Here is a 72,089-nt window from a genome sequence, read left to right on the forward strand (position 1 = left end):
TTATGTTTTTGGTCTGAGGTATTTGGTCCATGGTATTTTGATCCATGGTATTGGTCTAAGGTATCTGGTCCAAGGTATTGACCCTAGGTATTTGGTCCAAGGTATTGGTCCTAAGTGGTTTTGGTCCATGGTATTGAGAAAGGCCTAAAATTATAAAAGGAGGAGAAGATCATTAGGCCAAGTGTGCAAGTATCAAATATCTGATGAAGTATGAGATCTAGTATGTAGGTTATTGGCTTATTGTGCAGTGCTTGATCTAAACCAAGGATGAACCTTAGCGGTTGATGAAGGATAAGATCTAATGATGGATCGGGATCTCAACGCTTGAAATGAATTATCATTATGTGGTTTGATCATGTATAGTCTAGATCTGAATACTGATGCATGTGTTGTTCTGTAAATATTATGATCTGGGTATAAGTGAAGTCTGGAATAGTTGCAAAATTATGAATGAATATTTACAGATGTGTACGCTGGTTGGCCTTGATGAAAGCACGTATACACGCTGGTTTGACACACGAAAGTAGCATATACCTTATGAAGTATGTTTTAGTTGATTCTGTTTGTTGTTCCAGAGTTCTAGGTTCTGCTTTGGGTTCTGGTGACTCTATTCTGGTGACTGTGTTTTAATGACAGTATACTGAATATTCAGATTGATTGATTATGATTTACTTCAATGAAGATGGGCTTTCAGTGATTTAATTGTGGATGATTAAGAGTTTTATGATTGAGTTTCAATTATTGGTTAATGCAGATGTATCTGATGGTTGTAAAGCAGTGGTGATTGATTTTGAGCTTCAATGTTGATAATGGGTCCAGTATGAAAATTAGATGAAACGTGGTCCCTGGAGGAAGAGAGAAGTTTGTAGCCTTTTGTAGGCCGATGCCTATGTACTAGTAAACATATCGACTAGTACAAGAGTTAGGGGGTTGTAGCTCCCTTCTAGTAGAAGCTGGAGAACGAGAGAAGGATGTAACCTTCTACAGGTAGAAGCCTGCGTACTCGTATGAGTCTGCACTAGTACAATGTTGTAAATAGATTTTCTTAATATTAAAATAAGACAGAGATGACAACAGCAGGTGGTTTTCACACACATTGGGTTTCCACCTTAAATCTTGGTGTTCATGTGTTTTCCTTATGTGTGATGGTTCATTCTATTATTAGCTGCACATGGTTACTATTTAATGTTTAATAAATTATGGATGCAGAGATTAAAGATCAACATATGAAGAATTAAATAAATCATAAGTTTGTTGGATATACGCTAGTTTCCTTAAACACAGTTGTGTGTAAACGTGTGTTACCTTCATTGAAGTAGCGTATACAAATTTGAGTATGAAAAGAAAAATATTATTTACTTGACTTGACAATGGTAGAATCGATTGGGGATTATGTGGAAGCAACTCTTCAGATTTAGAATCACCTCAGAATGAAGATGAACAAACAAAAGAACTATCAGGTATGGACTTGTTATCCTTTGGTGATACATTTCTTTGTCCATTTGAATATGATGAAAGTGATAGCGAAACAACCGAATTTGCTCTTATGGGTGAGAGAGAAAGATATCAAATAGAGGTAGAATTTAAAATGCTCATAGACAAAATTAGAGATCAACAAGATCTATTGGACAAAAGGGAGTGTTCCTTCAAAGAAGAAGCTACCAAACTAAAAGCTCAACTAGAGGAAGGAACAAGGAAAAGGAAGATCAATATCAAAAGTTGCAGGATGAAGTGACATCATTAAGAAATGAAGTAAATAAAAGGAGCACAAAAATCAAGAAACTCAAAGATAGATCCAGTTACTATGAAAGTCTTGAAGCTAAGATCCTCTCTAAAAGAAGATCTTGAAAAATCAAATAAGCATAATGAAGAACTACTCCAAGCTCTTGAAGAACAAGAAAACGAAATTCTTGAATTAAGGCAATAGATGGAAGAAGGAATAAAAGCTGAAGAAATCATGAAGAAATAGTATCTTGAAAAGGAAGAGAAATATCAAGTTGAGGTAAATATCCTAAAAGGTAAATTAGGAGAAAATGATAAGCTTTTACGGTTTCAATATAGTACTAAGATTTTGGATGATATTCTTAGTAGTCAAATGTCTCTTGCCATGAAAACTGGTCTTCGTTTTCACGAATTTTTTGAAGGTGAATCTAGCTCACAAAGTAAGGCAAGGAATCCTAATGCAAAATCTGAAATGCTCAACAAGGAGATGAGAGGTCAATCCCATCAACAACCAAGGAAAGAAATTCTTCAAAGAAAATCTTTTAATCCTAACTATGGAAGTGATAGTCGATTATTTACTCAAATGAATAATGTTGAATGTTTTATATGTCATAACCTTGGACATGTTGCAGCAAGATGCGAAAGTAGAATGGTTCAAGACCGTCACTCAGAAAGATCATCAGCTTCCAGGTACTTTAAGGGATATTGTTTTTTTAACAATATGTTTGGTCACAAAGCCATTGACTGCTATAGAAGAAATATGAAACATGTAAGATGTTATGCATGTAATAAGTTTGGACATATAGCAAAGGAATGCAAGAGAAAATTTCAGGCACCATACCAAAAGGAGAAAACATCATCACACTCGAAGATATGGAAGAAGAACAAAGTACAATCAGAAAAATGTGGGATGGCACATTGTATAGACATAACATATTCAGGGGGAGCTAAAAGTGTGAAGCTTCAATTTTCTAAATCTCATATGCAATTTTTATGAAGACAAGTCCCGTATATACGTGAGTTCAAAGCCGCACAGTCACGTATATGTGGTTTGAGAAAAATGCAGTGGGACAGACTCAGAAAAACTGATTTGATATGATCCAGACAATTATCAGTTACCTTTTCTGTTGTGATGATAGATGACTACAGTCTGTGGATGTTATTTAAAAGTGCTTTTGATCCTCACAAGTTGTTGATAACTTGATGTATATCCGATTGATGATGATGGCTTGATACTTCTTACTGATATATGTAATTATCATATTTGATAGTGAACGGGTGGAACAGGTTCAGGGGGAGAACATGCTATGCTTCTAATAAAGCATTGTTGGCATTATGTTTAGAAGTCTTTGGTACCTAATCAATGATGATGATGCTTATATGGCTAAATGATACATCGTGCTATGTTACGGTTATGAGTTTCCCATGATGAAATCTCATATGATACTTGGGGTCACATAGTTGGTATTCAAATAAGATTTATGGATGATTGTGGATGAATCTTTGATGATGCATATAGTACATATATGTTGCTTACATGGTGATCTTCATAAAGACAAGGAGAAGTACAAAGCTTGAGTACACAACTTCATTATTTGATGATAAGCCACTCATTTCTTTTATGTTGTTGTCATCATGCCTTCAAAGATGCATAAAGATCATATGGTGCAGTTATGATGCAGGATTCCTATAGTTCTTGGCTCTCACATGGTTGAGGATTGTTCTTGTTGTTGATATCAAGAAATCTTGACAAATGACCATGAGCTCATGGTTTGCTAGATACATATTGCTATCTCTTTGATGGATATACAGTATACTGGATACATAGATGATTACTTAAGTTGCATATTGATAAATATTATTGATTGGATAAGAGAATGGTGTTATTGCAGGTTGCATTGAAGACATGGATATTTGAATACATGGCTTACTTAGACACATAATGATGATGAGTTCTTACCTTATGATGATAGGTTGATACTCACATATGTTGATTATCATGGTTGATGCTTATCATATGTGGGATGTTCCCTAGTGATGATACATGGTTGATATATTAAGGGTTCTTGTGAAAGATCATGCGGTTCTTGATGATGATGTGATGACTATGGTGTTTTTCACATATGATATGATGTGAATGATTTTGTGTTACTGCTTGGACATATCACATATACTTAGTTGATTCATGGAAGGTTATGATAAGACTCTTTCTACTAAGGAAACGAAGCAAGTTGATCTTGATGAGATCAAGAGGATAAGTTGATATCTATATACAGCATACTTAGTCACAGGTTGATGATAATTTTCGAAACTGATGATGGACATATACAGGTCTGGATGCTATTGACAGATGCTTATGTTGTAGATCATACATGGTTGTTGATGACTATCATGGTCTTGTTTAGATATTTGGTCTCTGTTATAAATGTCATGTATATCATTCGATGTAAAGATCATATAAAGACCCATGATGTAATAATTTGCCTCTATCTGTCATAGTCTTTTGATGAGTCATTTTTAGTCATATGATGTAATTTGTACCCCCACTATGGATGGGAAGGATGATGTAATAATTGCTATATTACAGACATGTTGGTATATCCCCACTTGATTGGGAGGATGAGTCAAAATCGGTATATCCCCACTTGGTTGGGAGATTGATGTATGTATGAGTCATTGGTGATAAGAAGGTCAAAGTCACTTAGTTGAGTTATAGAGTCATGTTATTCTTTTGGAAAATATTTTCAAACTCTGCATGTGCTTAGGGGGAGCATGGATGATATAGTGCATCTCAGCATGTACAAAGGGGGAGTTTTCAACATGTGGTTAGGGGGAACATGATCAATCATTATATTCAGCTATTCAGATATGAAAGTCTTCTTTTTGGTCCACCCTTTGCCCTTGATGTCAAAGGGGGAGAGTATTTTGTTGTTGCTTGTTATCTCTAATAGTTTCTACAGCTTGCGGCAATCAACACCAACATAGTTACCATTAATTCCTAAGGGGGAGATTGTTGGCATTATCATGCATGTGTTGTACTTGATGGCAACCCACTTGTAGCAGAATAACTTACTTGTATATGGTAACTAGATGAATCTACAGAAGAGATATCAGATGTGACAGAATGCATGGCAATTGTGTTGACAGACGTGACAAAATGCAAGAATAAGTTCAGAAGTAATGTACAATGGAAATTCCCTCAGATCACAGTTCACAGTGCAGTAGGTTAACAACAAAGAATTTAGATCAGACTACAAAGAATGAAGAAAGAGAGGTATACGTAGGTTCACCTTGACCAAGCTGCATATACACGTAGGTTCACTAACCACAAGTAGTGTATATGTACACACGCACTTTCACAGAAGAAAAAGCACGTATATCTTGGAAAACTAAGTTTTTGGTTTGAGGTATTTGGTCCATGGTATTTTGATCCATGGTATTGGTCCAAGGTATCTGGTCTGAGGTATTGACCCTAGGTATTTGGTCCAAGGTATTGGTCCTAAGTGGTTTTGGTCCATGGTATTGAGAAAGGCCTAAAACTATAAAAGGAGGAGAAGATCATTAGGTGAAGTGTGCAAGTATCGAATATCTGATGAAGTGTGAGATCTAGTATACAGGTTATTAGCTTATTGTGCGGTGCTTGATCTGAACCAAGGATGATCCTTAATGCTTGATGAAGGATAAGACCTAATGATGGATCGAGATGTTAATGCTTGAATTGAATTATCATTATGTGGTTTGATCATGTATAGTATAGATCTGAATACTGACGCATGCATTGTTGTGTAAATACTATGATCAGGGTATAACTGAAGTCTGGAATAGATGAAAAATTATGAATGAATATTTACAGATTTGTGCGCTGGTTGGCCTTGATGAAAGTGCATATACACGCTGGTTCGATACACATAAGTAGTGTATACCTTATGAAGTATGTTTCAGTTGCTTCTGTTTGCTGTTTCAGAGTTATGGGTTCTTCTTTGGGTTTTCATGACTATATTCTGGTGACTGTTTTTTAATGACAGTATACTAAATGTTCAAATTGATTGATTATGATTTACTTCAGTGACGATGGGCTTTTAGTGATTCAGTTGTGGGTGATTCAGAGTTTTATGATTGAGTTTCAATGATTGGTTAATGCAGATGTATTTGATGGTTGTAATGCAGTGGTGATTGATTTTGAGCTTCAATCTTGATAATGGGTCCAGTATGAAAATTAGATGAAACATGGCCTTCATGTGTATTTTTGTGTACCAGGAGCATCCAGTCTAAAAATTTATGAAACGTGGTCCCTGGAGGAAGAGAGAAGGTTGTAGCCTTCTATAGGCTGGTGCTTACGTACTAGTAAACATATCGGCTAGCACAAGAGCTAGGGAGTTGTATCTCTCATCCAGTAGAAGTTGGAGATTGAGAGAAGGTTGTAACCTTCTGCAGGTAGAAGCTTGCGTACTGGTATGAGTTTGCACCAGTACAATGTTGTAAACATATTTTCTTATTATTAAAGGAAGACAGAGACAACAATAGTAGGTGGTTTTCACCCACATTGGGTTTCCACCTTAAATCTTGGTGTTCATGTGTGTTGCTTATGTGTGATGGTTCATTCTATTATTAACTACACATGGTTGTTGTTTAATGTTTAATAAAGTATTGATGCGCATATTAAAGATCAACATATGAAGAATTAACTAAATCATAAGTTTGCTAGATATATGCTAGTTTCCTTAAACACGGTTGTGTGTACACGCGGGTTACCTTCATTGAAGTAGCGTATACAAATTTGAGTATAAAAGAAAAAGATTATTGACTTGACTAACACTAATTCACCCCCCCTCTCAGTATTAATTCCAACATTAAAAAGTAGAAAAGCGAGTGCTCAATTATTTGAAAGGAACTCGAACATATGGCCTAAAATATTCCAAAGTTGTCGATTTCTATTTCACCAGCTATTCAGATTCTGATTTTGATGGAGATAAGGAGAATAGAGTCTCTACTTTTGGTTATTTTATGAATCTTGGATTAATAGCCATCAGTTGGAGATCACACAAGCAGTCTGTTCCTGCTAATTCTACCACCGAAGTTGAATATGTTGTAGAAGCTCAAGCTATAAAATAAATCATTTTGGCTTCACAAAATACTTGAAGACTTGTAGGAGAAATAAAAGGCTTCAACTCCACTATTGGTTGACAACTCTTCTACAATTCAGTTGGCCAAGAATCCCAAGCTTCATGATCGAAACAAGAATAGTAACACCAAACATCACTTGATTTGACACTATGTAGAGGAAAACATTATTCGACACATTGTCCTACTTCAGAGCAAATTGCATCCATATTTACAAAGGCATTGGGACAAGAAAATTTTAGAAAGTTCAAAATGTTATTCGGCGTGTCATATGTCCCTTCGGATTAAGGGGTAATGTTAGATAATCCTTTGGGATTGTTATTGTACAATATGTAATTAGTTTCATCATTTTTATAGTTAATAAGTTATCGAGACACAATTGTCTCGTACGTAGATTACACATGTATAAATAAGTGATTTTATTATTAATATGATTCTATTTCATTGTGTTATTTCATTATGGGATTTATTTAGGCTTGTAAAATTTGTATGTATGTAAATTGAAAAATATTGATCGACTTTATTTTTATTTATTTTGTTAAAAAAATAAAACTTACTATTATCTCAATGACCTAGGCATTTACCCTTCAACTGTTGAATAGGAATCGCTATGGCATCTATTTGAGAGAGGTAACTTTTTAATTCCAACTCTACTTAGTTGTTGCATTGGAAGAATACAAGTTTGGACCTACATAGCCCTCGTGGAAATAGGTCATTGAACTTACCCTTCAACAATTGAATAGGAATTTCTATAGCATATGTTTGACAAATTAACACTTTTATAAAATTTCTTTTACTAATTAACAAATTGGTAATTATTGTAAAAAAAATAAAAATAAACAATAATAATTCTTATAGAAAAAATTAAAAAACATTAATTTCTATATTAGAAAAATTTATAAAATGACAAATTGAAATTAAAAATAGTATCACTCTTACTTTAACAAAAATTATAAAATAGAAAATTGGTTGCAAATAAGTATCTCTGATATAAAAAAATAAAAAACAATAACTTTTATATATTTGCATTAAAGTTTTGAAAATAATGATTGTTAATTTAAATTTATAAAAAAAATCAAAAATAAAAATTAATATATCTAAGTATTTGTGAGATGTATGCCGTTGAATTTTATCAGTATTGGATTTTATAGAATCTATATCGAATCAAATTAGAATTTGGTAATTATAGTATTTACCATATTCAGTCGTATCAAACAAATAAATTAGAAAATAAAAGCGAAATTTTAGTCAAATACTATTGGTGATTTGATTATTCTTATATTTTTTTTTATGTTAACATAGATACGGTGGTCGAATATTCACATGGCTGTTTTGTAACACAAGTGAAATGGAAGAGTGAATTCATATGAGTTTCGTAGAAAATCATGCCCAACTTCCTACAGAAAGTGAGCTCTGAGAAAAATATAGCCTGGTCGAGACTTTATTAGAAGTCATGATGCTTGTGCTTATTTATCTGTATTATACTAATAAATTCCTGTCTTCTCACAGTGATTTTCTTCCCTCTCTTCATAACATGCAAAATACTTATTCTTTGTCTTTTCATAGTGATTTTCTTCCCTCTCTTCATAACAGGCAAAACAATTATTCTTTACATGTGTATTATTATGTGATTTTAATAAATGAAGATGTACAATTTCTTTCCGTAAATTTTAATTTTTAATAATTTAAAAATAAAAATTGTTTAAAAAATAATACATAAATTTCATGTTTAATATAAAGATTTGGTTCTGCACAATCATCAATTTGATTTTCTATTACTTTATTTAAAAATGCATTATTACTATGTTTGTTTTTTTTTACACTGAAAATATATATAAGAGATAAATATAGGAAAACTAAAAAAAATTAAATTAAGAGAATATTAAAATAATTATAAGAGAAAACCATAAATATAAACCAAATTTACGCAGAAGGCATATTGGATTTGGGGAATTTTGGTTTTTCAAAAAATTGTTTGAAAGGTTTTGTTTTGATAAATTAGGAATATTTTTTTATTTAAGTCACAATTCAACTGATTAAATTAAAAGTTTGAAAAATGAAAAGTCACATTTTCCCCTTTGAAAGGCAAGATTAACAAATTAAATTATTATTTCTCTAACCACATATTATTGCTGCTTCGCTTCTCTTTTTGCGAACATTTTGATTTAACTCCTTATCCCACCTTAATCCGATCGATCATTCGTTCATCGTTTTCTGCTCTACGCCACCGCTCAAAGCTCATCCAGAGGAGGCGCATCAGAATAATCTCTAACTGCTATGGGATGATATTGGGCATGGTTGCTTCCATCGTCCATTGAACTATGTTATCTTCTCAGTGAACTCCATTAAAATTTGCGTGAAGAAAAACACGATTCACTTGGAAAAACCACTGGACTTGTGAACATTACATGAGTGGAATAGTCATATCTTTTCTCCAAATGTGTTTTGAGTTACGAGAGGGGAGTGAGTGTTGCAAAAAAGTTGGTAAAAGTTGTCTATGTGGCACATCACCAAACACTTGAATCAGTCAACTTCTCTTTAGCCACTTATATACCTTTATCCAGGATTATTGAAAGCAAGATGTGTGGTTTTCATGACTTCCCTTCTTGGTATGTCGGGTGGGATCTTCTCCCCATTGAGACCGAGTGTGATATGGTGTGGTGGGGGCTGGAAAAAATTGAAGTTGTTTAGGGTTTGTGGTGCTTTCCCAATACAATGGAAAAATGAATAAATGATCGATTGATGGCTATATAAAATTTAGGTAAAAATTAATAACAATTGATAATTTAGTGAAAAGTCACATTTATTTTTCACTTTGGCATTATGAGTAGAGGAATACTAAAATTTATAATGACAATTAGTTTATACATTTCCATCGCATTTTATTGGGTTATTTATTCTTATTGTTTATTTATAATTTCATATATTTCTTTATTTTTTTAGATTTTGTAGTGTACACTAGACTGTTAATTCCTTTCAAAGTTTTTAATGAAAAAAATATCAATAATGAAATAGATTATAGATTTTGTAATGTAATATATTTGAAATAAATCATAGATTTTGTAAATTACACTAGTAATGAAATAGGTTTAATGAAATAGATTTTGTAATTTACATTACATTTAAAATTATTAATTTATTTTCACATTTTGTAATGAAAAAGGTGTAATATGTATTGAATTTTATAGGCCTACTTTTGATTGGGTTAAAAACTATCGCGAGTTCACATGAACATGGAAACTAGCTTATTCAATTCCCATTAGGTTGGCCTAACTGGTGAGCATTATATATCCTGGTAAGTTGGGGTGGGTGGTATAGAAGCCGTTGAATTTGGTTTTAAAATTGATTTTTCTACCACCCGCAGTAGCATGATGGATATTGGCCACTAGCTTTGGTCCTTTCATTATCAAATGAACTTCTTTTTTGGTATTTGACTTTATCGAATATTTTTGTGTTCAAATAAATTATTATTTTTATATATAAAATAATTATTTTTAAATGTGCAGGATGTACTGTTATAGTGTAAATATTTCAATATCGGTATAATATCGAGGAGTAGAATTATTTTTAAAGGTGCAAGATGTAGTGTTAGAGTGTAAACATTTCAATATTAATATATTAGTAACTGTCTTTAAAGGTGCAAAGGTACACTGAAGGAGTAAATGATTTTAGAAGTTTATCTTACCACAAGGAGAGGCAACTGATGAATGCATTTCACAAGGTTTTCCAAACTTTCGAATGCTAGCACTATCAGGTAAGCTCACTGCTCACAACCTATGCATGGGCATAGAGTGTTGATAGACCTTTCCCCACACCAATAACTTCAAGTATTAATGAGGTCCCTTTGAGGGGAAACCTTCTCTTTCTAAATGAAGTCCATGGTTTTTGTTTCTAATTTGATGTCTCAGATACAATAAGAGTGTATCCCACCAAACCATTAGAGGTTTCTATATGTGGGAAGTTAATTCATCAAAGGTTTCCTTATATCATATTATGTCATCAACAAGGATACTATAATGCATTTTCTCTTAATCCTTTTGGAGGAGCCCTAGGTGCCAATGCACCTTCCACTTCCCAACATTATTCCTTCAAGGATGTAGCGATGAATGGGCCATTATCATTTCAAATGTACCAGTTTGTAAAAGGTAGACCAACCACCTTTTAAAAATATGCCAAACACATGATTGATTTTTTGGGTAGATTGCAAATAAGGCACTTTGAAAATCCTATGAAATTGACCATGGGTTTGTGATCCCAAAATTTAAGAAAGAAAATTATCCACCATGGTCTAAAAAATAGGTTATTGTTTCACGAAAAGATGCTTTTAAAATAAATACCTAACCTAACCACAATGACCAAACGTTGTTCTAGTAAGGTGGCCACCATTAAACCTCAGTCCTTCATATATATAGTTATATGTCCCCAGTAAGGATGTAATTGATACATGAACTGGCTAAGAATCATTCTAATGGGTTGTTTTGTTCCAATTTGTGGTATGTACATATTGAGTATATCAAAATTAGACATTTTCATACGCTTGTAGCAATAATATCTCACACTTCCGACAAACTACCATAATACCCCACCTCACACTTTGGACATTATATGTAATACCTCTCCCTGGTTGAACAAAAAACATTAGTAATTGTTCCATTTTATTAAAAAAATAATGATGATGTCTACCATAGGATGATGATGTAATAAATGTTTTTCAATAGGAAATAAATTGGAATTTCTTAGAAATGTACCACTCGCAGATAAGACTATATTATAATAATCTTTCTATGATTGGAATCTAGACAGATTATGGATAAGCTTAGTGGATGGGAGAGAAAGGTCCACTAAGAACTTAGCTAGATATAAACGCTAAGTTGAGATTGGCATAAATAATCGCTAAAGATAAAAGTGAGCTTTTGGTGCAAGGGGAATAATCCTGTAAAGCAAGACATCACTTTTAGAAAAAATATCCCATGGAAAGAAGGCATAAAAATGTGTATTGCAAGAATCAACGAGTTGTTGATGTCTTGGATAGGAAAACTCTGCTCGGGGGTGAACTGGGAAGATACAGTTCTAGGGTTGGGTGGACAACAATGTTCTAGTTTTGAAGGAATTCCATCATAAATTCACTGGTTAGCTTATAGTTACTGGTATAGTGGTTTTGAGTTAATGTAAATCTCTGGAACGTTTCTCTGAAAATTAAATGCTATAATTTTATGTTGGTTAGGAATTAAGTACAAAAGATACTAATTTCATGTCAATGAATGATGAATGAATTCCTTTGTTTTACTTACTTCTACATAATAAATTTATGTTATAATTATTATATCTAAGGAGGGTTACTGTAAGTATGGAATGATTGATATTTTGTTTAGAATAGAGGGATTTGAATGGTATTCTGTAAAGGTACAAAATTAGCTATTAATCAATAGAACAACACCCTAATTATGATGATAGTACTAATAGGAAAATCACAACTTAAGATAAGGAATGAGAGTATTAATGACTTCATATTCAATGAACAAAGTTTTTGGAGTGTAACACAGATCTTATACATGCAAATAGTCATGTAAAAATTATATGGAAACCTAAATGCAGAACTTAAAATATGCATGTGATGATGTAATCTATTCTTAAATTGATTTTACAATATACAGCAACAAGTGAACATTAATCTCTGATATGGAATTACATAATAGAGAAATCATTTGTCCTTTAATGGCAACCATAATGTTATGACCAACACTGTAATAGTAGAATATCATCTCCTAACAATTCAAACGAATTTACTTTCTAAGATAAATAACTCGCAGAAGGAGGAAACCAGAATGTATTGACATTTATATCATAGAGGATTGCAAAAGTTATAATTTTACCTCTTTTCTCTTTTAGAAAACTAAAATAAATGGAAATGTGAGAGAACAACTATGAACACAACCACTGAAACAAAATAGTAATTGATTGAGTAATTCCATAAAGTGGAACAAGTCACAGGCAAAGCCTTAAGGAAAATGGTATTTCTCCAAATGGCGCTTGCAGAATAGGCAGAGGTACATTGCAGCGTTATCAACAAAGTACATAGCATATTCAGAAAACAAGTGGAAAACAGCCTTAACATATATATGTAAGCATAGAACAGTGAAAATTTACATCGAATAATATATACATCAACAAATAACTCAATTCGAAGTTGAAAAAGTAAACAGTATTTGTCTTGTTAACGAAAGGAGTTAAAACAAGTTTGATTACATTCGCAGGAATGGGTTATAGTATTAAAATGAGAAGTTCATCACCTAGAAAAAATAAAACATTAAGAGAAAAGCATTATACAAATACGAAGTGTGCCTCATAAGCCCATGTAGATTTCCTCTTTAAAAGGAATAAAGATAACAGAGGGTCACACAATGACCAAATAGAAGAGAACAACATACTCATATGCATTTCTCCACTGACATGCCAGTAACAATGGTAACCATAGTTCAAGAATCTAGCATCTAAGAACAAAGGATGGCACAACGACCCATTTTGCAGAGGCACAACAATCCATTATCCAAAATGAGAAAAATAGGAGCACAATTGACCTGATAAGTAGCATTGTGGAAGGATTCCATTGGTCAGAAAACATGTTGGGGATGGAGCATGCCACAAAATAGAAAAAACTTGAGGGTTCGCTGGAATAACAACATACAACTCACCCCCTAGTAGACAAAATCAATATACTGTAGAAACATTTCCCATATTGGGTTGTAGTAATCATGCTTAAAATACTAAAATAATTACCTAAGGAATGAAGGGGGCGGAGCTAGGTCACCTATTCTCCAAGTTGAATTCACCCAACAGAAAAAATAACAAAAAATAAATAAATCTAAGTCAATAATTTGTTCACAGTATGATAGAAAACCCACCTTGGAAGCAACCCCGGAGATTATAATAAACCTTCATTCGATTACCTAAAGGAATCAGAAAGTAAAGCTTTGACCTTGGAGCGTGGCTAAGCAAAAAATTCTTGAGGGAATTTTGGAATAAGTGGCAATGGCCATATTCCTACCGTGGGAAGAAGATTTACCCTACAAATAGGAAAAACCCTAATTAAATTTCCATAATCTCAGATTTTAAGCCATTATCAAAAACCCAGAAATGAAAACAATGCTTGTAAATGTTGAGGCATATGGAGGAACTGTTGGTCACAGCCAATTGTTGTAAGGAGTGACAAAGCCACTAAAAATTATGGAACAAGCAGAAAAAGAGGAAACATTTATGAGAAATCTCTTGATACCACAAAAAAAACTCCCTCTCAACAAAAGTATTGTGACAACAATGGCTCATGGAAAAGTGTAGCTCAAGCATGGAGTGATAGGACTATAATGAGCACATGAATGATCCATGTCACACCAAGGGTCGATGAGAAGAGCACAATAGAGGATTAGGAAAAGTGATAGTCATAATGAGAAGGAGAGGAGGTAGGTTAGGAAAGAGAGGGGTTAGGGTTTCCACAATGGGCCACCACCGTCGATCTGGGGCCAAACTCATCTCCACTATCGCATGAAAAACCAAGCCACCCCACTGCCCACATGAATGACTTGAAGTGGCAAGTGGAGGATGCAACTCCTAGTACCACCACCACAACCATAGTCAATCAAAGGAGGGCATCATGGCAGAACTTAGGACCTTTGGACATGCATTAAAATTTCAAGCTTGATAAAATGCGCCATGGATATTGACTTAGGATAATAGGAAATCAATATAATTAAATTAACCAAAGTGCGCTCACACGCCAGCTGATAAATCCAACAAACATTCCCAGGTAAATATATATGTTGAAATATAAAGGTGTTTACCATGGAACATATGCATATGACATTTAATGATAGTAATATTTGGCACCTAACCATATTAAAATGCACACCTTAGGAAGGGAATAAGGTGAATAAGTAATAAATTGAAAAGAAAAAATTTGGATGTGCAAATGCTTGCGAGATGTGATATATGGTATCAGAGGCCATGTTCTCCACTAGAACTTAACAAACCTGTTGGGTTGTGTTATATTCTTTCCATGACTAACCCACGTAGTGAACTGGGGGGTTTGAGGGGGGCGGGTAGCCCCCCTCTACGGGGTCCGGGGCAGTGCCCCGGGAAAATTTTTTTTGGACCCTATATTAGGTTGGGCAAACCTACCTATGGTTTTCGGTCCATGGTTTTGGACGTGATGGTTTTCGGTCCATGGTATTGGATGCTTCGGCATGTATAAATATGTATTGTAACATTGAAAGGAATATAATGAAAAATCAAGCTGGTAGTCCTGGTTTTGGGATCCAGGGGAAAATCTCTGTGTATATGTGTTTTATGTGTTATGCTCTCGCATTGTTTATTTTTCTCTGATTTAGAATTCGTATGCAGGTAATTTCTGTACGGGGTTAAAACCTACATTTGGTATGAGAGCTGTTTTTGCTTCAAGGGGACGCCTTTGTTGCTGAGGGGTTTCACTTGGGCCTGTGGTAGACCCTGTTTAGTGGGAGATCTGCAGGATCAATTCTGGTGGTGAAAGAAGATGGCGAGCAGCGGAAAGATAGAGATCGAGAAGGTCAATGGTCAAATTTTTGAGTTGTGGAAACTCAAAATGGAGGATCTGTTGGTGGATAAAGATCAGTGGATCGTGGTAGATCTAGGTACTAAACCAACGGGAGTGACTGACGAAGAATGGAAGAAGTCGGATCGGAAGGCAAAGAGCACAATACGATTGTGTGTCTCAGATTCAGTATTGCTGAATGTATCAGGGGAAGCTACGGTGAAGGCTTTGTGGGACAAGTTAGGGACTTTGTACCAATCTAAGTCTCTGGTGAATAAACTGTTCCTGCGGAAAAAGCTGTATAACCTGAGGATGAAAGATGGAGACTCGGTGACAGAGCATCTGAACGCATTTAATACTATGGTAAGTCAGTTAGCGTCTGTTGATATTAAAATTTCAGATGAAGATAAGTGCATCAGTTTGTTGTGTTCTCTACTAGATTCGTGGGATAGTCTGGTTATTGCAATAGGTAGCAATGCAACTGCTTTGCAGTTTGATGAAATAGTCTCAGCCTTGCTGACAGAGGAGATGAGACGGAAAAATATGGAAAGCCGCAATGGTGATGCCTTGTCTGTACAAGGACGGTCCCAGAATAGAAACAAAAATAATTCATCGAGTGGGAGATCTAAATCTAGAGGGAGATGTAAATCTCCAGGAAAACCTGTAAAGGTGGTGTGCTGGAAATGTGGAAAAGAAGGGCACTTCAAAAGGGACTGTAAATCTAAAGCTCCTGATAAAGGAAAGGGATCAAATGATGCTCCTTCTACAGAGGTGAAAACCACCTCAGATGAAGGTGGGGATGTGTACTTGGCTTCTTCAAGTACACATGTAGATCATGAGGCATGGTTGATTGACTCAGGTGCATCCTTTCACTTCACTCCCCATAGAGAGTGGTTCTGTGAGTATGAGAAATACGATGGTGGTGATGTCTTCTTAGGAGATGATAGGAAGGCTAGAATCATTGGTTGCAGAAAAGTAAAGTTGAAGTTGCAAGGCGGAAGGGTTAGAACACTTCCGGGTGTTCTGCATATTCCTGCATTAGCCAGAAATCTGATTTCTGTAAGCAAGTTGGATGATGCAGGTGTAAAAACAGTGTTCGAGAAGGATACCTGCAATATGATTCGGGGAGCACTGGTATTGATGCGGGGAGTTCGGACTGGAACTTTGTACAAGCTGCAAGGTAGCACTGTTGTTGATGGTGCAACAGTTCTGTAGTTCCTGAAAGTGGAGCTGAAAATCTAGTGGTCTCTAGAGAGAAGACCATGCTGTGGCATCAAAGGCTTGGACATATTGGAGAGAAGGGCCTTCGAATACTTCATGGTAAAGGTATGGTAGAAGGTATGAGTAATAGCTCTCTGGATTTTGATTTTTGTGAAAATTGTGTATATGGTAAGCAGAATCGGGTGAGTTTCCCCTCTAGTGCTAAGAGGGCGAAACAGATATTAGAGCTTGTGCACAGTGATGTGTTTGGACCTGTGAAGGTTCCATCACTGGGTAAGTCTATGTATTATGTATCATTTATAGATGACTTCTCAAGGAATACATGGATATATTTCCTTAAGAAGAAATCTGAAGTCTTTGACAGGTTTAAAGAAATTAAGGCTCTGGTGGAAAATCAGACAGAGAAGAAGATAAAGGCGCTGAGGACAGATAATGGTGGAGAGTTTTGCAGTAAGGAATTTGAAGAATTCTGTAAGAACTGTGGTATAGCACGGCAGAAGACTACTCCATATACACCTCAACAAAATGGAGTTGCAGAAAGAATGAACAAGGCGTTGATGGAAAGGGCAAGAAGCATGCTCAGTGGTGCCGGGTTAGGACAGGAATTCTGGGCAGAGGCGGTGGATACTGCATGTTACTTGGTCAACAGGTCACCTTCATCAGCGTTGGAGGATAAGACTCCACAAGAAGTATGGACTGGTAAGAAACCCTCTCTTTCACATCTGAGGGTATTTGGATGTGATGCATATGTACATGTTCGAAAGGAGAAACGAACCAAGTTGGATAGTAAATCTGAAAAGTGCATCTTTATTGGGTATAAGGATGGTTTAAAGGGTTATAAGCTTTGGAACCCAGTCACACGGAAGGTTGTGTACAGCCGAGATGTGGTGTTCAGAGAGGTAAAAGATGTTATTAAACATGAAGTCCAACCAAAGGAACCTGAGAAGATAGAGCTTGAGCTAAAGGAGGAAGAATCAGACTGTGCAGCAGAGGAGGAATCAGAAGATGAAGAGCCACAAACTATGGCTGTGAGAAGATCAGTTCGAGAAAGAAGGCAGCTAGAAAGGTATAGTCCTTCTGCTTTCTGTTCAAATTTTACTTTGTTTGTTACTGATGATGATCCCAGAACTGTGAAGGAAGAAATAGATTCAGAGGATGGAAAACTCTGGAAAGAGGCCATGGTTGATGAAATGGCATCTTTGCACAAAAATGAGGCTTGGGATCTGGTGGAGTTGCCGGCTGGAAGGAAACCCATTGGCAGTAAATGGGTGTTTAAAAAGAAGACAAATGCAGAAGGGAAGGTGGAGAAATACAAAGCTTGGTTGGTAGCAAAAGGATATTCCCAAGTGTCGGGAATTGATTTTGGTGATATTTTTTCTCCTGTTGCCAAGGTAACTTCTATTAGATTACTTTTATCTGTTGCTGCTGCTTTTGATTTGAGGTAGAACAGATGGATGTGAAGACAGCATTTCTTCACGGGGATTTGGAAGAGGAAATCTACATGAAGCAACCTGAAGTCTTTCCGGTGAAGGGTAAGAAAGAACTAGTATGCAAGTTAAAGAAGTCTCTGTATGGGTTAAAACAGTCACCAAGGATGTGGTATCAGAAATTTGATACATTTATACGGGGACTTGGCTTCACCAGAAGCAAAGCAGATCACTGTGTGTATTTTAAATTAATTGGTGACTGTGTTATTTATCTGGTCTTGTATGTGGATGATATGTTGCTGGTTGGAAATGAAAAAGAAATTATCCAGGATTTGAAGACCCAATTGTCCTCCAAATTCGACATGAAAGATCTTGGTGCTGCAAACTATATTTTGGGCATGGAAATTAAAAGAGATCGAGCAAAGAGGAAGCTCTGGTTAAACCAGAGGAAGTATGTCGAGACAATACTGCAGAGGTTTAATATGCAGGATAGTAAACCGGTGAAGGTTCCTATTCCTGTAGGTGTGAGGTTATCTGCTGAACAGTGTCCCAAGACACAAGAAGAGGAAGAGGACATGTCCCACGTTCCATATGCAAGTGCAGTCGGTAGCCTGATGTATTCAATGGTTTGTACTAGACCAGACATTGCACATGCAGTGGGAGTATTGAGCAGGTTTATGTCAAAACCGGGGAAGGAGCACTGGACAGCAGTGAAGCGGGTTTTCAAGTATTTGCGTGGCACTAGTGATTATGGTTTGTGCTACCAAGGAAGAATAGGATTGGACAGAGTGTTGGATGTTCGTGGCTTTGTTGATGCAGACTGGGCTGGAGATCTGGATTAGAGAAGATCTACAAGTGGGTATGTGTTTAACCTATTTGGAGGTGCAGTCAGTTGGATGAGTAAGAAACAATTTGCAGTGGCACTATCAACTACAGAGGCAAAATACATGGCAGCCACTCATGCAAGCAAGGAAGCAGTTTGGTTGCAGAGATTGTGTTCAAGTATGGGGCTAGTACAGGGAGCTATAAGAATAGACTGTGACAGCCAAAGTGCAATTTTCTTGGCAAAGAACCCTGCTTATCATTCAAAGACAAAGCACATTGATGTTCAGTATCACTTTGTGAGGGATATTATAGAAGACAAAAAGGTGTTGTTGGTAAAGGTGGACACTTTGAAGAATACTACAGATGCATTGACAAAATCTGTGAGCTCTGAGAAGTTCTCTTGGTGTAGAGAAACAATGGGCATTTCAGGGCTGGAAAAATGACTAAGCTCTCTTATGGCCTCGTGTGGAAAGAAAACAACAAGTGAGAGATTGTTGGGTTGTGTTATATTCTTTTGACGACTAACCCACGTAGTGAACCGGGGGGTTAGAGGGGGGTGGGTAGCCCCCCTCTACGGGGTCCAGGGCAGTGCCCCGGGAAAATTTTTTTTGGACCCTATATTAGGTTGGGCGAACCTACCTATGGTTTTTGGTCCATAGTTTTGGACGCGATGGTTTTCGGTCCATGGTATTGGATACTTCAGCATGTATAAATATGTATTGTAACATTGAAAGGAATATAATGAAAAATCAAGCTGGTAGTCCCGGTTTTGGGATCTAGGGGAAAATCTCTGTGTATATGTGTTTTATGTGTTATGCTCTCGCATTGTTTATTTTTCTATGATTTAGAATTCGTATGCAGGTAATTTCTGTACGGGGTTAAAACCTACAAAACCATCATACCAGAAAAGTGTATACATAGGAAAATTGCAAAAAACTAATAAATGTTTCATTGAATTATGTGAATAGTTGGATGACTAAGCTTATTTTTCCATATTATGGCTGAGGAAATACCAGTTGGAGATGAACTATATGTGGAATTGAGGGAAGGAGCCACTCCCACTATAAATCCATACATGGAGATCATACAAATATTACAACAAGAATTAGCATATTTAATGGACAATAATGAACAATTGTTGCACGCCAGCAAGGAGCAAGAAAGAATGATCAAAACTTTAACAGAGAAATCAAGTCAGAAAATAGTGGAAGCATAAATGATGAAAGGAGGAGAGTCTGAGCCTGAAAAATCTAAGAGTGAAGGGGAATCAAACAAGACCTATTTCTAGAAGTCTAAGTGGAAAAAATAGCCAAAACTGCAAGGGGAATTTTGGAAGACCAAACCCCCCATGTTTGACAAGGAAACAGAGGAGGATGCAGAAACCTGGTTATTAAATATGACTAAATACTTTCAATTTTATAACTATGAAAGTAATTTGAGAGCCGGGTTAGTTTTTTATTAGTTACAAGGCAAAATCGCTTTATGGTGGGAAGAGGCAAAGAATGTAGAGGGAATGGAGGAGAAAACAGTTTTGTGGGAGGAATTTTGTAAACATTTCAAAAATCGCTACTTGAGTGAGCGATACTATGATGACTGCACCAAATAATTTCATGAATTAAGGTTGGGACAACTCACTATGGATGAGTTTGTATCCAAATTTACTAACCTACTGAGATATGTTCCATACCTCAAGGAGGAAAAAGCTAAAGTACAGTGGTTCATGAATTTCTTGCCTATAGTGTATAAGGAGTGGATCGAATTTGATAACCCAAAAACTATGGATGAAGTGGTGAGAAATGAAAGGTTATGCTACTAATAATTTAAAAACAAAGGTGAAGGTTGATGAGCCTCGGTATTGCAACAATAATGTTGCAACTCCCAACGCTACCAACTTTAACTATCAACCCGGGGTTCACACAAACTTAAAAGGTATCAGCACTATATGTGCAACATATAATGTGTCCTTCCTTCGTTGTCATGATGTAATGGAGTGAATGTAATAAAATCATATCCTAAACTAATTGCAGAATTGGAAATTCTTGAAATGGAAAAGAAATTAGTCTCGGGTAAGAACAACAAAGTGTAATTGAAATCCTAAGAGCATGAATTCAAATAAATAGGCCTCATCTACATTGTAAAAAGGCATGTCCTAATTGGTGTTTATTCTTCCTCAACAATTTATTTAGAGCCTAGGGGTCATGATTCAACCGTAACGGGCCAAAGCCCAAGCTTCTTGAGAAAATCTGAGTAAGCATATACATGTTGGAAGGCTACTATATGAGATCATGTAGCTACTATAGGATGTTACAAATTTTCTACATGATGTTATAATTTACCGAATGACCAAGAAAATCAAATCCAAATTGGATGCAAAAAATAAAAAATAAAAAATTATTAACTAGGATGTCTTAAATCTCCATTCCAAGTGTTACCACTCAAAAGGACCTATGTTAAACCATGCTAAAAAATAATAAAAAATTACTAGTCCAGAATATAGAAATTCGAGAACTAGTGAGCTAGTAAATCTATCAAATTCCTAACCTAATCAAGTGAAAATGAAATGGGGTAAATTTTTTTATTAAATAGAATTCTCTTGTGATATAATGCAAGTGGAATCAAATTGATTAAAGCTCTTTAGCATGCTCTAAAAAATAGCAAAAAATTATTGCTATTTTCCACAAGGGACTTCCACAAATCTAGATTTGGGTATAAGCAAACTAATCCAAGTAGCTCAATAATTACTATGACCTTCCGAAGTTGTTCCAATGATGAAATGATTCTTTTGATCCTAAAAAATAACTTACTTCAACCATTTAAACCAATGCTACAACAATAAATCATTAATACTAAATGCAGAAATAGAAAAACGACAAGAACAAAAGATGTGTGTGAATAAGAAGTGAAAGGAAGAAAAGTAAATGATACAAAATGGATCTGAGGCTCCTCGGATGGCCAAGCCCAAGGAAACTCAGAGTCCTATGAAGGAGACCAAGATTTAGAAGTTTAAAATGGCACCAATCTTCATTATTCCCATCAATACAATTACATCCCTACAAGAAATGAAAGTGGAGCTGCAAAAATACGAGTTCTCCCCACAAGAAGACTAATAGAAATCAACCCCTAGAGGTAAATTTGACTTGGTACTTATACAAAATGATTAGGAAGCATTCCCCATGAAAGGAGGAATATTTCCCCACCAAACTCCCTCAAATAGTTGATATGGTTCCCAATACTAGGAAGCTACAATAAATGACAAGGAACACATTCCTAGAATTTCTCAATCATTGGAGCTATAGAATCTCTGCAATAATTTCAAAATATCTTCTTGATTTATTATTTAATATTGATCCTCCTGTAGTAGGGAGCAAGTACCTAAATTATCTCCTCCTCCAAATCTTCCTAATTTTCCCAATATTCTCACAATATTCAACAAAAATAAATAATATTATGCACAAATATGCAATTATCCATAAACCTTCCTAATGAACACATTAAAGTTAAAAATACATTATCTAATGGAAAAATACAGGTTTAATGTGCTGAAGAATGGTCAGATGGGTACTTAACTTATGTCTAATTTGGAGGTCCATCATACCCCCTGCTGAAAGTGTTGCTTGTCATCTGAGCAACTTAGTGACCACATTGTGTCCTCATTCATGGCCCTGATGGCCTCCTTGATTTGTACATTCCTGCCTTTTCCCCTTATGCAAGATGGATTCTTTAATATTTTTCAGTTTGGCAAGGTCTTCCACATCCTTTTCCAATCTCTTGCTACTTTTTTCCACCATTTGGACACCTCTAGAACCCTCAAAATTCCCTTAGATGAGATCATGTAGTAAATTGGGACGTCCAATAGTAATTCACGTAGTAACTACAAGAAACCCTGTAGCAATCTGTTTAAACTTGTTTTGAGCATAGATGATATTCTGGGCCTAGGGTAGGCCCTAAACTTTACCTTTGTGCCCCTCAATGCCATTTTTTACCGGATTTTCCATGCCTTTCTCCCCTTTCTATAACATCTTTTAGGCCTTGGACAAAAGCTAGAAAGAGAATAGAGACCCCTTGGAAAGCCTCTTTTCATTACTGCAGTTTGAGTTCTATTTTGATGGTGAACACCTTCTCGCCTGTTATTGCCTTCTTCTTCTCTTTTATGGCCTAGATTATTGCCTAATGGGCTTTGGAGTTCTTTGTTTTGATTAGTTCTCTCTTAGGCATTGTCATTTTGGTTTTTAGCACAATTTGTTCATTTCTTCCTTGTTGTAGCAACATTATGCCTTCTTGTAGCAATCATTCCTACTCTTTCAAGGTCTTCTAATTGTATGGGAGTGATGAGAAATGATGTAGAGGGTTTGGAGGATGATGCTAGGGCTAAGATGGAGTTGTGTAGGTTTGTAAAAATGGAGAGGATGTGCTTTGTGTCTTTTTTCAAGAAATTTTCAAGTTGAAATAGAGTGTAGGGTTTTTTCTTGAAAAATGTTAATTTTTTCTTGTGAAATGGGATGGATTAATGATGGATAGATAGTGGATATGAAGTGGATGGAGGGCTTGGAGTGCTTTGGTGACTTGGCCTTTGCACAAATTTCCTCTTTTAACTATTATCCCCACTCTTCAAAATCATCACCCTTCCTAATTTGGTTTTTCCACATTACATGAGTGAGGGAGTTAACTTCAATTAGCTAGTTGAGAGTGGCTAACACTGCTGACCCATCCTTAGATTTATAAAATGATCTGAAAATCACCCTATGAGTGAGCTCAGTTGAAGATTATTAAACAAAAGGTATTACAGACCCATGTGCTGGTGTGTGTGTTCTTCGTTATTGAAACAACGGATCGATCAAATTGCCAATACACAGAAAATAAATGGAAACATAGCAGAGAAATATAGTAAGCAACACAAAGACACAAACAGTTTTTAATAAGGAGTTCACCCTATTCTCCAGGGCTACGTCTCCGGTCCAGCTTCAGTGGTGGCCTTTTTTTATTGTGTCTTTCAGCAGAGAAATTACAATACAGGGACTCAATATGAGTTCTCCTGAAGCAGATTTTGCTTGGCAGGGTGGTTCTTGGATTCCCCAAGCCACTCAGAGTACACAGACTCTTGTTCTTCCTACCAGCTCTGTGACCCTTGGTCTACAGTGGAAAGAGCCAATTGTGATGCTCAATCCGGACAGTTGCCTCTATGGGAAGGCTTGATTCTTCAAGATCTCTGGTGCTCGATGCTGCCTATGGTCAGCTTGGCCCTCTGTCTCCTCTGCTTGGCTTTACTACTCTTTGTGCTTAGTCCTCCTCTCAGGGTTCACTATTCACTGTCTCTTTTGGTCGCTTGGACTCTTCGCTCTCCCTCTCTGACTCTCTATTCGGCCGTCTCTGTTCATGGCTTTAGCCATTCGACCTCCATGCCTGTTCAGTTCCTCTCCCGCCTGCGTCGATTTGCCTACTGCCTACGTGATTGGAGTTCCCCATTCGGCGTCAGCATGAATGCTTAGTAAGTAGCCATGTGTCCTCATTAGAACAATGCCAGCCTGTTTTTCGATTCATTTCTTTGGTTATGTCATGGATACGTTCTTTCTCCACCGTGGCGGTCAACGGATTCCAAAACCCCTTAAATCTCGGCTTAATTCCCCATCGATTCCGCTTCTATTTATCGGGCGCAATCTCAGCCGTCCGATCTGGGCTCCTCCAGATCCAACGTCATACGCATGTCGAGCGTGGTTGACTTTCTCAATCGATAATGCACGATCACGGTGGTTTTTCTCTCACCTCCGCTGCCACGTGTCGATCATTGAGTGGGATCACTCTGCTCTCCTCCAAAACCTCTTACCGTTCAAGGGCGCCCCGATCAGTACTGCCAGTTTCCAAGTTGTGGGTCCCACCTTCGTACGATGGCGCTTTTCATTTCTCCACCCACAGTCCTCTGGCTCCCAACGTGACCGAGTGCTTAAGGCTCTACCATTTCAGCCTTGTTCACCTAGTGATGCGCGATTAGCGCCGGCTAATCGCGCATCGAAAATCAGCTCCTTTTCCCATTTCGGGGCTCCCAGGGGCTACAACGACCTCTTGCGCAGTCTCCATGGGCCTCAGTCAGCATGCTTTGACCGAGGTCCTCATCGTTCCATGTCGACTGCCATGGCCACTAGTTCAGGGTGTTTTAAATTGTTGTTTTTGGATTTCATTCGAGATTTGTTTCGTCCCGATACAGTCACGGTTCTATGAAAATCATTGATGGATCCGATTTGGACCACGGCCTCCCTACTAAAAAGCTTTTTGACCACCAAAAGTTGGTTTTTTTTTCTTCAAGCAACGACTAAGTGAGGAAACTTCTATCTCACTTGTCCAATCTCAATCCACTTTGCACTGCTCGCCTTCAAACCTTTAAGCCCAATCCTGAGGTATTCCACCTGTCCACTGCACGTCGTCCTTATCTTCATGTCCAACACTATATCTTCCTGCAACTCATTAAAATATTTAGGTAGTAGGTCATCAAAAAAAGGCAATTGACTCTACTCTTTAGGGTCCTCAACCATTGAAGGTTCAAACAGCCTCAAGCAATCTGCGTTCACCACTGAGTAGATGTTCATGTAAGCTGGCAGATAAAGGCAAAAAGCATTTTCACCAATCTTCTCAAGTATCCTGAAGGGTCCATACCTGATAGGTTTTAGCTTCTTACCTTCACCTTTCATCCTATCCTTGCTGATATACAGCCAGACTTGGTTTCCAACTTGAAAACTATGCTCCATTCAATGCTTATCATGCCTAGCCTTGTACTTGGCATGGCTTTTTTCCAACTGTTCCTATACTGCCTGGTGGATCTCCTAGATCTGTTCAATGAACCTAGTTGCCCTGTCCACATCACTGTGTCCATCAACCATGGTATCTTTACCAAAGACAAAATCTAAGGGAGACCTTAGTATGAAACCAAAGCAGGTCTCAAAAGCAGATCTCTAGGTAGAAGAGTGTTTGGCTCTATTGTAAGCATGCTGCACATAACACAAGTGTTCATCCCAAATCTTAGGGTGTTTTCTGCAATATCCTCTCAGTAACTGGATCACTATCTTGTTAACTACTTATGTCTGGCCATCTGTTTGTGGATTAAAAGCTATGCTTTTCTTTAATTTGGTGTCCATTAGTTCCCACAGATTGGACCAAAACTTTCCCACAAATTGGCTGTCTCGATCAGATATAATAGAAGTGGGTAATCCAAAATGAACCCATACATGTTCAAAGAATAATTTTGCAGTTTGTTCAGCTGTAATCTGTTTACTACAGGGTATCAAAATACACATTTTGCTGAACCTATCCACAACAACATATAGATAATCATGACCTTTACTAGATTTAGGCAATCCTCCAACAAAATCCATGGAAATGCTTTCCCAAGGGTGAGAAGGAACTGGCAATGGAGTGTACAAGCCTAGTTTTCTGTTGTTAGGCTTGCTTTTAGCACACATAGCACACCCCTTTACATATCTAGAAATTGTCTCACTCATTCTTGGCCAGTAGCAGAACCTTTGCAGCTGTGCAACTATTTTACTTACCCTAAAGTGACCTGATATCAGAGAAGTGTGTGCTTCCCTAATTATCTTTTCTCTCTCAGTTTGTGGAATGTAGATTTTCCCACAATGATATAAGATTCGGTCCTTCACATGATAGTCCAATTCTTCTACTCTTTTTCCTTGACTCAAAGTTGCATATACATCTTTAAAGTCCATGTCCTTAGCATACTGTTCTATGTAGCTTTCATGTAGCACAGAATTATGCTTAAGTATGGTAAATGCATTTATAATGGGTCTAGATAACATGTCTGCAACCTTGTTATGTATGCCCTTTTTATATCTGATGACTAAATGAAACTGTTGTAGAAAACACATCCATCTATAATGTCTTGATTGTTGCAACTTAGTTTGGGAGTGTAGATATTGAAGTGGCTGATGATCAGTATGTATTATTGTTTCTTTGCCCATTAAGTAATGTTTCGACTTTTTCACACTCTGAACTAATGCATACAATTCTTTATCATAGGTAGGATAGTTGACTACTGCAGGATTAAAAGTCTCAAAATGATAACATATGGGTTTACTGTGTTGTGTCAACACTGCTCCCATGGCATAGTCACTGGCATCAGTTTGGATCTCAAATGGTCTTTGTAGATCTGGCAGTGCTAGTACAGGTGTTGTACTAATTTTTGCTTCCAAGGTGTCGAAGGCTTTTTGCTGTTTGCCTCCCCACTAAAACACCTTGTTCAATCCTGTCAAAGCATGTAAGGGAGCTGCAATTGAGGAAAAATTTGAAATGAACTTCCTCCAATACTGTGCTGCTCCTAAGAAGCTTCTCACTTCTGTAGAAGACTTGGGTTTAGGCCAGTTTACAATGACTGCCACTTTAGAGGGATCTATTTTCAATTCACCTCCCCCTACTATATGACCCAAGTAATTTAGAGAGGTTTTGCCAAATTCACATTTGGAGATTTTAACATAAATTTTTTCTCTTTTCAAAACATCTAATGTATGCTTAACATTATTTAAATGTTCTTCCCATGTTTTACTAAAAATTAGAATGTTATCCAGATACACAATAACAAAATCATCAAGAAAAGGTCTGAGTACATCATTCATTAATCTCATGAAAGTAGCAGGGGCATTGGTCAAGCCAAAAGGCATAACCAGCCATTCATACAATCCCTGCTTTGTTTTGAAAGCAGTCTTCCATGCATCTTGCTCTGCAACTCTGACCTGATGGTATCCACTATGCAAATCCAACTTGGTGAAATAAACAGCTTCCTTCAATTGGTCTAAAAGATCACCTATGCGAGGAAGGGGATAACGATTTTTGATTGTTATCTTATTTAGTGCTCGGTAATCAATGCACATCCTCCACGAGCCATCTTTCTTTCTCACCAAAACGGTTGGTGACCCACATGGTGATGTGCTAGGCCCGATGAACCCTTTCTCGAGCAACTCCTGCACCTGCTTCTTGATTTCAGCATTCTCTAAAGTAGATAACCTTTTATACCTATGGCTGCAATGATTGTTTCATCTCCCGAGTCTGACCCCAAATATTTATGAATAGCTGCAGCAGTCTTGTTCTTCTTACCCTCGGACTTCTTAGGTCTCAGCTCTGGATGCAGAATCCAACAGTGCTCATCATCATGCCCCTCCTTTTTACAGTTGGTGCATGAGGCTTTGCCTTTCTGTGCAGTGTTAGCCTTCCTTGCTTTCCACTTCTGCTTTCTTTTCTCCTTGCTCTTGCTTACAGTGGGTTGGGATGGTCCCCCAACTTTTGGATTTCCATTCTTTACTCTAGCTTCTAGATGAGTAGCTTGTACAGATACCTCATCTATACTAGTGGGATTAAACGTGAGGATGGTATGCCTCATGTAGCTATGTAGACCATCAATGTACTTTAAAAGAGTTTCTGGTGAGTCTAATGAAATACCCAACATCAATGCTCTCTTTCGGAACTCTTGAGTATACCCTTGTACACTTTTCCCTTTCAACTGCCGAAGAGTTTTCCAACTCATCATGGCTTGTTGCATGTAGGCCAATGGATAGAACTGCTTTTTGATTGCATTAACAAATTCACTCGAGACAGAGATGGTCTTACCATGCTTCCTCATATCAGCTTGGGTTTTGCCTTCCCACCAAACCAAGGCAGTGCCCCCTAGGCGAAGGCTTGCCAGCTGAATCTTGCTCTTTTCTGAGTCTATATTTTGTACTCTGTAATAAACATCAATTTGTCTAATCCAATTATCTAAATTTTCATCATTCAACTCTCCATCATATACAGGCAAATCAAATTTAACATCTAACTTAATCAAAGATGCCTTCTTATTATGCACAGGGCTACTAGGAGGTGTAGGGAAGCTTTCTTCTTTCCCCTTTCCTTTGGAGTGGTCATGGGAATGAGATTCATCTTCTTCTTTATATTGCTTAGAGCCTGATGAATCTTCATCCTTATGCTTTCTAAAGTCCCTATACATTTCCTCTACCATAGACTTTATAGCTAGGAAACTTTCAATGAACTGAGGGTTTGGCCCTATAGAAGCTTCTTCTGACATTGTCTTCCGAGAATAGACTCTCCCAATTTCAGGATTAGTTCCATCAACTCTCCTTCTCCTAATTTGAGCTTTGATCTAGTGAGCATCCACAGCTAAACCAACACAATCTTGTTTAACCTTACAGCCTAGAGCTCTGATACCACTTGATCTGAAAATCACCCTATGAGTGACCTCAGTTGAAGATTTATTAAACAAAAGGTATTATAGACCCATGTGCTAGTGTGTGTTTTTTGTGTTATTGAAACAACAGATTGATCAGATTGCCAATACACAGAAAATAAATGGAAAGATAGAAGAGAAATACAGTAAGCAACACAAAGACACAAATAATTTTTAATAAGGAGTTCACCCTATTCTCTAGGGCTACATCTCTGGAGTAGCTTTAGTGGTGGCCCTGTTTTATTGTGTCTTTCAGCAGAGAAATTACAATATAAGGACTCAATATCAGTTCTCTTGAAGTAGATTTTTCTTGGCAGGGTGGTTCTTGGATTCCCCAAGCCACTCGAAGTACACAGATTCTTGTTCTTCCTGCCAGCTCTGTGACCCTTGGTCTACAGTGGAAAGAGCCAACTCTGATGCTCAATCTAGGCAGATTCCTCTATGGGAAGGCTTGATTCTTCAAGCTCTTTGGTGCTCGATGCTACCTATGGTCAGCTCGGCCCTCTGTCTCCTCTGCTTGGCTTTATTACTCTCTATGCTTAGTCCTCCTCTCCGGGTTCACTGTTCACTGTCTCTCTTGGTTGCTTGGACTCTTCGCTCTCCCTCTCTGGCTCTCTATTCGGCCATCTTTGTTCATGGCTTTAGCCATTCGACCTCCCTTCCTATTCAGTTCCTCTCCCACCTGCGTCGATTCGCCTACTGCCTACGTGCTTGGAGTTCCCCGTTCGGCATCAGCATGAATGCTCAAGAAGTAGCCACGTGTCCTCATTGGAACAGCGCCAACCTGTTCATCGATTCATTTCTTTGGTTATGTCATGGATACGTTCTTTCTCCACCATGGAGGTCAATGGATTCCAAATCCCCTTAAATCGCAGCTTAATTCCCTATCGATTCTGCTTCTGTCTATCGGGCGCAATCTCAACCATCCAATCTGGGCTCCTCCAGATCCAACGTCATACACATGTCGAGCGCGGTTGACATGCTCAAGCGATAATGCGTGATCACGGTAGTTTTTCTCTCACCTCCATTGCCACGCATCGATCGCTGAGTGGGATCGCTCCGCTCTCCTCCAAAACCTCTTACTGTTCAAGGGCTCCTCGATCAATACCGTTGGTTTCCAGGTTGTGGGTCCCACCTTCGTACGATGGCACTTTTTTTTTCTCCACCCATGGTCCTTTGGCTCCCAACGTGACCGAGTGCTTAAGGCTCTACCATTTCAACCCTGTTCACCCAACGGTGCACGATTGGCGCCAAGCGCTAATCGCGCATCAAAAATCAGCTCCTTTTCCCATTCCGAGGCTCCCAAGGGCTACATCGACCTCCTGCGCAGTCTCCACGGGCCTCGGTCAGCGCGCTTTGACCGAAGTCCTCGTCGTTCCACGCTAGCTGCCATGGCCACTGGTTCAGGGTGTTTTCTATTGCTTTTTTTGGATTTCATTCGAGATTTGTTTCATCACAATACAGTCACGGTTCTATGAGAGTCGGTTCTAAAACCTCACCTCTCATGCATTGACAACAAAATTCTAACTATAATATGCTCAAGAGAAGAGGTCGAGAATATTGCATACCTATACCTACCTAATAGTTGTTAGAAAGTCAAGCATGTTGCTGTTGATTTGATGATCGATCCATGCTTCCCTTGAGGTGCTAATTTTCTTTGCTTGCTTCTGCATAGGTCTTCATAGCTTGCTGATTCTTTGACTAATAAGGTTGTTTTGTGCATTTTTCTTTCCAGTGTTCAATATTTTGTTGTTGCAGTGGATGGATTTCTTCCTAAGGTGGGTATGCCCCCTTTTCAATCTTCAAAAATGGCTTCATGCTACTCAAGGTGGCTAGATCTTTTTTTGTGTGAGTGAAAAAATAATTGATGTTGAGTTCTGTTGTAACTGTGCAAGATGCTTACAAAAGGAATCATTTTCATGTAGCATTCATTTAATTCATACTAAATACCTCATTGATGCATGTGGGATTGATGGAAACTCATAGGAGGTATAAGTATGGGATTAAAGTCATTAAGAGGTGGTGTAGGTGGTGGAAAGGTTGATGACAACGTTTTTTTAGATTTTTTTTCATGTAAGGCAGAGTGGAATTTGAAGATGGAGTTAGATGGAGTGGATGAGTGATGAAAGTGGTGTTGGGGGACCTATATCAACCTTCCCTAAATAATAAATGACCTTTTTACCCCTTTATCCAATCATATTGCCTCTTGTAGCTTCTTCTTGGCCATCTTGTAGTACTATAGGATCTTCTTGTAGTAATTCAGGACAACCTCTTGTAGCAGACTTGTTTTTTCCATATCTCCCAAATGGTAAAATGGATTGACCTAAAATTTTCTTAGAATGTTTTCATAATCCTTATGCACCTACCCATAACAAATCTTGGCCAATGGATGCACGAATCGCGAGAAAAATTAAAAATGGTTGTAGGTGATGGAGGTTGATTTCTCGAAAATTGTGCACTGGAATTTTATGAAATTTATTGGGAATGTTACTAAAATCCATATGCATCTCCCACTAAAATGTTTTGAAAAATGTATGGATGGTTTTCAAGATATGACAAAAATAATTTTCTGCTCTTTGTCTTTTTATTTCTTGTAGTAACTACAGGATCTTCCTATAGCATTTTAGGACATCAAGGAAAATGAGTGGTTAAAGCTTGGGAATGATGAGTGGATGGTGGAAATAGATGAGGGTGATGGATTGGCATGGCCTTTTTCCTTCTAGAGCATCTGAACAAAAGAGAACAAAGTTTTGACTTCCTTTGACTAGGCTTTTGATCAACTTTTCTTTTGGTGGTTAACTTGTTTTTGTTACTTGCAGAGGTTGGAGAAAACCCGCATTCTTGAGAGAGAGATACATCAAGAAGACATTTTTATTTTTTCTTCTTTTTCTTGTAGGCCTACTAGTTGCATCAATGGGGTTTTCAACTAGAAGGTCTACATAGGTGCCTCAAAGGAGTTTTTCACATAGGATCTTTTCTTTTTCTCTTTTTTCCAACCCATTGATTGCCTCATGGAGGTTTTCAATCAATGAGCCAATCTCAAGCACCTCAAAGTAGGTTTTCACTTGAGATTTTATTTTTTTCTCTTATTTTTCATTTTTATTTCTTTTCCTATCCTACTCTACTTGAAAAAACAAAATCATTTTCAAGTGAAGGAATACTTCCAATGGAGCCACTTGCATAACCGGATAACAGATAAAATCATGTATAGGCTCGAAACATATTCTTTGACATGTACCTGAATGTAAGAGACCAAATTCTTTGACTTTTATGATATCAAGCATAGTTGAAGAAGAGAGTATTGTTGCAAGATAGTGACTGTCTAGAACCATATTTCAATATAGTTGTGATGTCCCTGGTCCACTTGCTGATTTGGATCATCTTGGATGTCTTCTTCTTCCATGAAATTCAGATCTTCTTCCTTTCGTTTATTTTTCTCTTGAACACATAGAGGATTTGATGGTAAATATGAGGGAACTTTCCTATCTCTGATTCTGATGTCTGCTCTTCGTCAAGTGCAACCCATGATTCTTTGGTCTTCTCATTTGAATCTTATTTTTCCTGCATGTTTTCCTTCAATGATATGATTCAACAGAATCACTTTTTTGTGATACTCTTCCTGAGCTAAGATGAATACCATTTAGATCAAGAGGAGATGTTTGGAAGTGTTCTACCTCAACATTGTAAGTGGGCTGAGCTACTTCATTGTGTGGCTTTGGAAATGGTGGTACAGGTAGTGGAGTGGGAGTGGATATTTGAGATGGATGTAGTTGCAGTTGTGGTTGTGGTGGAGGTGAATGGTAGGGATGATATGGAGTTGGATATGGAGGATATTGAGGAAAATATTGAGGATGTCATGAATGGCTCCCATAAGTTCCTTGCCAACCTTGTTGCCAAGATTGGTTTTGGGGTTGAGATGTCCAAGGTTGCAAAGGAAAGGTTGTGTTCGAATTACTTTGAGATGGATGTGCATAAGCTTGAAATTGTGAATAAGGATCTTGCATCATATCAGGTTGAATAGCCCTCCTTTATATAGGATTTGTTTGGCTCCAAAATAGGTCGAATTCACTAGCAGCATGACTTGATAATGCATATAGGCCGACTTGACTTGTAGCTTGTATATTTGGTCTTGGAGGGGTTTCCTTGACAATCTTTAGACTCAAATAATTTTCTTACAATATGTAGCATGCCCAAATGGGTCATTTATACATGAAAATGACTCATAAACCCTAGAAGCTCTCAATGGGAGGTTGACCTATAAAATAAATTCCTCTTGAGCATGAAACCCATGCCTCAAGAAAACAATAACAAATTTATTTTTCTTTTTACATCGAATACATAAAAACATTATTACATATGTCATTATGAAGATCGAACCTAGTTACATATTTCAACACTCCCTCTTAACTAGGGAGGTATTCATAATCCATATAAAGTACTTGGATATTCTCAATCTCAAGAATTATCATAAGAAGAGTCTGATTGGTAACCCATATGTTTAGAATCATATCCTCCAACATTGTCACATAGCATGGCCTTGACTAAAAACTATATATTTCCACAATATCAAAGCACAATACTGATGATAGCAATGATTAATAAACACAATCATCATTGTCTCTCTTGGAACATACCCCACTCAAGTTCTCTCAGAGTATGTTCCACCAGGACAATTCTTAACTTGGATTCCCAGTCCTCAAACAATATCGGTCCTCTATGACCACTGTTATCTTGGATTCTCTACCACATCCTCAAAGAGTATTAAATGTCATATGCTTACCCAATCCTCCTTTATTTCTTCCAAAGTGAAGACAAGAATGATGTGTCTATCTATCCCCCTCAACTAGGGAGGATATACCAATTCCAATGAAGGAATGTACCGAAGCTCCCTCTTAACCAGGTACTTGTCCAAGCTCCCTCTTAACTAGGGAATTGCTTATAGTAACTCTCTAGGTGGAGATCATGGAACAATCAGCTACTTGTAGTGCTCCCTCTTTTGATGTCATTAATTTCATCTTCCTTGATATGGAGCCTTCATCATTGGTACTTCTTCGTAGGGCATAGACCATCCATCACTTTCATTCATGAATCATGTCAGTCATGCCATCATTTCTTTCATCAAAAAGTGATCCACTAGTTCATATATGACCTTTCTTCATACCTTGCTACCTTCTTCACATCATGTTTCCTTCAAGATATTTCATCCATCACATGAGTACTAGTTGTAGGTGACATCCACACCTCTTCCTTTGGTAGCCCTGTATTAGCCTATCCAAATATTTTTCAAAAATGAACATCAAATTAACATTACCTTTGCGATGGTATTTTCATCATGACATATGCTTGTTTGCATCAACATCCTACATACATATTGACACATCTCCAAAAATATATTAAATGTCAAGGATCTCCTTATTTTCCAGACTTCATCGGACTCTTCATACCTTTTCCATGGAGATGTCATGGTCAATTCTTCTAGTCATCGAATGTTGATTTCCTTTTCCATGTGGCCATAGTTTCATTTTTCACGATCTCTTCTTCCTTTCTTCACATATTAACCCCCAGGAACTTTCATCCTTAGTTCCTCCTTTATTATCAACCACCTCATATTCCATATGAGGACATATTATGTTGATTTCATCTAATCAATATGTGAACCATACCTTCATGCATCCTTCCAAATGAGGATATCCCTTTCTCTTGATCATGCTTATAAGGTAGAGCATTTATCCCTGCAATCATATGACATGACTCAATTTTATCAAACACATGCATACATACCTCATTTCTTCCTTTTGATCATCTAGACTTCCTTTAGTAGCTTCCTAGATTGAAAGTTCTTCAATCATCTTGACCTTCTTTACTCTCTTGTCATCATACCATCATCCCATGAATCCCTCAAAAGGTGGAATTCCTGGTGAGACATTTTCCTTTTCCAATGGGTGAATCTTCCAATGAAGATTCCAATGGAGGATCTTGATTATCCTTATCCTGCAAATGCTTCTTTTGAATGATGTATGACGAGCTCTATACTAGATGAATTTCTTCTATCCATAAGTACTACTTATGCTTCCAATGAGGTTACCAAGAGCTCGTTTCCACTATAGGTGACTACCATAGACTTCTACTTCAGCTCTTTTGCAAGCTTCTTATGATGTCCCGAGCTCTTTCTTTATATCGTATGCTTCTTATGATTCCATCTCCTAACATGATGCATCCTATCATGCCTCTAATGTTTCCTACCATGATAGCTATACAAGAACTAAAGAACAAAGGCTTGAAAAAGCTAGGTGAAGAAGATCATCTCAATCATAGTAGAGATCCTTTACTTCTTCCTTCCTAGACTTCTTCTTTTCGTCTTCTTCCACTTCTTTAGTTATACAGGCTTCTTCCTTTCCTCTTTTGTTGTTGTTCTTCTTGAGCTTTGGACAATCTCTCTTGTAGTTCCCATATTCATGGCATCCATAGCATTGAACCATCGACATGTTCTTCTTCTTTTTCTAAGGACCAAGCTTCCCTTTTCTTCTATCCATGGAAAAAAATGCTTGAGCTTGCTCGCTTGATCCTACATCAGTTTTTCCTTCAAACTAATTTCTTCGATTTTTCACAATGACCATATATCATTGAATGGAGTAGCTTACTTCTTCCCATAGATGCCTGATGTGAATTTTCCACATTCCTCTAGTAGTGCATTGCGCACTGTGATAATCATATCCTTATCAGACATTATTTCTCCCAATTCTTGGAGTTGGTCTCTTATTTCTAACACCCTCATAAAGTAGAGGATATTCCTTCTTCTTTTGATATCTTCATCTTGTAGATTTATTGCCTTATTAGGATCACTTCTCTTGCAGTGCTTATGGAGAAAACATTATACAAGTTTGTCATATATTTCTTTTGATGTTTCTAATTTTGATACATAGGGAATGAGGGGATCCTTGATGGACTCTATGAGAGTACTTTCAACCCTTACTTCCCATTTAATGTACTTTGTAAGAGCTTGAGCTTCTTCCTTTGGAGGTTTTGTGATTAAGCCCTTAACGTGTTCCACAACTTCATTTTCTATGAGGATTAAATATGTCCTCTTCTTCCATGCAAGAAAGTTTGATTACCCAACCAACTTATTGCTCTCCTTGCAAAAATACATTTTGATAGATTCATATGTGGGCATAAAGATACTTACTTGTGAAGATACTGCTTGACAACAATATTTTTTATTTGCTTCCTTCTTTCTTTTGATCATGATATGATAATAGAATATTTATTCTTGAAGAAGACGTATTACTTCAAATAGTGATCCTTGTTTTAGAGGGAGATCACCTTGAATTCTTGATCATGTTAACAACTCCTTTATTGCTTATTTTGGATGAGTAGACTTCAAGATGTTTTGATATTATGTTAGAGTAGAGATAAGGGCCGTTTGATATCTTATTCCTTGATATGATGATTTGAGCAAGGTTCCCAATAATGCTTCTAGTGTGGCCTTCTTCTTTGATCGATGTAGATTTTTGACACTTCCTTCAAGATAATGATGAAATCCTTGTCTTCGAAATTCCTTGGAGATGAGAGGATCTTCTTGATGCTTTGAAGCCCTTGATATTCTTCTAGAAATTTGGTTCTTGAGTGTCCTTTATTGAACTTCCCTTCCTTAACTTGTCACCTTAGCTTTGATACCATGTTGAGAAATCTAGGGGCAGCGAGGGGTGATTTCTCTTCTTGATAACTGCTTGTGATGTGTTTTTAATTTCACTTATTTAGCTTCTTCTTGTACTTATTATTATTGATGTTTTTCTATTATCAAATAGTTACCAAAACATATAGAACAATGAGACAATAAGACACAATATGTAGGCTATCATCCAGGGCCAAAACCTCTCCAACTTGAGAGGAAAACCCACAAGAATTCTTCTTCTTATAGAACCTTCAATTGACGAATTCCAAGACCTAGACCCTTGACCAATATCCCCTCCAAGACCAAGTCAAATCCTTCTCCTTGATGTGCTTCCCTTTCACAAAGTCAACTTTAGTCAAACTCACTTTCTAATGGAAGTAGTTGCTCCTTTGACCTCTTTCTCCACCCTACAACTTCTTGACTGCAACTCATCCTTACTGCAAAAACCTTAGGCCACACGTGTGAGTGAGAATATGGAGAAATTGTCCTCTTTTCTTCTTCGCTTGGTAAGATACTTCCTCTTTAAGAATTTGTCCTGCAATATGAACTCTTTGTCACCAAATTTCGATGTTCTTAGAGTGACCATGATTTTTTCGGTCTTCTTATTGTAGAAAGTTTCCCTAATCTTCACACGTGTGAAGGCATTTTTCCCTAAAATTGATCAAAAAATCTCCACTCTTCCTTCTTCCTCCTTTGTTAGGTATTAGGCTCCTCCTTGTCTCTAGATCAAACTTCTGTGATGATTGAGTGAGTCCCTTTGAGAGAGGTTGAGTCCTCCTTTATATAGGTTTTGTTGGGCTCCAAAATAGGCCGACTTCACTAGCAGGGCGACTTGATAATGCATATAGGCAGACTTGATTTGTAGCTTGTATATTTGTTCTTGGAGGGGTTTAATTGACAATATTTAGACTAAAATAATTTTCTTACAATATGTAACATCCCCAAATGGGTCATTTATACATGACAATGACTCATAAACCCTAGAAGCTCTCAATAGGAGTTTGACCTATAAAATAAATTCCTCTTGAGCATGAAACCCATGCCTCAAGAAAACAATAACAAAATTATTTTTCCTTTTACATCGAATACATAAAAACATGATTACATATGTCATTATGAAGACCAAACCTAGTTACATATTTCAACTCAAAGACAGTTGAAGAACCATACAGTTGAAGAATGATATTTTCCAAAGATAGATACAGATGTACCACTATAAAAGGGAGGTGTATCTACGGGTTGAATTTTGATTCCTATGGTTGAGGTGAAGGTAAATAAGGTAGGGTGACTGGTATGGCAAACAAAAGTCGTGTCCAACATAAGTGTTTACTAAGGGTGAGTTGGAAAGTCTATTGATATTAGTCTCTTTGGATTGGTTATGGGACATGCTAATGGAGAGGGATGTACCTACAATTGATAGTTTGAGAGGTGATGATGAGGCTATTAGATTGGAGGACAAGTTAGTAAAGGATACAAGTGAGAGCATGATAGAGGTCACAGAGATACTACCTCTTTGTCCACCGACCTTGGAGAAAATAGGCATTGATGTAATGCCATCTTGGTTAGTGGCTAGATATAGAGAGTATATGAAGCTTAGGGAGAAAATTGATTAGGATCACATTATGATGGATGAGACAAAAGATAGGCTAGGAGAGGGTCATCCAAGTACAAACTATCTATACATATCATATGTAGTTAGTATAGGTAATTTCATATTGGAATCTTAGTAGACACACATTTGTGTTCCCACTGGGAAAGATGACACCTACATTAGAGGATGTAGACTAGATCATGGGTATCCCTATAGATGGTGCCATCATAGAGGCTGAGGTGTTTGACCAAGAAGAATAGCTTTCGTGTGAATTGGAGGTAATATATTAACTCTCTCCACCCATAGAAAATGATATATTTTCTCATTTTATAGCTTGCCTTGAAACCCTATGGTGACTAGGTCAAGACTTGAACAATCCTTTAGTGGAACACCATCTTTATGGAATTTGTGAAGTTCAAGCTTATCTATAATAAAGTCCAAGCTTGTTTTGTGATGAATTCTGAGCCCATTCTGAGGGTGAAGTTCAAGACTTGCCTGTGATAATATTTGAGCCCATTCAAAGTTGAAATTAGAGTCTATTATGTGGTGAAGACCAAGCTTTTTAGGATAGTAAAGAAAGCCTAAATTTGGCCCTAGTACAATTCTAAGTCAAGACTTTGATCGAGTTCATTGTGGATAGTTGAAAGAAAATTTGTGGACAACTTTTGGAGGGTTGACTTGGTACTTGTTGGACACTTGTCTATCTCACATTATGAGAGAGAAGAAAGTTATGTGTGTCTTTCATGTTATAGATTTGCATGCAACATCCTATTAAATGTTTCAACATGTTGTTTTGACACCCATAAAATGTAGATTTCTTATCATTCTCTTAGGAATGGTATGATATCTTACATCCTTATAAGTATAGAGATTTTCATTGGAATGTGGCTAGGGAAATGGAACAATATTCTACTTTGTAGAAGTCCTTTTGTTCCATATTCTACTTTGTAGAAGTTCTCTTTCCCGAGCTAGTTGGACTCATTAGCATTGTAGAAGTTCCAAACTTTAGTGATACCATATTTGACTAGTATTCTCTAAAAATTATAAATGCCAGGATTATCACTTATTGATCCCTGGACCTCTTCACCTAGTATTCTATAAATGTACTCATTTATTGATCTCACCATTATTGAAAGTGAAATTTGACATCACTCCTTTTCATCTTTTTTCATGCAAATTTCACTAGGTTCAAAGAGAGGTGTATGTAAAGGTATGAAAAGGACCAAATAAGGATTTATTCATGTTTGGAACACCCAATTATGTTCATAACATTAGTTTTTCAATGAAATTTTATTCCATCTTACTTCACATGGGTTAATATGACAACCCAATAGATGGAAAAGGCTCATTCCAGTTAAGGGAATTGTATGGACTTGATCCATAAATTGTTTTTGAAATGTAATTGTCCCATTTGAGAAGAAGCCTTGACCACTCTAAGGATCATTCCAATTAAGGTAATTGTATGGAATTGAGCCATATTATTTTTTGAAATGTAATTGTCCCATTTTAAATGAAGCCTTGACCACTCTACCTTAGAACTACTTCTCATATAGGTGTCATTCCTACTAAGGTAAATCCTAGCTTGTTGATGGCTAATGAACAATGTAACATGTGCAAATATCATATTTTACATGTGTGGCATTTCCAAATCTTATGAAGTCGATTGGAGCTAATGAGGAAAATCACATGGAATTTTTGAGAAGTTGGAATATGACCAAGGATGTATTGTGTATCCATGAAAAACATGACCTCAATTTGATCATTGAGAAATAATAGGATCCAACATGGATGGAAACTCGCTTGAAATTTGACACATAAACATTGTTTTGAATGCTCACTTCAAATTCAGAAGATTTGTAAAAGTGTTTATGTGGACTCATATTGTATCAAGATTTGCATCCAGATCTTGCTATAGTTCACATTCATTTCCCTATGTTTCTTACTTATTTTGGTTCTCTAATAGAATGGAAAATGTTTATGGGATTGTCAATTTTGGTCAATTGCAATAACATTCTAATAAACAAGATAAAAACTTGAATCTTTGATCTTCTCATCTTTGAGATACTTCACAATGGTAGATTTTATTATAGATTTAATTTAATGGCCTTGGACATCACCTTCAGTCCATCGAAGTTATGGACATTGGATTACACAGTAAGGTTTTTTCCTACTTTGTGGACCTCTTATGATACTATGAAATTGTATCATAAGAATATCCCAAAACCTAAAATTAGAGAGTGCAGGATACTGGGCATAGTTGGATAAAACAATGATAGTCCAAATGAAAAATTAGAAGTGCCTTTAAATATTATATTTTAGGATAAATGACTCTTAATCATAACTCATTGGTCAAATCTTATCTTCATTCTTCTTAATTAATTGAAGTCTCGTCTAGTTACAAGAAAGAGTACAATGATGGTTAAATCTTATCTTAATTCTTCTAAATTAATTGATGTCTTGTCTAGTTGCAAGAAAGAGGACAATGAAGTAAATGGATTCAAGGTGGCTTAATACTTTAGAGAATATATTTCAAGAGAATTTTCATTGCTTTTTGTTGGTTAGCTTTGATGGAATGGGGCATTGCTAAGATACATTTAGATGATTGGAAAAAAGGAAAAGGACTTTATAGTATCATTTGGTTTATACCTATTTCTTCTTATAGAGAAGAAAGTATAAATCTACATTCAAATGAGGACTCCACCAAGCTACAATTTGGAGAGAGAATGCCATATTAGCTACACATGAGACCATGGATGTAACAATTGACGAAATCACGTTGAATATTTAATGTAATATCATATGCATTATAATAAAAACAAATGGAACATCCAACACCATGGTTAAAAGTGTTTTCTCCACATGGAACAGACTGTAACATAATTTTCTTCTTTATGTCACTTTCCTTTATACCAAATTCTACTTCCAGGGTCTTCCATGCTTCCTAGGAAGATGTAGCTTTTTCTATCTTACACAAGGACTTATCATCCAATGCATGTTTTATAAGATCCAATACTAAGGAATCACATACTTCATCATATGGGTTATTAGACCAATACTCAATCAACTCTTTACATCGAAGGAAAGTTTTCATTTTGATAGTTCCCAAAAATTAATTTTTTTACTAGTAAATTTTGGAAGTGTTAGCATATCTATCTTGATCCATTCATCCTCGAATTGTTCTACTTCATCTACTTGTCTTTTAGATGCCCCAATTGTGGCAAGAACCTCTATGAGATCTTTGAAAAACTTTGTCTCTTCCTTTTGATTTCTTTTCTCAGTTTGCTTCAGTCTTGCTTTGTGACCCATGACTATCATATTTATTTTTTCTTTTGTCTTCTTTCCTTATTGTGTCAACCTTCTAGAAATGAACGTCATGTACACTTGATTATCTTTAAAACTAAAAATTTTAACCTTCACTTTAACAGTGGATCCCAACAACTACTAGCAACTTTGCTAATCTCTTCTATGCAAATTCTTATGGAGGCTCATGGCTACAACTTACAGTGGAGACTACTTCTTTGGTCAATGGTGGTGGCTCTTTCCCCTTGATGTGGTGGTGGCTCTATAAGATACTCACCCTAATATTTTAATAGTTAGGCTTACAAAGTCTCAACGAGATCTAGTTTATACTTATGGAACAATAGATGCAAACTTCGATTTGTAGGCTACTAACAATAGCCAAGGCTCTTAGTGGAAGTAGTTCATGACCTTCTTAACTCCTTTGGTTCTTTGAAACCTTGATCTGATAGCACTTGTTATTTAGAGGCAAAGATAAACATGCAAACACAAGACAAATAAGTACACAAGATTATGCTTGAATAAATAAGTTCCATTTATTAATTATTCTCTCATATAAATTGACCGAGTTACCTTTTTTTTGGGGTCAAGTAAGAATGGAGCCTTCTATTAACCAAACTAGTACATTACATATGTTACACGTCTAGGCAAGTGTAGAGACCAAAACAAGAACTAGCCTGTTGTGGGAATGCCAACAACAGGAAACAAACCAAATCCTCGAACTTTCAAAACCTATTACACAGGAAGGAGTGTTAAACTCCCAAGGGCTCTCTGTCATCCACAGACAACTGAAGGGCATCCGCTAAGCTCCAGACCATTGCTCCGAACCCGACATAACAGAAACCTCAGTTAAAAAGTTTGAAGTCCACCCTTTTGAAAAAACCTCGGCTCTTCTACGCCATTGATATTTTCAAGATCCAATAGTCCCATCACATCCTGACTTCAAAACTTGCCGTCTTCTATCAATCGTTGATCTTGGTCCACCAGATCTAACGGCCCACACGTTTTTCACACGGTTAACTTGCGCACCCCAAATCCGCCCAAAAAGTGGTTTCACTCTCACCTTGCTGCTACGTGTCACGGTGTGAGTGGAATCGGAGCCAAAGGGGAATTACCACGTACTACCTTTCCTCCACCCAAAGTCCACTCATGGGTTTCTCCAACCCACTACTACCAACCTGGACCTGACGAAAACACAAACCATAGTTCTCAAGAAATTTTGAAATCGGCCCCACGAAAGAAACATCAGCACTTCTACACCATTGATCTATTCAAGATCCAACGTTCGCAACACTTCTCGACTTCGAGACTTGCTCCTCATTTCTCAACCGTCGATCTCGCTCCCCCAAATCTATTGGCTCACATGCATTTCACACGGTTAACTTGCACATTCCAAGTCCACTATAAGTGGTCTCTACACTTCCATAGACGTGTAACGTATGTAATGTACTAGTTCGGTTAATAGAAGGCTCCATTCTTACTTGACCCAAAAAAAAAGAAAGTAACTCGGTGGATTTATATGAGAGAATAATTAATAAATGGAACTTATTTATTCAAGCATAATCTTGTGTACTTATTTGTCTTGTGTTTGCATGTTTATCTTTGCCTCTAAATAATAAGTGGAATTACCACGTACTACCTTTCCTCCATCCAAAGTCCACTCATGGGTTTCTCCAACCCACTACTACCAACCTGGACCTGACGAAAACACAAACCATAGTTCTCAAGAAATTTTGAAATCGGCCCCACCAAAGAAACATCAGCACTTTTGCACCATTGATCTATTCAAGATCCAACGTTCACAACACTTCTTGACTTTGAGACTTGCTCCTTGTTTCTTAACCGTCTATCTCGCTCCCCCAAATCAAACGGCTCACATGCATTTCACACGGTTAACTTGCACACTCCAAGTCCGCCCTGAAAAAGTGGTTTCCCTCTCTCACCTCGCTAGTAATTTTCACTATGTGAGTGGAATCGGAGCCAACAGGGAAATACCGTTTACAACCTTTCCTCCGCCCGAAATCCACTTGTGGTTTTTTCCAACCAGCTTCTGCTCATTAACTGTCAGGTAACTTCCTCACCCGAACACCATAGATCTATCTAAACTGAGATCTATCGGTCCAGAATCAGTCCTCATGCCACTACATCCTTGGTCTTCCTCCGCTGATCTCAACCATCTGCTCAAATCCAATGGAATACTAATGCCAATACAATCTACGGACTGCTGCCAAACAACAAGCAAACAATTTAGGCTCCCTTATCCTCCCGTCTATCTCCTAAGCCTCTTTGATCTATCCTGTCAATACATCGATCCCTATCTTTGGCAACCTAATAGAGACAATCCTCTAACAGTTTTCCTAGGGGTAACAACTCCCAAACGTGCCAAGTATCCCTTTCCTTATTAATCACTCCTTCATTCTCTAGACGGTTAGCTAACATGTTATCTTTTCTTTTCACATGGACAAAGCTTACAGTTTTTAAGGTTTGCAAGTGGGTATGGATACGGTGAAAGACATGCGATAGCCTCTAGTGTTTTGACAGTTTATCGGTGATGTACCATTGCATATTTTCTTGGCCGCTCTAAGAATCAATTCTGAATCTACTTCAATGATGACATTATGTGAATTTGAACCCACCAAGATTTCCAAGCATTGCTCTAAGGCCATGAGTTCTACCATGTTATTAGTGGCCTTCCCCAAGTGACCATAAAAGATCTCATTTATTTGACCCTGTTCATCTCTTATAACACCCCCAAAACCAGCTAAACCTGGGTTGCCCTTAGATGCTCTGTCTATATTGACCTTTAAGAAACCATGTGGAGGAGCCTTCCAAATATTTATATCTGGATTTGTTTGGCTCACACCCTTGATTATGCTCTGTGGGCCTATAGACTAGAGACCCAAATGCAGTAGAATACATGCATATTCGGGTAGAGGAGGGTCCTTAGAAAATTTCCTCAACAAGCTTCTGGCTGTGTCTTTGAACTGCCTTAAAATTTGGTCAATTATGCGCTGGGGCTTTCTTGCCTTACTCTTGAAGATCCGACTATTGCGTTCTTTCCAAATATCCCAGATGATAAAGCCTGGAACCAGAGTCTAAGCTTTATTAATGATTTCATTCCCTGAGAAGTTTTTCCTCCAATTCTTCAAAGTGTTGGAGATGCTGAGTCTATCCTTATCAGTGTGCCTAAAGACTGAGGCCACCCATTCCCAAACGGTAGAGGTGAAAGGGCATAGGTTGAGAAGGTAATCCATCGTCTCCTCTTATGAGCCACAAAGGTAACATTTGGATGGTCCAGTGAAGCCTTTTTTTAGGAGATTCTCCCAAGTTAAAATTTTCATTTGATGAACTAGCCAAATAAATAATTTTATTTTCATCCAGTGGGGGCTCTGCCAAACTTGATCAGGGTTTAGGTAGTTAAATCTTGTTACTACCTGTTCAGCTTCTTTGAGGTTAAAGTTTCCTTCGGTGCTCTTTCCCCATCTTAGTTGGTCAAGCAAGGAGGATACCAGAATCCTCCTATGCTCTAGATCCTGAGCAAGAGAGTCTACCTAGGCCTTCAGAGGGCTCTCTTCACTATGGCCTATATCCTTCCAAATTCTCCATTTTCCATTGTTCCTTACCTGGTCCCAAAAGTCATTTACCATAAGTAGACCTTTGTTGTATGTATCATTCTTGAGAGCTGCTAATTCATCCTTATACAAGTTGGGTTCATGTTTCCAGTTATCCTCCCAAAATCGTGCTAGGTTCCCAGCTCGAATCTCCCAAAAACTATGTTGCTAAACAATACCTTTATTTTCCTAGGCAAGGTTCCAAATGTGGGAGATCTTAATATGCCCTGACATTCTAATGTGATCCTTCTCCTGCCAATTCTTGGCATATTTTTGTTTCCAAAGCTTAGCCCAGGGAGTTTCTGATTCCTTGATCCACCTCCACCAGAGTTTAGCTCTCGAAACTCTGCTGAGGGTTTCAGGATCATGAAGCCCCAAGCCACCACGGCTCTTGGGTTTGCAGATCTTGTCCTAGGCTACTAAAGCCCATTTCTTTTTCTCTCCTCCTCTGCCCATGGAAAATCCCTTTGTATGCTCCTGATCTGTTGCTTAATTCCTTTAGGAGCAGGAAGAGATGAGAACATGAACATGGGAATTTCCTGTAGGACAACTTGTGTGAGCACAAGGTACCCAGCCAAATTTAAAGACCTGCATGTCCATTTTCTGATATTGTGCTAAAGTTTATTTATTATTGGCTCCCACACTTCCTTGCTCAGAGGTTTATCTATGAGAGGTATGCCCAGATACTTGGAAAGTAGCTGGTCCCTTTGAAACCCAAGAATTCTAGTGATGTTTCTCTGAATATCAATGTCATTGTTAAAGAAAAAAACTTTTGATTTGTTGAGGCTTACCTCTTTGCCAGCTCCCATAACAAAGTCATTTAAGATATGTTTGATCATTCTAGCTTCCCTGACTATGGGTATGCCCTGCAGCATTGTGTTACTGTTATCCTCTCTTCTTACTTCACATTAAAATGACCCAACCATGAGTATATAAGCACTAAACTTTCTAAATATGGAATCATGCAAACTCTAAGTTATTTTTCCTTGTGAAAACTATGAGTTGACACTTTAACTAAATTTTTTTAACTTCTCTTTAACATAAATCAACAATTTTTTTTCCTTAACTTAACTTTTCTTGACAAGGCATTAACGTTTTAGCCCTGACTCACTTGACTTCTAATATTAGACCTAACTTGTATTCCTCCAATTAACTTAACTCTTCATACATTGCATGCATACGAGATTACTTACTATTTCTATCAAGTGAAACATTTTTTATCTATGACAAAATTGTGATCAATAACAGTAAATCAAATATGAAATTTGGGGATAGGTTTGTATGAATTGTGTGCTCTTATAATTTTTAAATTGCTATATGAGACTAGATTTCACTTGGTTGTAACACATTTGAATATTTGGCAACTATTAGGCCAGTTGGGTTCTTGATTCTATAAGACTACTTTCATTCATATCATTTGCATATTGGTTATGTTAAGGCATAATTGTATGGAATGATTATCTACATACTTCAATAAGTGTTAAGCTTATGAATTTTAATAATCGTGAAATATAAAAAGTGAGGTGTAGTATGAAATCATGTAGTTTCAGATTGAGAAAATCAATGAGTGAAAGAGTCATGATGCACCACAAACCTATAGTGATGGATTATCTGGGTGAGCTAAGTCGACCTCTTATGTGGGTGACTATAAGGGCATGACAATGACTTTTTAGGTTAAATTAAATTTTATCGTATAGGTACTCTTTCAACCTCCTTCATAATTTATTTATATATATCTCTATTAAGTGAGGAAGATAAATCACATAGTCCTCATTTCCTAGTTTGAAATGATATCAATTATTAATTTTACTTGGTTTCTTAATAATGCATTCATGATTTTCTAATTAATAAATGAAAATATTTACCAAAATTTTAATACCTAACAATAAATTAATATCAAAAAATACTAAACTACATATAATTAATATATATATATATATATATATATATTATTCACAATATACGAAGGTTTAAAATGTATATATTGGTTTAAAATGTATATATTGATGAATTTGTATTTTATTTTATATATATATATATATATATATATATATATATATATATATATATATATATATATAGAGAGAGAGAGAGAGAGAGAGAGAGAGAGAGAGAGAGAGAGAGAGAGAATTTAAATTTTTTTATCGTTATATTGTATCTAATTTCTTGCAAATTTATATCAAAGTTTTAGTTGAAGTAATTTAAAGATTTTCACATATTTAAAAGAAAAAAAGAAATAAAAAACTCATAGAGTGTAACACTCAATTGACAATCACCTTGTTATGAAGTATTATGTAAAAACATGAAATTCAAAGTTCAAATCCTTGTGAATTAGGCCAACCAAAAAATAATAATTTTAATCTATTTATTTATTATATTTTTAGAATGTGGTATGTATATTGTAATTGTTTTGAAATTAAATTATCTTTAATTTATTACTTTACGTGATTTATATATACATCTACTTTAAAATAAGTTAAAATATTCTAAACTTTAAAATGTTATAATTTAATTTTATAATTAATTAAAAAAATAATATGATTAGCATATTCTAATTTTATATTTAATTAAAAATGATTAATGAGAAAAAATAATATAAAAGAAAAAAATTGATATGATTAAATTTCATGTCATTTGAATATCTATTTTAAAAAATAAAAAATATAATTATCCCTTATCCACTCATGGAATCTTTGTGCAAACTTCTCGAATGCAACCATAGACAAGTTGTCTCTGATCGTATGAGCAGATCGAAGGGACGGAAAAGGAATTGATGTCCCAGAAATCTTGCCAGGAAAATTTGTTGTGTTCTTTAGAGTTGGCTACCCTACAAAACAAAGAGACTAACAAATTGTTGTCTTTGTATAAGATAGCGTGAATGGTAAGTGAACTAGAAACCTTGGTATAGGAGCTAGAAAATAGCAGCCTCAAGATGGTGGACTCAGGGTGCACAATCAATTTTGCACGTATTAAATAATATTGTATTAAATTGATATGGTTTTGTTTTAATTGTTAACTATCTTAAATGTGTTTTGTCTTAATTTTCATTGTCTAAAGTGACCATTGTCTTAAATATAAAGGTTTGTCATAAAATATTTTTGTCTCACACTATTTTTGTCTTAAATATAAAGTTTTGTGTTAAATTTATTTTATCTTAAACTGTTTTTGTATTGAATATAAAGTTTTGTCTTAAAATAGTTTTGTCTCAAACTATTTTTGTCTTAAAATATTTTTGTCTTAAAATATTTTTGTCTTTTTTGCTTTAAATATAAAGTTTTGTCTTAAAATATGTTTTTCTCCTTAAATATAAAGTTTTGTCTTAAAATATTTTTGTCTCAAACTGTTTTTGTCTTAAATATAAAGTTTTGTCTTAAAATATTTTTGTCTCAAATTATTTGTGTTTTAAATTTTTAAGACAATTCAATTGATATTAAATTTTAATGTAAAAAACTAAAATAAAATGTGACTTTTTAAGACAAAATATTTCTTTTGTCTTAAAGGTACCCTTTCTATAGTAGTGTAGGGTTTTATATTAATCACTTGCATTTATTGATCTCTTGGTTTAATAGTGTTAATGTTTATAATCATAGGGTTTATAATATTAATCCCTAATATATATAATATAATATTAATGTTTACAATATTAGGGTTTGTAATATTAATCCTAAGTTTAAGATATTAATATTAGGTTTTATCATATTAATTCCACATGTTATAATTAGTTGGGCTTATAATATTAATACTAGATATTAATGTTAATTCTTTAGGATTATAATATTAATCTTAGGGTTTATATTCTTAGGGTTTAATATTAATCTTATGGTTTGTATAGTTTTAAGGTTTATATTATAATATATTAGACATTCTAGATTATTAATGAATAAGTTTGACTATTTTAGAAAGATTTAACTTCCATTAGACCTATGATATTGATAAGCCATAGTATTGAAACAAAAGCTATTTACAAGTTAAAAATTTATAAATGATGTGATATGTTCTTTTAAATCATATATATTTAACTCGTATATTAATCATTTTTTTATAATAATAATAATATAATTTACTAGATTTATACTTATAAATAATATGATATGTTTTTCCTAATTATATATATTTAACTAGTATATTAATAATTCTTTTTATAATAATAATAATAATAAAAATATAATCTACTAGATTTTTAATATAATTGTATTATGGGTATATTATGTTTATCATGGAATGTATGGAATGTATAAAGAGTACGTCTTTTGATCTGTATCATCGATAAATGCCTATGAACGATTACCTAAATAATCATTGATCGGGTTCACTGCCCATAAGTTAAGAAAAAGTCAAACGGTGACATTGGCTTTGACTATATATTAGCTTTAAATAATCATACAAGATTAAAGCAAACGAAAGAATCGCAAGCTAAACTGCCTCTCAATATCTGAAAAGTGCAATGTTTCCAAACTTTCAAATCCCAGCACATTTTCTGTTTGATGCGCTTCATTGCTAGACCTCCTGTAAAGCTATAGATGACCTCAAATAAAACTTCGATTTTCTGTATTCATCTCTTGGGTCTATCCCTGGCTACATCGATAACTTGGGCGTGCAAGTCGTAGGCATTCCTCGGAAGGGATGCAGATGAAGGAAGATTATGATTATGAATTCCAGCATAGGTTGTGAGAACGTATTCAGGATCATCCTGACAGCGCTCAACCTGCTTCTTCACCGGGCATCCCTTTCATCGACATTCGAAATAATATCTGCTGATTTATTGAACAATAGCACCGATTACAAACATATTTTGTAAGTGGTATGCATACTGGCAATATATAAGCACCCAGTGCTGCTCCCAGAAGTAATGGGTAAGGCACTAATTGAGAGAAAATACCTGGGATGAATTATATCCCTGATGTGCTTCTGACCATATTTATTCCATTCGTATCCGTCATCGATAATATTCTCAGCGCTCTCTGTTCTCACACACCTAACGTTTTCTACTTTACGAAGATCTTGACCATCTCCAAAGTTAGTCGATGCAATAACGTCATCCATCAATCGTATATGCACACCACAGAAACCAGTAGAGCATGTCTTCTTAACCTAGGAAATATCAATACATTTAAATAGCAGGATTCCCAGCAAATTGGAAAATATTTTATTGAATTGCAGGCTTGTGAAAGTGCTTGGAAGAATTATCCACTACTGCACGCTATTACTGGGCTAGATTTTTTCTGTGACTATATGGTCTATAATTTTAAACACGTGAAGAAGAAGACCAGCAGAGAGATCTGTCACCATTCTTGGCTTGCTGAACTTCTGTAGATTGCAGATTCCGGGATATTTTATTCCGTTTGCAGTATATAAGAATATTGGATTAGAACCCTAGTCCTCGTCTGTTCATATTTGAAAAAAAAAAAAAAACCTAAACATAGCTAGCCATTTTTTTACCGTATTGTATGCACACAGAATGTTGGGCCATGATTCCTGAACAACGTCAAATGTCTCGCCATTTGGGCATGGGAAGTTGATCTCCACTTGCGCTTTATTTTATACTAGTGTCACCATTAGCCTCCTGCTTTTTCCTGTTTATTACGCCTGTCTCTGACATCAATACCTTCCATTATTTAAAAAAAAACGCGCATCAATGCCACGTTCTGGACAAGTGAATTCATGCCATCGCAAAAACATATGTGATCAAGAATATGTTTAATACCATTAATTCTTTGGCGTATGTTCAGATGGAAGCAAGGTTCTAGCCAACCCCATATTCAATGTTTTCAAATTATTCACAACACTTACGGAATTTGGATAAATATGGAAATGGTTATTTATATTTTTGTAAGTCTTTTTATATTAAAAGCTTGAAAGAGAAGTATTTTTAATATCCTTTAAGCTCTTACCGTATATTTTAAGAGGGAAAGAAGTAAGGGTGTATAGTTTGAGTGGGCTTAATGGTTAAGAGCATTTGTTTCCTCCTAAGAGGTCACAAGTTCAAAAAGAGAGGGGTAGAGTATGTATGATTTCTTAGACTTAGTAGTCAAATCGCTGATAAACAAGGGAGTCTCATAGGCCAATTTGGTGTCTGTGCCCTTAAAATTGAATGATGATGATGATGATTAACGTCCACTAAGACCAATGTGACTAATATGGTCTATAGGACCTCAAAAAAAGAAAGTCTAATTGTCATTCTTCAAAATCTTCTTTTTGTGATCAAAGAGTAGAGAGGTGTGACTCATATAAGCAAGTGTCAAGGACAGTCTAAAATGAAATGCTTTTCATCTTCCACCGTTTTGATATCACAAATCTAACAAATTCTATTCTGCCAAAAAAATCTTAATTTAATTATATATCACATCATTAAATTTAATTTAATTTTTAAATATTATAAAAAATTTAATGATAATAAATATATTTAAACATAATAATTAAATATAAATTATTAAAAAAATTGAATATTGATATAATACATAAATTTAATAAAACTTTTAATTATTAAAATAATTTATAAATATTATGAACTATCCCAATATACAATCATAAAACATGAAAAAATATCTTAAAATACTTACTAAGAAACAACATACCCTTAACTACATATAAATATGAAAATTGAATCATTAAATAAAACTACACACAACCCTACTTCTTCTAACCATACATCTAACCCCACACATTGAATCATTAAATAAAACTACACACAACCCTACTTCTTCTAACCATACATCTGGCCCCACACATTCATATAGCTTAAAAGATTAAATAAAACAACGAAAAATTCTACTTAACTATCATAATTTATAATTATAACATATAAACTGCACAAATTCCAATTAATTAAAACTATATCTCAAAGGTTAATTAATAAAAACATATTCCCAACTATAAACATAAAGTTAAAAGCATCTAATTCTATCACACTACCTTACTTATCTACCATAATTTATAATCATAAAATATAAATTATACAAATTGCAACTAATTAAGAACATATTCGCAATGCCAAAATAAAAAACATGCTCCCAACCATAAATATATAAAATTTAAAACATGGGGTAACACACTGCCCTATGTTACTACCCTACTTAGGATGGGTTTAAATTGATAACAACGCCCAATCCTACTCTGAATGGGTTTAAAGTGGTTTTGGGCTAGGATCTTAATTATAGGATGTATTTTTATAATATAATTTTTTTTACAATATTTATATTTTTCCAATAAAATATATAGGTTTTCTAAAAATAAAAAGTGTAACTATAATAATACTTAAAAAAATAGTTTAATAGTGAGTTTATAATGACCTATTTTCTTATTATATATTTTTTATAACAAAAGTATTCCATCATTACAACTAATTATATTTTTTATTTTATTTTAATTTAATCTAATCTATGTCAAAATCTAAAAAAACATAAAAATATATTTTATTAATTTAAAAATACTAAGTAAATTTGTATTGTATTAATATAGTGATACTAAATAAATCTTTACTTTTTTATATTAAATAGGTAAATCTATATTTTATTTAAATCTTTATTTTTTATATTAATTAGGTAGAGTGTTAGAGGAGAAACAGTCTTTAATTAAACCATATTAAGGAAATTTTAACATAAAGAAAAGCTTTATAATTTAATAAATCTATTTTTTATTTAACTTTTATAATAATATTAAAATTTTAAATAAAGAGGGTTACGGTGAGGTCAAAAACATTACATCTGACAGACTTAACATACTTATCTTTTATTTGTATTTTCATAACAATATCCAAGCTTTTAAAGATTGATCCCAAAGGTGAAAGCATTGCCCTTTATCTCATTTGAAGCTTGTATCCTACTGATGGATTAAGGTAATATTTTTAATTTAAATGTTCATTTATTACTATTGGCTTAAAGTAATATTTGTAATTTAAAAGGATTTTTAAATTTGAGATTTTAAAAATAAAACGGTAATTAAATTAATTTAATTAGAAAGAGTAATTTATAAAATAAAATTATATTTAAATTAAAATATTAAATATAATTTATTGATAAAAATTTAATTAAAATTATTAAAATTTAAATAATTTTTAAAAAATAATATACTTAAATTTAAAATAAAATATAATATATATATATATATATATATATATATATATATATATATATTTGGATTTTATTATGGTGTTTGTGTTATTTTGTGATAATTTGATATTATATTAAAATTAAATTAAACTTTAAAATAATAATACAAATATTAATATAAGAGTAATATTTTTATGTTGATTATTTCATAGATTTCAATTTAAATTTATTTTCAATGTTAATAAAAAAATAATTATTATATAAAATTAATAAATAGAATTTACTTTTCAAATATGTTCTTATTAAAAATATTTTAATTTTAAACTTCTTTTATTTTATTTCTTAAATCCATTATTTGGAATATAATATAATATTTTTATACAAAATATAATATTGATTTTCACTATATTTTAATAATAAAATAAACATTAATTTTAATTATAAATAAGTTTAAGCAAGCATTATAAAAGAAAGAAAACTTATGGAATCTCTTATCTAATATTACTCATGAAAAATATATTTCGTGTCTCTATTTTCTCACCCTTACATTCATTATCACTTTTAACCCCCCTTTTTTGGTATGTTTAAACTTTATTAAAAGTGATATTAAACTCATTTATATTTAGAAGTTGTTAAAAATTACTCTATATTTTTAATTACTAGGCATTGTATTAACATAATAAGAATGTCTTTCGGACTATTCACATCATTATGTTTCGAACCAACTAATGTGGTTCATAGTTGGACAAAGGTGAAAAAATCCATAGATCCTAATGAATAAATAGCAAGGATGCATCAGAGTCCAAAATTAGTCATTAGAAACTAGCTATTAATATTTCTTTATTAACTTTTTAAATATTATTCTTGATGTAACTACCATTATTATAGATATGACTAATACGAGCGAAAATTGGAATTGTTGATGGATCCCTGCAACTTTTAAGAAACATAAGATCAATTATTTTATTTGAAACTTGAAGTCTAACTTGTTCAAACTGACGAGCTTTATCAGCCATTTCCCTTCCATGTAAGGTTATAATGTTAGATCTTAAGTTTTTGTGATCCATAATGTAATAAGAATGTCTTTTGGATTAATAATTTGAAAGACATTCTTATTACATTATAGATCACAATAGCCTAAGATCTAACATTATATTAACATTTTAATTGTCCAACAAAACTCTTTCCATTCCCACGATCATGATTTAAAAAATTATTAACAAATTTATTTTTCACTAGAAAATTGTGGTCTTTGGACTATCTTAGGTTCTCAAAAACTTTTGAGAGTGAAGAATAATGTTATAGCTTAAGTTTTTGTGATCCATAATGTAATAAGAATTTCTTTTGGATTAATACTCTGAAATACATTCTTATTCCATTATAGATCACAAAAGCCTAATATCTAACATTATATTAACATTTTAGTTGTCCAACAAAACTCTTTCCATTCTCGTGATAATGATTTGAAAATTTATTAACAAAATTCTTTTTCACTAGAAATTTGTGTTACTTTGGACTATCTTGGATTCTCAAAAACTTTTTAGAGTGATTCTTCACTCAGCTTACATGCATACATTTTTATCATTTAGCTTAAAAATACAAATATTAAATTTATGAGGTTCCATAAATATTATAAGTTTATTGTATTTTATATTTTGAGATTTGTTGCAATATTATTAAATTGGGTTTTTATGTTATATTTTAAATTCTTTTCTCAACTCTTTTTTAATTATTATTAGAACATGTATTGTTGGGAAAAGCTAGTATGGATATTTAACCAAAATTTTACTAATGTTATTATGTTTTTATTTAAATGAAAATTTTCCAAACAACTAAATAAATGAGTGGAGCCCCTACAAAAGTTATGATTTTATGAAAGGGAATCAATAGAGTAGAAATGGGGAAAATCTATTGTGAGCTATAATTATCTTGCTTAGAATTTTTTTTGATTTAATATCTAAAACTTGGTTGTCTCTTTATTCTATGAAATTAGTGAAGAAAGGACTTGGTAGTTGAACTACCAACTTCTCACAATTATAAAAGTGTTTGAGATTTGTTAAAAACTCTCCTAGAAGCATGGGAAACATACACCCATATAAATATTTTGGAATCGATCCATGAATTTCTCATTTGGACCCACAAAATCACATGCAATTGAGCATCAAAAAGGGTAAATTTATGGACAAAGAATAGGTGTTCTCATGGACAGATCTAGAGACAATATCTAACTGACAACTTGTGTGAAAAACACCTATAATTAATGGAATAACTATGAGGGATATTTAAATATACTTTTGGACTAGGAAAATTAGGTTCAAATGCCCAAAACCTAAGATGAAAAATAGGGCTTCATTTTTTGGTTTTGATGGACAAGCATCAGGCCACTGAGATGTGAGGTTGCTAAGGAACTATTGGGACAGTCAAGGAAATCCCTAGTGCTTTGCAAGCTACCTATTATAGCATCTCTGGTGAGAGAAGTATCTTCGATCATAGGCGTTTTGGAGAAGTTGCTAATTTTTTGTTTGTGAAGGACAATGATCTTGTATTTCTACCTTTTGTCAATTAAGTGAATTCTCTCATGATGGCATCATAATCCATCTAAGGGGTGGCTAGCTACAAAAGAATATATTGCATAGATGTGCCTATAGTTTGGTGGAAAATGACTCCCTCATCATAAGTTTTAGATAATACTTAATTTAATCAGATAAGTTTTATCTTTCAAATCTAGAACTTGTTATTTTCTTGGTGTTATTTGGATGATGCTCATGAATGTGTAATTAGATCGTGCTCCTAGCTGAATTGAAATTTGATCTTATTTGTAAATGGTTGCATGTTGTATCTTGAATGGAAATGAGTGTAACATTGAGAATTGCCTTCGGAATCAAATAATTCTTGTAATATCATAGCTAGAATAAAACCTTTTAAAATATATTTTTATCGTTGTGTGGGTCAAGGAAGTCTACCCATCAATTTCTTTGACAACCATGATGGTTGGTTGGTAATAGAAGATTCCAATGGGTCTCAAATTATTAATGTTGGGATTTACACTAGCTAGTCAAAAGTACCCTAGGATAAAATGTTCATGGGTAAGTCACTTAATTGACATTATGCCCCTAATTACAAGAGAAAAAGTTATTGCTTCATGATCACTGTAAACGAAAATATTCTTAATAGAATATTTCAAATAAATTGATTGAATAAACCATTTATGAACTTGTAAAATTGACTTAGAGATTTTAAGCAGGAAGGTCTCATATTTCTCCTTATTAAATTTCATGGCATTGCTAACTTATTGGAACAACAATATATTTAAAAAGAGATGAATTCTATATTGAAATGGGGATAAGAAGACCTAGTGATCTTGTTGTGTATTTTTTTTCTATTTCAATTAATAAGAAATAATATAAAATAAAAATGTCTTCATTTGGATGGTAAAGGAATTTTAAGCTTTAGAATTATCAAATTCAATTCGGTGATAAGCTCTAACTAAAGTTTGCCAAACTTGTTGAAATTGAGCCTAAGATCTTATTTAAAGTATCTTTAATGAAGAATAAACATTGGTTAGAAATATAGACATTTAAAATATATGTTAGGTGTATGTGTTCAAATACCCAATAATTTTTAAGTAAATACACTTTTATATGCATAAAATATTGATGAAAATGAAAACAAATTCATGTATGTTAAATTCTATTTTATAATATTTCTTATAAGAGAAGAGAAGAGACTGACAATGAAAAGAAATTTGATCCAAGATAATATTCAATGTCCATAAGTTATAAGACATTTAAATTCCTAAAAAAAATTAAATATAATAAAAATTTTCTCCAAAACTATAAATATAAAAATTACACTTTAATAAATATATATATATATATATATTAAATTTTAAAAATTAACGTAAAATTTAACTCCTTTTTACCGTATTATAAGCTGTCATTCCATTCTATATCACAATGTGGAGATATACCTTAATTCTAGTCAAGGACCCAATGTGGAAATAGTGTGCTAGGCATAACTATATCAATATGCGGAATTTTTAAAAGAATCGATTATAATATATATAAAAGTTGAATTTATATATACATGGTGTGTATATTTTAGAATACTGGTATTTTTTTTTTTAATTAAATACATTCCATTGTGATTCACTATCTAATATTAAACTCACAAAGATAAAACAAAAACCTCCCCGGAAATTTTCAGTTGAAATGAGACCCATAAGCTGAAATGAGGAAACGACGTATTTGTGTGGCATGTCGTTGGACGAGCAATGGGAGTGGACGTTGAAGCTGAAGGTTAAGTTTGGTTGAGCGCTTTCAACATAGGAGAACAGGTTTCTCTCGCCGTGCTGCCTTCAGTATCTGCGGAGCCAAGGCTTTCGTTAATTTCCCCTTGGCCCTTGCTTCAATTTCTTAAAATGAATCGGCCATGGCTTATATGGCACACAAGCGAAAGAGAGGAACAGACACATTGCAGCATGTCTTTAGAAGACCTGTAGGAGTAAAAGATAAAGCGAGGGGGCTACAGTTAAAGGTAACCATCATAGTTTTTAGCCTAGTTTCTTTAAATTTGAGAATTTCTTGATTTGAGAATATATACTCTAGGTATTTAAAGATAGCTTAAAGAAGTGCATCCAAATATATCCGATAATACTGTATGTGACTATTAGGGATATAATATACCAGATAGATTTTTGGTTTTATTATTGAGTATATGATTTCAAGATGTTGAGGATCTCTTGATTTGAGAATATATATCCTAACTATTTAAAGATAGTTTAAAGAAGTGCATCCAAATGTATAAGAGAAAACTTTATGTGAGTATTAGGCATATAATATACTAAATAGATTTTTGGTTTTATTATTCATTATATGATTTCAAGATGTTGATGATGGGTAATAGAGTAATTTATTTGTAATTTAACGAGTGGAATTTTTTCATGATATGACAAAGTAGGAACCCATTTCTTCATTTCCTTTGGTTAGTCTTCCTTAAACTTGTGCAATAGTCCAAATGGCCCTAGGTTGAGAAGCGGTGCCCAAGTTATTTGTCTTTGGATTAATCAAGATTATGGGTCACAGTTCACTCCCCGTAACACTCCCAAGCATGGTCCTCCAATTATACAAGACCCAATAAATTTTCAACCTTTCTCTAACTAGCTCTCGTGAGGTTTCCTCTAGCTCCATGAGCTTCACTCTCCAGCTATCGCACACTCCTCGCATTGGTCCTACCTCCACATGACTCTACCTTAGCGCTTATTCCAATGCCCCCAGTCTCGACAACAAAACAACACTTAATGGGGAAAAGATCGACCGAGGGACAACGTCATGTTCCTCTGCCCAACACTTCACCGTTACCTAAAAAATTCCTCGTTGGGCGGTGGCGATGATGGAAATTAATAGATCAGTTCCAATCTATTGGGGCCATTATTTGACGGGGTCGCTTACTTCTTTGCTAGCACTCATAGTGGCTCTCAGATCTCGCTTCACCACCAATATTTATCTATGTCATATCTCAAATCCTTCATAATGAAGTGACTGATTGGTAGTCTGACAGATGTTAGCGTGACATTATGTTTGGTCTCGGCCTCTTTGTTGGGCCTTCAATGCTCCTCTACTACACAACTTCCCTCCAGTTCCGATAAGTGATACAACAAGTGACATGAAACCTTTTGTCACTTGACCTCATTAGTTGATAGGATCGCCCGCCTCCAATAGTCACTCCTCAACTCACCAACACTTCTAATTCACTAGTAGAGTTGTGATCGATATGAAATGAATGGGAAACTATCTGTCTGTCAAGCCCATATCACATGCTTGATGTACCTTCCCATATCACATATCCAGTTAGTGATTCTTTTATTTAGAATTATATCATAGGAACTAAATTTAAACTTTTCCTTCCTTCTTACTCATAAGGAATCTTATCAATTCAACTCCAACATCTCCTTCCTACTAGTTTCCTTGTTCATATTTTTATTTTTCCTCCAAACTAATAGATTGTCATTCTCCATCCCATTGTCTTTTCTCTGACTCCTCAATTCTTATTATAAATTCTTCGATTTCCTAATTCACAGTTGAACCTTTCTCTCCTCTTTTGCTACATGCAAGTCCTCCTCTATGGATTCTCCCAATTATAGGGACTTTTTCCTTTGCAGTTTAATATTAATTTCTATTCCAAAATTCGTCTTCCTATAAAGATTCAAATATCTTAGAAAACCAGAAATTATGTGACATAATAAGTCCTTAACCTAACTTAAGCTCTAGGAATACAAAATTTGTAGCAAATGGGAAATTACATTAAAATATTAGACAAAACATAACACAATATTTGAGCCACAATGTCCTACTCAACCATCATATTGAATTAGGACTACATTCAGAATACATCAAATGTTTTCACTTAGGGTTCCATAAGCATTGCCAATCTCTCAAAATAAAACTTAATCTTTCTACAAATCAAAAGTTATAATATTTTTATTTTCTTTAACTCTTTCTCACATAATTGCAGTTTATCAATCCCATAAATATTATTTTATGTTGATTCATTTTTTTACCAATATCTTGGTATGCTCATTTATTAAGGGAGTTTTTAAATTATGAAAGTACTTCTTCTCACATAGTTGTAATTTATCAACTTCATAAACACTCTACCTTTGAACTTCACCTTGTTGACAAATATCTTCTTATGTTCATTCATGAAGTGGGTTGGAAATTGTGAAAAATAAAGCCAATATATTGTAGACATTGGGGGGAGATATAAGGTACCAACTGTCTATAAGGTATTGTGGGTATTATCAAAGATATCTACTAAAACCAAGTGTTTTTTTATTGGAAAAATGTATCAAGAGGAGGATTAAACAAAAAGAATTTGGAAGATATTTATCTATGTCTAATGAAATTAGGGACATTCTTTAATATTTCATAAATAAAAATATCATATAACAACTTCACTTAGTGGAAAAAATTTACACTCTATTTCCTTCTTACTCCTTAACCTTTCGCATAAAATCACTCAAATTTATATTCTTAAATGAAACAGTGTATTTTTATCTTTATCAACCTATACTTAATACTTAATGTCTACATAAATTTTTTTTGGTATAAATATTTTTAGAATTCTCCTTTTGTATCCACAAGACTTGTACAAATCACTTCAATTAATCCCACTAAAGGGTAGTCGAACTTTTTTCTCTCGTACTCAAGTTTGGCCTAATCTTCATCTTTGTTCAATTACATAAATGTATGAGCTTTGTCTTTTCTCATTCCAATCGCATTCCAACAAATTTACAAAGATCCCAGTCTATCATTTTTTTGGGGGTTCAGTCCAATTTTTATGCGCATATTCCTTTTATTTCCAATATATCACTCTATAACGTGTTCCATATTCTATATTCCGTGTGTATGTTTCTCTACACCAAACCTTATGAAACTCTTATAACCTAACAAAGGATCACGCCATTGAACCATGAATAGAAAAGGGTTGAAGAGTTATAAAAATCCTCTCCATACACTCTGAGCTATGGAGTCATAAAGGCTCCTTGTAGGATGCTATGATAGTTGGAGAGCGCCAAAGACCGAATGTTTACCATACTCCACATATGTGATACATTACTCGAGCCATTGGGATTAAGCAATGATGAGGACTTTCTCTATTTTATGACTAACTCAAAGATTGTGACGCTATTGACTTGATCCTTCAGTAAGGTGATGTTTCCTCTTTCCACACGACTAGTTGACCTATCATTAGTAGCCTACCCGATTTGACACAAGCTCGATTACGGTGAATGTACTCTGCCAACCCATCCTTCGACGTCATGAGCCTGTTATTTATTTATATATATATATTTTGGCTATGAGGCCATGTGAGCCTTTTTATGACCCGGCAAATCTAAATAAACTATGGCCCGACAAGGTACAGAAGGATGAGGTTGAAATACGAGGTCATTTCGCTATCGACCATGACATCATTGTGATTCCATTGGTATATGGTATGGCCCATTTCCTTGGACCTCATTTAAATATGTGAACGACTTGTTTTCATCGGTTAGCGTGTTATATAACTCTTGCAACCATAAACATTCACTGGAACCCATTCTTATTTTAAAAAGTTAAGGGTTGAATTTTATTATGGTATATCTCCATCAATGGAGTTGTTAAACACTTATTTCAAAAAAAAGGTGAAGGGTTGAATTTTATTATGTATATCACCATCAATGGAGTTGTTATACACCAGCTTATTTAAAAAGCATATATCCCTTTGAGATCACGCCTTTAAAGTAAAATAGATGGGAAAATGTATTGTCATGGAAAGTGATTTAATGAAGTTTAATGAAGTGATTAGAAAATGGTAAGCATTACGCGGTAAAGTATTGGTATTTATTATTTATGTCTTTCTTGGTATGAAGAGCAAACATTATGCACTAAGTAGTAAAGTATTGGTATTTATTATTGATTATTATTTACTTTATGCAGATTTAAAGAGTAAGTATAGAAGAAAGAGTAACCATTATTCTAAGTGGTAAATGATATATGTGTGAGAGAGAATTTAAAATTAATATAGGTTTATGTTTAAAGTATTTTAATATAATATTTAGGGGAATTATTATTTTTATTATAAATTTTCATGAATTTATATGGATGGTAAATTTTCTCATTTGAAAAATATGGAATAAAGATTGCATAAACTTATTTTGATTGTAATTTTTTTAATTTTATGCTCATTAAAATTCTAGTATCCAATAAGCATGAAATTAAGTTAATTATTACTTTATATTAATTTTTAACTTTGGACTTTTTTTTAACTTTAAACTTTTTTTATAATTACATAGACTGAAGATAACACATTCTTATTTTGATAGAAAATTCTTCTCTTTATATCTATTTAATTTTACTCTATATTAATTAAATATAATAAATTTATAATCACCCATGGTTAATTCTAGAAATTTCATATTATTATATTTTTTTTGGATAGCCCATACCATATATTAATTAAATATAGTAAATTTATAATCACTCTAACAATGCGTGGTTAATTCTAGACATTCCATATCATTATATATCTCTTCGGATAGCCCATATGCAAAGTTAAGGATCACATGAGATGAGTTGATTTTAATTTAAAAATAAAAAATGATATATATATATAATCTATTTTGTGATTAGAGAAATGAGTAATTGGATATATTTTTTTGACATTTTTTAACGACAACCCCTCATGTGAGAGTATTAAGATTAAATACGTTTTATAATCCACATAGGAATATTTCAGAAAATTTTAGACATTTTTTAGAGAAATATTATTGGTTTCATACTTGACTATAACTACCAAGTGCTTAGAATGTCCATTTTATAAATATAGGTAACTAGTACAACGATATTAAAATATTAATGTGGTTGATATAACTCAAGGCTTCATAAATATAACAAAAGAAAATATTGTAACAAAAAAAATATTGCAACATAAATAATTCCTTACCAATGTGCACACATTTACCTGATTAACAATGTATAAAAAGGTTATGGGTCAACTTTAGCTTGAGGGAAAAAAATCACATATTATTGTAAAATGGATCATTTTTCCAAATAAAATCTCCTTATATTGAAATGATTGTTATAAATAATAATAGGGAACTGGAATAATCTCAAATCCTCAGGAAATTAGTGGGTCGGAGCCGCTTGGCACGAATCTATTTTTTTTAATTTATTAAAAGTAATAAACCATTTTTCTAAATAAATTTTGATTATATATAATGAATGTTATAAATAATAATGAGGAACTAATGATGGAAGAACTTATTAGAATTGGAATAATCTTAAATTCCTAGGAAATTGGTGGGTGGGGAGCTACGTGGCACAAATCTATTTTTTTTTAAATTATTAAAAATCAATAATAAGCATTTATTTAATTGATAAGCGTTCAAACAAAGCATATGTTGAGCATATTCCTTGATTACCAATCTAGGCTATCAATTAAAAAAAATAAAAAAAGTCAACAGATCTTCATCCACATTAAGTTCAAATAAGAAGGCATCCAGATTAAGTTTAAATAAGAATGCTTCAACAATTAGTGAGATTTGATTCTTGAATTTCTTTATACGAAATGCTTCAATTTCACTATGCTACTAAGGAAATTAGTTTTAATTTAATTAAGTGCCCTAGGTTAATTTTAATTTTAAAATAAAATATTTTTTTTAAATCCATGCATGTAGTATTACAGTGTTAAGATGAAATATGTGATTAGATTTTCCACATGTAAGATGAAGTATGTGATTATATTTTCCACATGTAGAGCGGCACTCGGAGAAGTCATAAACACTTTTTAATTTTAAAAATAAATAGTTATAAATTAAATTCACCAATCATAAATAACCATTCATCATATTCTTCATAAAATGATGCACCACTAAAAATTGATGTAGTGCTCAAAACATAAATCAATATAGACTTTATAAAAATTAAATCACACTCCAAATCATGAACATCACAAACAATTACATGGCTATTTATTTAGAGGGAAGAAGTCTCTGGTATCTCTTCTAGAGAAACTTTCTCCTAGATATTTGGTGGAAGTTCAGAGCTATCCTCACAATTTTAGAATTCTATCCTAACTTTCCTATCTCCTAATCAATTCTAAAATGACTCACTAATTCTAAAAAACCCTAGATTCTTCAATTAAATAATTACATAAAAAATAAATATGAGATGCTCCCGCATCATACTACTAGGGAAGAAAAAACACATTCATATGATTTGTTTCTGGAGTTCCTCAATACTGGTGCCATATTTTGAAGTCTATGTTAGTGTCATCCAAGTATCGTCTTTAACTAGTTGATTTCTTCATTTAACCAATTATTGAAAATATTCTTTGTTTCTGATCCTTTTAGCTACTCTTTGATCGATGATGGATTCAATCTACTTTATTGGTGTTGAAGGTAGTTTCTTCTCCCATTGAATTTTTCCATGAACATGTGCATCTGTAGAGTCATCCATTGGTTCCTTAAAGGGGTATATATCTGAAACATTAAATATTGGTGAAATACGAAAGTTTTTGGGTAGTTCTATTTCATAAGCATTTGAGGAAAATTTCCTCAAAACTTTGCATGGTCCAATCTTTTTCAATTTTAATTTATTATATTCCCCTTTAGGAAATATTTATTTCTGAAGGTGTGCCATAACCAAATCTCGAACATTAAATTCCAGTTGTCTTCTTTTGGAATTCGCACATTGTTTATACTTGTTGCTACTTTCTTGTAGTTGATATTTGAATTTGTCTTGTATTTCTTGCATACTGCCTACAAACTCTTCACCATTTGCACTTTTGAATTGTTGTTTTCCCAGATTTCTCAATTCATAAATCCCTCTTGGATGCATTCCAAAAATAATCTGGAATGGGCTTAATCATGTGCTTCTGTTAGGTGAATAGTTATATGAAATTTTTGACTGAGCAAGTACCTTATCCCATTGTTTCAAATGTTCACTTACCAAACTTCTTAAGATATTTCCAAGGCTTCTATTTACCACCTCGGTCTGACCATGAGTCTGGGGATGATATGTTGAGCTGAAACTGAGATTGGTTCCCAAATTTTTCCTTATATTTCTCCCAAAATGACCCACAAATTTGATGTCTCTCTCACAAACAATACTTGTAGGAAATCCATGCAATATAGCTATCTCTTTGAACAATAATTTTGTATGTTATTTGCATCATTAGTCTTTTTACAAGCTATAAAATGTGTCATATTTGAGAATCTATCAACCACAACAAATATTGAATCATTTCCTTTTTGTGTTTTGGGCAAGCCTAATACAAAATCCATGTTGTTGGAGTCCCATGGTCGATTTGGTAGTGGTAGAGGTTGATATAATCCAGTGTTTTGACTTTTTCCTTTTGCATATTGACATATTCTGCATCTTTACACAAATTTTCTTACATATGTTGACATGTGAGGCCAATAATAAAATGCTTGTAACTGTGCTAGAGTTTTATCTTGCTCAAAATGACCTACTAAACCTCCACTATGTTTTTCTTTCAACAAATTTTCTCTCATTGAACATATAGGAATGCACAATTGTTTTCCTTTAAATAGAAGTCCATCCTATATCATATAATCTAGCCATGGGGTTCGGTCTCTACTGACAGGATTTTGAAAAGCTGCATAAGCTTCCTTAAAATCTAGATCATCTTGATACATATCTTTCAATTCATCAAGTCCCAAAACATTTACTTGAAATTTTTGCAAAAATAAATTGATTTTGTTTGATTTCCCACTCTTATGTTTGATGAAAAATGTAAAATTTTGTAGGAATTCAATCCATTTTACATGTCTTTGACTTAATTTTGTTTGATTGTTGACATACTGTAAAACATGATTATCTGTGTAGATGATGAACTCTTTTGGCATAAGATAATGTCTCCATTTTTTCAAAGTTTGTATGATAGAATAGAATTCTTTATCATATGAAGAATATTTTTTCTTGGCCTCATTAAGTTTTTCACTAAAGTAGGCAACTAGTTTTCCTCCTTGACTTAACACACCTCCTATTGCAATGCCACTGGCATCAGTCCCAACCTGAAACAACTTATTAAAATATGGCAGTGATAAAATAGGTTGTTCTGCGATATTTTTCTTTAATAATTGGAAACTTTTATTAGCTTCTTTTTTCTAATGGAATGGTTGATTTTTATCCTTAATAGTTTCTACAATTGAAGCACATATTCTACTAAAATTTTTAATGAATTTTCTGTAGAAGCTTGCCAATCCATGAAAACTTCTTACCTCTGAAATTATTTTTGGAATTGGCCAATTGATTATGGCCTTTACCTTCTCCTAGTCCATCTTTAGGCCTTTTCTTGAAATCACAAAACCTAAGTACAATAGTTATGTCTTCATGAAACTACACTTCTTTAGATTGATTAACAATTTCTCCTATTGTAGCTTCATTAAAACCATCTTAAGATGTCTTAGGTGCTCTTCTTTTGATTGACTATAGATTAAGATATCATCAAGGTAAACTATAACAAATTTTCCAATGAATTATTTTAAAACTTCATTCATTAGCCTCATAAAAGTGTTGGGAGCATTGGTAAGTCCGAAGGGAATTACCAACCATTCATATAAACCATTATTAGTTTTAAATGTTGTTTTCCATTCATCACCTTCTCTCACTCTAATCTGATGATATCCACTTTTTAAATCTATTTTAGAAAAATATGCAGCACCATTCAGATAATCTATGAGATCATTAATAAGGGTTAATGGAAACCTGTACCTGATTGTAATTTTGTTGATTGTTAAAGAATCTATGCACATTCTCCATCCACCATCCTTCTCTGGAGTTAATACTATTGGAACACACAAATACTTAAGCTTTCTCGAACAAGACCTTTATCCAACAAGTCATGCACTTGATTTTTAATCTCTTCGTTCTCTTTTGGAGTCATTTTGTAAGCTGATTTTTTGGAAGGCTAGCACCTGGAATGAGGTCAATATGATGGCTAATACTTCTAATGGGAGGAAACTCAGCAAGAAATCATCCACTACAATATCAATAAATTCATTCAACATGTTTTTAGTTTCTTCTAGAAGATCATTCAAATTTGTACTTGTAAGGACTAACTTTGGCTTATCGATCAAGGAAAAATTTATCTCCTCGTGCTTGATTTCTTGAAGAAATTCTTTCTGACTAAGTAACATTACCTTCAATTGCTCTTCTTTGGTTACCTTTTCATTCTTCAAAGGCGAAAGTACAGGCTTTTCACCATCCTTTTCAAAAGTGTAGGTATTGCTCCTTCTATTGTGCATTGCTTTCTTGTCATATTTCCATGGCCTTCCAAGTAGGATATGACATACATTCATAGGCATAACATCACAAAGAACTTTATCCTTATAACTTCCTATTTGAAACTCTACTTCACATTGTTCATTAACTAGTATCTAGTGTCCTTTTTACAACCATGAAACTTTGTAAGGAGTAGGATGTTTAGTTTTTCTTAAATTTAACTTTTCTACGATTTCAGTAGATACTAAATTATCAGTACTCCCACTATCAATGATAACTTTACAACATTTTCCTCCTGATTTACAAACAGTTTTGAACAATGTTTTTCTTTGTGTGGATTCTTTTACTTCTCAATATTTTAATAAAGTTCTTTTCATCATTAAGGATTCACAAGTTTCAGGTGCATTTTCATATGTAGAGGATTGTACACTTTCTGTATCAGTTTGTGTTATATGTGTGCTTCCTTGACTAGAAAATATTTATGTATGAGTTTGTGTTATATGTGTGCTATATGTGTTTTAAGTCTTAACCTGTAATTGTTCTCGTCGTGGAAGAGGACAATAAGAATAAGAGGGAAATTTGATGCAACATAATGTGGGATTGTCCTTAAGAATTAAGCATAATGAGATAAAGGGCATTTAAATTCCTTTAAGTATTTTTAAGGTATAATGAAAATTTCTTTCAAAATTATAGTTATAAAAATTATTTTCAAGTACATAATTTTATTTATTTGAGAGGTGGTTGAGAAAAATGATTTGGATCTTCTGTATCCAAATTTAATTCAAGAAATAACATAATGATCTTTGATATAATGAATATCATTGTTTTTTAGAATAAATAGTCCCTCAATTTGAGAAATAACATAATGATTTTTGATATAACGAATATCATTGTTTTGGAGAATAAATAGTCCCTCAAAAATCAAAACATACCTATTTCTTATATAAAATATAAGATATATTTTCCACCATAAAAGAAATCTCTAAATAAATTTATATTTTATTAATTTAAAAATTTAAAAATAAACTTTATGTATCATAACATGAAAAGACTTTCTTGTAAATTAATTATGGAAAAGTTTGGAAATAGACTCCAATTCTAGTCAAAGATCCAATCTTACGGCATATATATATATATAACTTTTATATTTTAGAATTGAAAGATATTTTTCAGATTAAACAGTGAGGATGTTTCTTCCCTTTTAACCCTCTAAAGGCAACTGAAAATAAGGAATCAACAAGCTAGAACTAGGAAACAGCAAAGGAGTGCGGCATGTTGTTGGAGGAGCTACGAGAGATGGGGCTGAAGCTGAAGTTCGGTTGCGCAGTTTCAGCCTAGGCAAAAAGACCGCTCTCGTATATGACCTTGCTTCCTTCAGAATCCGCCAAGCCAAGGCTGTAATTAACTTACGCTCACCACAAACGTTTGAACATCACTCAATCAACCCTCAACTCACGACCATATACAAGGTGTGAGGAAGTTTAACGCGGGTATGTGTTGGAATTAATCGTCAGGTGCGAGTGAGAGGGCCGGCACCTCGTGGATAGTGAGGAGCTGTAATCGAGGTATACAATGTATATTATATGAGTGTATTCATATATTGATCAATTTAATACGTTGCAGGTAAAGTAGAAATACAAATGTGTATATATAAGAGATTTTATAAAAGAGGTTGTGTAGATCGAGTTGTATAAAAATTTCAAAATTGGATTTTATCAGTGCATGACATGGTAATGTTATCTGTGTAAAAGGCACCATTCTCAATATGATATAAGTTTAGGGTGTCACTTGTAATTCATATGGACACACAGATGTGGTAGTGGTATAAAATCTTTTATGATCTATAAATGTGTGCCTCAAGGCCAGGTTGTGATAAAATTTATACTTTCAAAAAGACTTGACCATTAAAAAATAATGGTGGCTTAAAAAGATTTTGACTATTAAAAAAATGATAACCTTATAAATGAGAGGAGATTTAGATTAAATAAAGGACAATAACTTTTACAACCCCACCTCCTCCTTAAAGTAACCCAGAGTTTCGACAGGTTACAATCTTTTCAATTCCATCCTCCGAGTCATGCGGCTCGGAGATCTCCTTGTTTCAATGATATTGAAACAAAACATAGGTGAGATTAACTTTGGCTATACTATGGGATAAATCATCATACAACATTTAAGGAAAAGAACTAAAATGAACAAGCCGAAACTTCAAGTGCCTACCCAATCCAAAACTTCAAGGAAAAGAACTAAAAAGATCAAGCTGAAACTTCAAGTGCCTACCCAAATATCTGAAAAGAGCAATGTTTCCAAACTTTCAAATCCCTGCACAATTTCTGTTTGACGTGCTTCATTCACAGGCCTCCTGTAAGCCTATATATGACCTGAAATAAAACTTGGATTTGCTGTGTATCATCTCTGGGGTCTATCCCTTGCTAGGTCGATCACCTGGGCGCGCAGGTCGTATGAATTCCTCGGAAGATATGCAGAAGAAAGAAAATCAGTGACAGTATGATTATGAATTCCAGAATAGGTCGTCAGAACGTATTCATGATCATCCGGACAGCGCTCAACCTGCTTCTTCACTGGGCATCCACTGCTTCGACATCTGAAATAATATCTGCTGATTTACTCAACAATAGCAGCAATTATAAAGATATTTTGTAATAGTGTGCGCAATTAGAAGCTGCATACTGGCAATATATAAGCAACCCCGCTCTAGTCCAAGAAGTAATGGATAGAACACTTGAGAGAAAATACCTGGGATGAATTCTATCCCTGATGCGCTTCTGACCATATTTCTTCCATTCGTATCCGTCATCAATAATGTTCTCAGCGCTCTCTGTTCTCACACAGATAACTTTTTCTTCTTTACCAAGATCCTGACCATCTCTAAAGTCAGTTGATCCATCAGCACCATCCATTAATGGTATCTGCACACCACAGAAACCAGTGGACCATGACCTCCTAAACTAGCCAAAATGGATACGTTTAAATAGCAAGATTCCCCAGCAAATTGGCATATATTTTATTGAATTCCAGGCTTGTGTAAGTGTCTTGGAAGATTCAACTACAACACGCTCTTGGATAGGTTTTTTCTTTGACGAAGAAGCCCAGCACAGAGATTCGTCATCATTTTGTCTTCATTTTGTTTGTCTTATAGTTGATCCATCGGCGCCATCCATTAATGGTATATGCACACCACAGAAACCAGTGGACCATGACCTCCTAAACTAGCCAAAATGGATACGTTTAAATAGCAAGATTCCCCAGCAAATTGGAATATATTTTATTGAATTCCAGGCTTGTGTAAGTGTCTTGGAAGATTCCACTACAACACGCGCTTGGATAGGTTTTTTCTTTGACGAAGAAGCCCAGCACAGAGATCCGTCACCATTTTGTCTTCATTTTGTTTGTCTTATATAATAAAATTGGATCAGAACCCTAGTTCAGACTATGTAATTTGGTGATATTTCATAAAAAAAAATAAAAAAAATCTAAAACCCTAACCCTAAACAGAGGTCGCCAAAACTCGTTTGGCGATATTTTCCCAAAAACAAAAAGCTAACCCTAAACAGAGCTCGCCATTTTTGATAGGATTGTATGAGCACAAAATGTCGTGCCATGATCCTTGAACAACCTCAACATTATCGCAACTTGTGCAGAAGAAACTGATCTCCAGCCGATCTCCAGTTGCATTTTATTTTATGGGAGTGTCTCCATTCACTCCCTGCTTTTATGGGAGTGTCTCTCACATCAATACTTTCCCTTATTTTAAAAAACGCGGATCAATACAATGTTCTGAGCAAGTGCATCCATTGCCATAACAGAAACGTATCCACTGCCCTTTTCCGTATGTTCTGACGGAAGCACAGCTCACATCCTTGGTATATAAAACGTCCATTATATCTCTGGTTTCATATTTGCTTTTTAAAGTATTCGCAACACCCAAGTAATTTGAATAACTATGGGATGGTATCTTTATCTCTTTCGAAAGGGCTTATTTTAAAAGCTTAAAAGGGAGTTGGAATCGTTTTCTGAGCCATCACTTTCATCTCAGTAGTCTTCAAAGTCTTCACGTGATTTTCAAGGGCCAAGGATGTAATGATCATATATGACACTATTAAATTTAATTTAATTCCGGATTTATGGTAATAAAATATATTTAGAATAGAAAATTAATTAAATAATATCAAATTATTAAAAACTGTTATTATAATGATCATATATGACATTATTAAATTTAATTTAATTCCGGATAATTTTATGGTAATAAAATATATTTATAATAAAAAATTAATTAAATAATATTAAATTATTAAAAACTATTATTATAATTAAAAAATAATTATTAATATAATGTATAATTTTAATAAAACTATGTACATAGGGTATTATTCGGAGGTCATGGGTTAAAAGAGTTAGGCTTTGAGTTAGGCTTTGTTGGTTTAGCTGATTGGGCAGATAACTTTGGATTTGGATTTATTTATCTATCTGAATTTTCCCATAAATATAATAGCCACTTAATATCTTTAAACTATATTGAAAAAAATAAAACCAATAATTATATTTTTTATAAATATTATCAAATATCTTACTATCATAAAATTCAATTATATAAATTCTAATTAATAAAAAAACATATCCTTAAATACATATTAACAAACAACATATCCTCGCTATATATATGAAAGTTAAAACATTAAATAAAACTACACATAACCTTACTTATTTCTTCTGATCTTTCATTCCTACATATATAATTTAACAAATTAAATAAAACAACACACCATTTTACTTAGTTACTATAATTCATAATTTTAAAATATAAATTTTACTTCACTACTATACTTTATAATTCTAAAATATATATAAATTGTCAATGAATCGAAAATATATTCTCAAATACTAACTAATTAAAAGCATCAAGTAATAAAAAAGCATGCTCCCAATTATAAATATAAACATAAAATTGAAAACCTCTAATAACACCA

This window comes from Pinus tabuliformis, chromosome 7 (genome assembly GCF_031772625.1).
Source record: "Pinus tabuliformis cultivar Carrire ecotype Pingquan chromosome 7, CPIR1, whole genome shotgun sequence".
In the NCBI taxonomy this organism is placed as follows: domain Eukaryota; kingdom Viridiplantae; phylum Streptophyta; class Pinopsida; order Pinales; family Pinaceae; genus Pinus; species Pinus tabuliformis.